We start from the raw sequence: 72089 nt of genomic DNA on the forward strand, positions 1-72089 counted from the left end.
TTAAACCTAACTAACCTAAGGACATCACACACATCCATGCCCGATGCAGGATTTGAACCTGCGACCGTAGCGGTCGCTCGGTTCCAGACTGTAGCACCTAGAACCGCACGGCCACTCCGGCCGGAGCGATATTGGTGGGGATCTCAGTTGTGGTGGTTCAGGTCTCAATGCTAGTGGTGAAAGTGGCAGATGGTGGGTCGTAATCGTTAGGTCAGGCAGGCGGTGCAGCTCCCAGAGGCGTGTGCCAGGATGGGAGCCTGCCAACTGCAGAGAAGACAAGGAGAGACGAAGGCGGGTTGCACCAGTGTCCGGGCGAACGCTGTTGTTGAGGCTGAGGCTGAGGTATGGGTTGAGTCTTGGTCTGAGCGCTGAGTTCAAGATGCGCCTGCGGGCGATGGAACGGGACCTAACGTAGAGGCTGGCAGAAGGGCACACCGGAGCTGGTGGAGGCTGCTCACCTGCTGCCCTCATCGCTAGTGACACCACCACCAAGACCACCAGGCACTGCGACAGGTGTTTACGGATAAATACCTTTTTAATTTGTTTACTCTCGTTAACTATTTTTATGTCCAGGACTCAAATGAAACAGATAGTATTATCGCAAAGAAATGCAAACCATCCATGGAAGAAAACAACAACACCATCGTCCAACCGGTTCTCGAAGATAACTCGTTCTTCAGGAACATTTATCCCAAAGAAATCAAAACCATCCATGGAACAGAAACAACAAGACGCTCGTCCAACCGATTCTCGAAGTTAACTCGTCACTCTGGAACATTTATCAGGTAAGAGTGATAGAGAAGATGGCAAAGATCTAAGTCAAGCACAAAACCGAAGTACCAAATAGTTAGCATGAGAGCATATTGGAGAAATAAAGCGGCTGTTCCAAAAAGAGAGGAGGGACGAGATTGATACTTAATATTCAATCGGCGATGATGTTATTAGAAACGGATCGTTAGCTGATATTTCACACGGAAGAAGAAAAATATCGGCCTGTGGTGTCTTTAAACGATTTATTTCGCTATTTCACTTGTGCCACGCAGGGCATCCTCCTAAACTCGACTTCACTCGGCGGTAAAAAATTAAAAAAAGTACTGGAGGATGTTGAAGGATGCCTTTGGAGCATTTTGATATCATAGTATTGCGGTCTCTGTTGGTTCATTACAGCGTAATAATATAATTTAAGCTCGTGTAACGCGCAACTACAGGTGGATGAAATGTTACTAATCGTGTGCAAACTATTCACTTTCACATCGAGTGTTACGGTATATCTCGCATGGCCAAGATCTTCCATTCGATTCTAATGCAGAAGCATTGTGTTTCTCAAGGCACCTACGTACAGATGCAAAACTGCTGTGATGTGGCTGCCGTCACGAGCGAGCTCAGCATTGCTTCCTAGTGCTTCTCTTCCATGGCGTTCAGTGAATCTAATATTGAGGTACATACCGGCATACCAAGTCGTCAACAGACCTATCAGCTGTACGTTTAGTCACTCTTGAAGTACAGTTAACAGTTCCGAAAATGTAAAATCGAGGCAGCGCCGAGCGGAATCGAATGGAACCTTAAGGCCAGAGAGTTAGGTGGCTACTACTGTTTTCAACATCAAGTGAAATGAGTGAATGGAACAATTTCATTTCGAAATAGGAAATACGTTGAATTCACTACAGATACAATGGTCACTGTGGTTACGGAATCAAACGTAATGTGCTGTCTTACGAATCAGCATATACCACGAACCACTTGTAGCAAAATAAACAGGTCCCTGGAAAACATACGAAATTTTCTAGACTGATTTCGGGATCACCCTATAAGGAAATACAGTAACTATTGGAAAACTGTGTATATTTGTTACAGTCACAATTGCGATCGAATGTACGTAACTACTGGCTTCAGCCATTATCGGCCATCTTGACATCTTTTCAGTTTAGTTACACCATTAATAAGTCAACACGGCCGCTTTCTGCGGTTGTAAAGAGTAAAGGAAAAGTCGTCGGTGTTAGCTCGTGATTGGCCCAGTAATCTGACAGTACATAGTACTTCTTCAGTGGCACCATGAGGAAGTGCCATTTTCGACTTTGTTACGATGATTTGAAAATGGGTCTCTGCCCAAAATTAGTCATCGAATGAATAAAAAGGAAAAATTGGCAACTTGGACTGTTCTTTCGTTCTACTGACATGTTCTATCATCATATCCCTTATTCTCATTGTGCGAGTGTTCCTTATGTTCCTTTTTTCGCCGATTCCGCGGAGAACCTCCTCATCCCTCTATTTACCGGTCCACCTAATTTCCAACATTCTTCTATAGTGCTACGTCTCAAAAGGTTCGAATCTATTCTGTTCTGGTTTTCCCACAGTCCTTGATTCTCTACAATACAAAGCTGAGCTTCGGATGTGCATTCTCAGATATTTCTTCCTCAAATTAAGGCCTACGTTTGATACTAGTAGCCTTCTTTCGGCCAGGAATGCCCTTTTTCCTATTCAATCTTCTTTTTATGGCATCTTTGCTCCATTCATCTTGGTTTATGCTGCCTAGGTAGCTTTGTTTCATAGTCCCCTCTTCTGATGCCAGGTCCCTCGCTTTTCGCATGTTTGCTACTTCCCATTACTTTCGTGTTTCTTCGGTTTTTTCCTCAATCCATATCCTTTACTCATCATTCATTCCATTCAGCAGATCCCGTAATTCTTCTTCACATTCACAGACGATGACAATGTCATCTGGGAATCTTATCATTAATATCCTTTCACCTTGAATTCTAATCCCATTCTTGAAAGTTTCTTTTATACCCGTCACGGCTTCTTCGGTGTATTGATAGAACTGTAGCGGCGAATGACTACATCACTGACTTACACATATCCTAATTCGAGCACTTGGTTCTTGTTCTTTCCGTCTTAATGTTCCCTTAATGGTTCCTGTACATATTGTATGTTACCCGTTTTCCCCTATACCGTACCCCAATTTTTCTCAGAATTTCGAACATTTTGCACCATTTTTTACCGTTGAACTCTTTGTCTAGGCTGGCAAATCCCAGAAACGTGCCTTAATTATTCATTAATCTTATTTCCATTATAAAACTTCAGAACTCCCTGTCTAGTGCCTTTACGTTTCCTAAAGTAAAACTGATCATCATCTAACACATCCTCATTTTCGTTTTCATTCTTTTCCACATTGTTCTTACAGAAACTTAGATATATGAGCTGTTAAACTGATTGCGCGATTTTTATACCACCACTTGCCGGCTCCTTCTATCTTAGAAACTGAGTGGATAATGATTTTTAGAAAATGTTCGTCTGTCGCCAGTCTTATAGATACTACGCACTAGATGTCTTCCATATCGACTCCTGTTTCTTCTTCTATCACGTCATCTGTCAAGTCCTCCACTGATTCCACCCATTCGTTCTCTCCTCTCCATTTAGCAGTTAATGTTGTTCTCTTGCTTTTAATTTCACTGAAGGTCTATTTGAGTTTCCTACATGATGAGGCAGTCCGTCCGAAGGTCATTTATTTTTCTATTTCGTAACATTTTTGCGTAAATATTTCTTCTTGGCTTCCAGGCGCTTCCCGTTTATTTAATTCCTGAGTCACTTAATGTTGCTCCATTCCTTTTTCTGAACGTTTATGTACTTTCCTTTTTCGTTGATGACTTGAAATATTTCTTCTGTTAGGATCGGCTTTTCCGCAGTTACGTTGCAAATAGGTACGTATTTCTTATCCTGAACTGCCAGCTGTGTTATCCACATTTTTAGCTAACTACACTCGTGTCGCATCATTACTCAGTACTTCAGCAACCCGTTACCATCCACCCTAATTCTTATGAACTTCAGTCTACCCTTCATCAATACTAAATTGTGATCTGAGTGCCGGTATATCTCTGCTCCTGGGTACTCCTTACAATCCAATATCTGAATTCGTGATCTCTGTTGTACCATGAGGTAATCGTACGGGATCTTCGCATGTCTCCAGGCCATTTCCACTTATACCTACTTCTCTCGTGATTCTCGAGCCGTGTATTCACTATAACTAGCTGAAATACATTGTAGAATTCGATTAGTCTATCACCTCTCTTAGTCTTACTACTATGGCGAAATTGCCCCGTAACCCTTTCTTTTTCTCCTTCCCTTGCAACTGCATTCCAATCCCCGATGATTATTACATTTTCATCTTCATTTACGCACCAAAGTACCGTTCAGTATTCTCATTTTTTTGTATCTCTTCATCTTCAGCTTGTGACGTCAGCTTGTATAACTGAAGTACCTTTGTCGGCGTTGATTTGCTGGCGATTGTGATGAGAACTGTTACCAGCAGCGCTAATTTCTGGCCTCCTTCCTATTAATAACGATTTATGCTCCAGTTACTCCTATTTCTGCTGCTGCCGATACGATCCTATATTCACCGGCCCAGACATCACTGTCTTCTTTCCATTTCATTTCACTGACGCATGCTATTTCTAGCTTTAGCACTTCTGTTTCCATATTCTCTAGCTTTCCTTCAGTCCTGAAACATCCGACCTTCCATACTTCGACTCGTACAATATGACCCTTTCGTTCGTTCGTTATTGTAATTCATAGCAGACTGTTACTGTGACTGATCTAGTGAGACTAGAACGAGGAAATATTCGCGGCCCCTGTCCGGGATTGAACGCGAGCACTTTAGGGCAAGAGAGTAGTGCGCTACCCGCTAGGACACCGCGTACACATCAGTGCAAATATCAGATTAAAATTTCTCATCCATCAAACAAAACTGCTTGTAAAACCCAAATCTTTGGGATGAGTTTTTAGATTTCGCAATGGGTTCAGCTGCCCAATAAATAAGTGACTTGGGAGAAGCAATGAAAATGGTAAAACACCAGAACGGGGTGGAGAAGCCGTAGCATAGTCAGTCGATGTCGTTGTTGACTCGAATGGATTGGTTAGTGTATGGTACCAGACGAGTGACAAGCCTTTGTACAGAACGTAAGAAGACAGCAACAGCGCCTTGTTAGCGCCATAGGCAGCTGCCCGCTACGCAGCCACTGCCATTAAGCCGCATTGCTGCGAGTCAAGGCGCGCCGTTGAGTCACGCACTCTCACTGTCTGTAGCCCTTTGAGAATCGACTCCGACGTCCCACGCAATCAGTTACAGCCCCATTGTTCTCTCAGACAGTCTCTGTACTGAAGGAATGACCATTAATCTGCGTGGGCTCTAGCTGTGGGAGGCAGTTGACATTGACCGTATTTTACGGACGACAAGACCTGTCTTTTTCTTCAAAACATTGCCTCCAAAATTAAGGTCCACCTTATACTCGAAATGAATACGAAAATGTCCAGTGTTAGATATAAAATTCCCGCCAGTCCTAAAAATGGAAACATATTCGATTCCACTGGAAATCTATCTCTATCTGGCAACATTGTATTCAACTGGCAGCTGAAGTGCACCCATGCAACAATTAAAAGTTGCTCGAGTTCAGAAGCTTGCTAACAATGTCTCCCTCCCGCCCCACCAACACAAAGCTAGAACACTGTCTTGCCTAAGATGGGTCATTGCAATCTAGGGTGCCAGTGAACTTGAACTGAAAGGAATTTGAGTTATCGGTAACAGTACAATATTTTTGTTAGTAGCTAGTTTCGTAATGGAAAAAATAACAGGTATTCATGTGATACGGGCTATAAATTGAAAGTAATAGCGTATGAAGAACAACGTGGAAGCAGAGAAGCTGAGCGGCATTTCGGCCCTCCATCATCAGAGAAAACCATTCGCGATAGGCGGCCTACTAAAGATGAACTGAAGAATATGAGAAAGGCTAAATTTTCAAATAGATGACTGAATGCAAAACTGCCAAAACTAGGAGATGACTTTCTAAAATGGAATCAAAGACACCGTGAAAATTGCATTGGAATTAACGCAAAACTGATTCAGGTACACGCTCCTAAGCTAGCGCTAAAGTGGAGCGTAACAGACTTTAAGGGTGGAGTTGGTTGGTGTTACAGGTTTATGAAGCGTCATGGACTTAGCATGCGAACCAAAGCCAAAATATCTCAAAAATGACATAAGAGTGTGATAAGAAAATATTATCCTTCCCTAGCTTTATTATTCAGTATCGGAGGAAACCAGTGTGGAACTAAAACGAATAGCGAATATGAACTAAACTCCTCTGAAATTTTATGTGCCGAGTAACAGAATTCTTGCCGTGAAAGATGCTGTAACTGTTAATATAAAAACAAGTGCACATGAAAAAATGTACTACACTGTTGGGCTTCCATGTTGCGCTGACGGTGCTAAACTTCATTCCACGATTATTTTCAAAAGCAGAACAATGCCAAAACATTCTGAAATATCGCCAGATGTGACAAGTATTGGATGGATAATGATGGTACGTAATTATGGATTAAAAGAGTGTGGGAGAGAGGGAAAGGTGCTTTATTGAAGAAGAGGTCTCTTCTTGTGTTGCATCAGTTTAGTAGTCATTTGAAAAATTTTGTAAAAGCGAAATTGAGACCGTGAAATTCAGAGCTTGCTGTTACTACGGGAGGACTTACTTCACAACTGCAAACTCTTGATGTCTTTATAAATAAACCGTCTGAAGTGTAAATGAGAGAGGAATGGATGATGGATGAAGCCCAACATGAACTGACGTCAAAGGGAGCTTTAAAACGACTTGCAATGAAATAAGTGTGTCATTATATAGATCAGTCGTGTTCTAGAGTGAGAGAAGACATCATTCTTAAATCTTTCAGAAGTGCGTCATAAGTAACGCTCTCAATGGCAATGAAGCCCATCTTATATATGAAGAGGATTACTGTGACGACGAACAGGAAGAAGAAGAAGATGATGATTTTCAAGGATTTTAAAGGTAAGTTCCGTTCATAAACTAAGAATTTCCTTTTTAGTCTGGCTTTACAATCTAATAATAGAAAAGGAAAAAAATGAGTAAACTAAATTGCTTGAAAATTAGGGTGCGTCTTTTTATCCGTAGCGCCTTATGGCCCGTAAAATACGGTAAATATTTCTTTCCATTTCCAGGAGGAACGCCACTGCAAACGTGGCGGAACGTCGGTTGTATCGATTTAATGACAGTTACTTTACAATAGAACGTCGCCACACAGCTAGGAGACTTCGTCAAACTTTAATGATTCGGACCAAATTCATGAGTAGCTCATTACCTTCATCGAGAGTTACGGCCGACAGGCGTTCTGGGATACTTCTTTCGAAGTTTTCATTCCTCCACATATAGGCCTACATACATATTCCGCAGTCCAGCACACGGTGCCCGGCGGAGGATACCCTGTCCACGACCGGTCATTGCCGTTCCTGTTCTTTTCGAAAATGGAGCGAGGGAAATACGCTCTGTATGAATCCGTTCGAAACCTAATTTCTCTCATCTTGTCTGCGTAGCCACTAAGTGAAATACGTTGGCGGCAGTAGAATTGTCCCGTGCTCTACCTCAAATACAGGTGTTGTAATTTTAATCAAAAGTGTTTCGTGAAAAGTACGTCGTTTTAACTCCAGTGATTTTCATTTCAGTTCACGAAGCATTTCCGTAGATCTCCCGTGTTGATAGAACATACCGGTAAAAAATCTAGCAGCACGTCTGTAAAATTGATTCGAAGTCTTCCTTTAACCCGACCTGATGGCAATGGAAAACATTCGAGCAGTTCTCAACAACATGTCACACTAGTCTTATATATACGGTTTTCTTCATAAATAAACCACGCATCCATAAACTTCTCTCCACTTGCGACTCGTGAGTGTGCATTATCGTCGTTAACAAGTTTTAAGATTCAGATAAATTTGAAGGTGTGAAATTAATAGGATCTGATGTATAACAGTTATAGGTAACTACAAGTTTATAGACCATGGTCACTGCCCACAATAATAAATTGCAAAACTCATCGGAAAAAAAAGATTTGTTTTTGTGGAATTTCGTTGTTTTGTATACATTATTTACAGTTTGGGGCAATAACGAAATAATGTGCAAGATTTCGCATTTTTGTGTAAAACGGAGTTTTCATGCTTTTCCTTTTTTTCGGGCAAATTTCCGAGATCCGTAACAGATGTATTATTTCACGAATTTACTTTCGGGCTGAAAATAATTCTTACGCTGCAACCACACAACAATTTGTGCTAACTGTACACTTCCTTATTAAATGTTCCCTCGTAGTCTTGCTTATTTGATTTCGTCACTCTCTCAGTCAAAGGTTGTACTCTCAGAGGCCCTAGTTCCTTTGCGGCTAGCCGCGCGGGATTAGCCGAGCGGTCTTAGGCGCTGCAGTCATGGACTGTGCGGCTGCTGCCGGCGCAGCTTCGAGACCTCCTATAGGCATGGGTGTGTGTGTTGGTCCTTAGGGTAATTTAGGTTAAGTAGTGTGTAAGCTTAGGGACTGATGACCTTAGAAGTTAAGTCGAATAAGATTTCACAGATTTTTGAACTTCCTTTGCGGCTAGCTTCTCTGGTAGTTTCCTTTTTTATTCCCAGAATATGGAGCAGCAGGAGAAGAATGAAGAGGGCATGTCTGATGACGTGATAAGGGAGTCGATAGGTAAGAGACAGGGATCCCATACTGGAATCACAGTTAAAAAACCTTCGACGGCTTAAGACAAAATGAGACAGAAAGTATAGATAACTTTTCATCGGAATTTCTAAAGTCATTGGGAGATGTGCCCCCAAAACGACTGCTCACATTGATTTGGAGAATGTATGAAACAGACGATATACCATCAGCGTTTCGAAAAACACCATTCTCACATTTCTGAAGGTTACAAGAGCCAAAAAAATGTTCAAATGTGTGTGAAATCTTATGGCACTTAACTACTAAGGTCATCCGTCCCTAAGCTTACACACTACTTAACCTAAATTATCCTATGGACAAACACACACACCCATGCCCGAGGGACGACTCGAACTTGCGCCGGGACCATCCGCACAATCCATGGCTGTAGCGCCCTAGACTGCTCTTCTAATCCCACGCTGGTGCAAGAACTGACAACAAGGCTAACTGCTCATGCATTCAAGCTGCTGTCAAGAAAAATATATAAGAATGGAAAAGAAAATTGAGGATATGTTGGATGACGATCAGTTTGACTTTAGGAATAGTAAAGACACCAGAGATCGTTACCCAGTTCTTTCTAAACAGCTTGGGTTTGCTGAATAGGAATAAAACGAACCCTGAGTGAGTGACACTTAGGGGTCACTGTCAATGAACTTCTATCTCCAGCTTCGAGTGTCTACAACTCCCTAGGAACACATTTCCGGCGAAATGTCGATACGAAATCTTTTGATCATCTTTGCCATAGATCGTTTATTGTAGTTTTTTTCCTGTTTTTCAATATTATCCCTTATAGTTCCATTCTCCCACGACTATTAGTGTTTAATCCCTCTTTACATACTTAATTCTCTTTCAGTTTTCTCATATCATCTCAACATTTTCTGTTTTCCCGTTAGCATGCACATCTGCAGGTAGTTTTCTAACGTTAGATCGAGTCTACATCTAATGACAGTAACTGTGTCTCTGAACTCGTCGCTGTAATCAGTCTTTCCTCTACTTGGCATGTACTATTGCTACAAAGAGAAAAGTGATTTCTTCAAAGACAAGGAAAAATACTTGCGCCCTAAAACAAATAAGAAATGTGTTCTGATGTTATGAAAAGTGACTGAAAATAACTTACAATAATAATTTTAAATCGTTAGCAGGCAGCGTCTCACAAGGTATTCTATTACATTTCACCTTGACCTCATCGGGCAAAGCGCTCCCTACTTTCGCGGCCTACTGAGGCGTGTAAACAATATTGGCAACGGTCCGAGCTGGGAGCAGAGGCCATGCCCGTGATGACACAGCCATTGCAGTTTCAACAGGTGTACTCGTAGAGACAATAGACGTGGTGGACTCAATAGCTGAGAGAGGGAGGGGTCACTCTTCTAATAGTTACGATTGAAAATTTGGTGTGAAATGATCAGAAGGCGATAAGGTGCTTGAAGAGAACTGGATTCAAAAGTAGCTCTATAACGTTTAGAAGTGGACAAGGGAACTCAAAACAGACATTTATGAATGAAATAACGAACCATGGAATTTGGTACGCAAGGATGTCGTGTGCTAGATTAAGTACTGAAAAATTACACTTAATTACTTACATTTTAGGTAATTTATTTAGAAGTACTAAGTTAAAGGTTCATATGGAAACTTACGGCTTAAAACCTAAGTTTTCACCAGTTCTAGAAGGGCTGCCACTTGTAGAGATACTAGCAAATTATCGAGTTGAGTCTGTCAGTCATAAAGCACATGAAGACAAAAACAAATAATTACTCGATATATCATCTGCTTAAACCGCTGTCGTGCATCAGTAGGTCATCATGGTCTATCTAGAGTCTCACTATCGTTTTAGGGAATAAACAGAAGATAAATAGAAGATAAATCCAGAAGGGAGCGTTCTTGTTTTAGTTGATCACGTAAAAGATGGTTCGAAACCACGATCTACCCTACGGTGCGTGGATGTTAATTTAACATAGGTTGAAACTATTTCTTCTGTGGGACTGCAGAATTCTCTACCAGGTATCACGATGCCGATCATCAATAACAGTCACGATACTCTGTGCTGCATATTCATATTGGAAACTAACTGCCGCACCCAAATTTTTCAACTCGTCTTTACACCAGGTTATCGCTCTTAGTGCATGTCTTCAACACTGTTATACGCAACTCAACAAATTAATGTGTCCTTTCTTCTCACTTTCACTGGCTACACACAGTGTATTTTTATATAATACATGTAGCACGTTCCTATTTCCTTCTTTTAGAAAAGCGACAACATTGTTATGGGGAATCTTTGCTTTTAGCTCACTTATATTGACAGCCCAAATAATACTATGTATAACGAAGCCTCTAAATATAAATTAAATCGTAGAATCGCATACAACGGTTCAAAAGTAGGAGGGAGGCATTACGACCATAACTAGTAAATTACTTTCAAATTGAAATCAGACTTCAGGGAGATGGCAGTCTTATCCTCACGAAGTCCTTTTCCATTGTATTTAATCAATTTCAATTCTATTTTTGGAGATATTCTCCAATCAGATATTACTCCAATTTGTTTATTTACTTAATTCCCTTACTCTATAAAAAAAATGGCTCTGAGCTCTATGGGACTTACCTTCTGAGGTCATCAGTTCCCTAGAACTTAGAACTACTTAAACCTAACTAACTTAATGACATCACACACATCCATGTCCGAGGCAGGATTTGAACATGCGACCGTAGCGGTCGCGCGGTTCCAGACTGTAGCGCCTAGAACCGCTCGGCCACTCCGGCCGGCTTACTCTACATTTTTCAGTGCATTAATCATAGGACCAATGTCGTGGAGAAATCTTAGTCATCTCTGCATTTCATTATGAAGTGAAGCAGAGGGAACACTAACAAAACGTCGACGCCGTGATCGTAAGAAACGCAATACCGGACCACAATGAAAAGGGATGGAGAAATAACTAGACTGAGCCGCTATCCATGGAACCATCCTGGCACTCGGCTTATGCAGTTTTGGGAATCCATGAAATACCTGAATGTTGATGGCCTCGTGGTGAACTCTGTTTTCTTCCAGATTTGATTCAACATCATAATTTTTCAAACAGATGTTCACACTGTGTAAATATGCGTCAGTATGACTATATTACAATGACATAAATATGTTTCCAAAATAAAGCCGAAAATGTTTCTTTAGTTGACATTCACACATACGCTGAAATGTTAGAATAGGCGAACAGATCTATAATCAGCGCTTAAGGAAATTAGAAATTTGTGGTAAGGGCATCGGTACCTAGGCTAACACAAGACTTAATCTAACTTAAACTAACTTAGGCTAAGGACAATACACACACCCATGCCCAAGGGAGAGGACTCGAACCTCCGAAGGAGGGGGGGGGGGGGGCGCTTACGGATTTGTACTTTTATGCACGTGATCCGTTAACCGTTATACACGCATATCTAATTCGATGGAAATCAGATTATTACCCTGATATGCACACGCTAAAAATTAAATAAGTCTTTCTTGACACTTCTATTATTTTAGTACAACTTTATTTTAATAGATACTGATTTACACATCTGTGCATTTATTCAATAGCTATGGAAACAATTCCACCGTCATCTTTGCGATTCGTCTATTCTCAATAGTTTTCTTGAATAATACCTTTGCATTACTAAGGGTGAAGACAAAATTACAAAGCAATCAATTTATCTTCTTCTAAATGAGAAAATCAGCAAACAGAATTCCGTCACGTTTCTGCGCTTCACTGTTCCCTTCAAACTGTGAAAATTCACAATTACAATGAAGAAAAACTTAAATAATCACTATATGTTTGTCATGTTTTATCTTCTGCGTCGTAACTAGTGCGAGTATAGTGATATTCCTTAAGTCTGAAATTCATATTGCTCATCATTATTTGTGAAGAACAGACTTAACAAACATTTTATGCGAGCATGTGTCGTTATATTCACTGTTACCACAGATGTAATAAATATTTATTCCATTACAATGGGCCTGCAGGTTGCATGACGTTGAAGAACGACATACTTTTTTTATGTAAGACTTTTGCTGCGCCGTATTTACTCGTAGTGACACAAGTTACAAAACGAGCTCTCAAAAAACGACTTTACAAGATCACGTCATTAAAAAGTAGACATGTAAATTACGTGGTCATATCGCAATAAAAAGACAGCCAACATTTATGCTCCAGAATGACATCTGGTCCACGTTATACCAGCTAAGACGTCCACTTGATAATGGCAAATTGCCGAAACGAGCTCGTCGTGTATCTTGTACCACTACGACTAAATAACTAAATAGTGCACCAGAAAACTTGTACTTTAAATAAAATATGTCATTCTTCGACATTTGGTCTTATCTTTCTATGGCCGGCCGTGGTGGCCGAGCGGTTCTAGGCGCTACAGTCTGGAACCGCGAGACCGCCACGGTCGCAGGTTCGAATCCTTCCTCGGGCATGGATGTGGGTGATGTCCTTAGGTTAGTTAGGTTTAAGTAGTTCTAAGTTCTAGGGGACTGATGACCACGGCAGTTACGTCCCATAGTGCTCAGAGCCATTTATCTTTCTATGGATCGATCTCTTTCTTTTGCTCTATCGGAGCAGTGACTTACACTTTCTACTGTCGATGTGTACTTTCCATTATTATGCCGTTATACTGCCCTTTACATATTTTCAGTATACAGATTCAATATTAATACCTTTGTGTTTGCTTATCTTCACCTTATTTCAACATGTAAATAACGTCTACGCCCTTTTCAACCAGTCAGGTTTTCGTTTCTCTCTCACGGTTGTTCTTTTTACTTTACTGAACTGGTTCGTAGCGTCCTAGGGAATTTGATTTTATTTTACACATAATAGTTTTCCGTGTCTCCGTCCTTAAGTTTGTAATCCGTAGGATTTCATGTCTTTCTCTCTTCTCGTCCAGTGATTCTGGTACATTTCACATTTTTTATTTTGCAGTATTCTTCTTCTCTTTCACTGAATTGTAGTACAGATGCAAACGCTACAGTTGACATCATTAAGTTAATAAAATACACTGCACACACACACACACACACACACACACACACACACACACACACACACACACACACACACACACAGATATAATGTTTTCTTTTACGAACTTACTGTACGCCACTTAATTGCTATTGTATATGATATCAGATTATCTTAACAATGTGCAAGGTCAGGTCAGCAACATACCCATTGTGCCATATCACATAGTGACTAGAAATATGGCCAGAGGCAAATCGATTCATTGAGTATTAACAAGATATTTGATTGTTGGTGGATGAAGAGTACGTAAAATAGATGTTTATGTAACTATTGAGGATACTGTGCAAATGGAAACTTAAATTCGAAATAAAATTGCTTCTATAAGCCAGTAAATTTGCAATGACCCTATACCACTCTCGTATTTCTGAAAATTGTGTACTCTTAACGTCTCTTGTTAAGAGTGGCATGTCACGCCAGCTAAACTGTGTTACCTTGCTACAACCTTCAGTGGATGTCATTGCGTGTAAGTATGGACCCACAAATATTAATAAAATTTACGTTTCTAGCATTGTAATTACTTAAGCTAACATTTTTAGACGTGTTAACCACCTATAAACCTGTTTGATTACCGTCAAGGCTGTCGTAATTATTCCAGAAAATTTAGCCGAAATTTAGGTGGGTTGTTCTCTCTGAAAACAACATTTAACAGTGACTTTGCTCTTATCATAGCTATGCTTTGATAACTCAAATTTGCCACTCAAACAGTGGCAAGAGACAAGAGAGCAGACGTTCACAGCTATGACTGTAAGAAATACGTACTTGCCTAACAATGTATAACAACTCGGCCAAGAATCAGTACAAACTCACCTTACGTATATTTTTTCTTAAAATTAATATTTGTTTTGCCGAGAAAAGGTGGTCGCCGGCCCCCAAGAGTCAAACTTTGAAAATTGTTCTGTTTCTTGATCTAGAATAGTTGAGGCATTTATTTTCGAAAGAATGCAACTTCAATTTCTAGCTCCAGAATTAAGCTCTCAAGATATTCAGCGCCTTCTTTTTCCGACAATCAACGAAACTTTGAAGCTAGAAATGAAACTATTATTAGCTGACTGATTACTGGGCGACTCATCAAATTTGCATTTCCACACATTCTTATGTAAATTTACCGCACTTATTTTACGTTGATTACAATCTCTTTGAGTTAACAAATAATATATTGATAGGATTCGGGCTAAATAACTATAAGGAAGGACTGCAAAACCATAGAGAATAAATTCTTACTATTTTGTTCCCAAAACATAATCACTAAAAACTATAAAATGTCTACTTTGCTTTTTACAATGCTAAGTACGAAATAATAGCTTGCGTTTTCAGACACCTCTTCCAAAGAAAATGAGTACCAGAAGTTGAAAAGACAAGGGCATCGGCGAACCCTATAACGACTGTGTTCGTTGGGACTGGTTGCTCCGCATTTCTCCCGGAGAACAGGCGTTCCAGAAATGGAAAAAGGGAAAACGTTTGGTGGTTAAAAGGCGTAATGGTTTCCCTATTTAAGTTGCTCAGTACCTTCCATTTCTTTACAATAAATTACTCCTTCCCCCGCAAGAGAGCAGACATTCAGAGCTACGATTTTTGGAAATATGTACTTGTGTAACAATGTAATAAAATGATCAATTGCTCTTTGCGAAATACTTATACTACTATCTTGTGACATCTGTTGTCGAACATCAAACACATTAAAATAATCTTTGGTAATTTATCATGATTACTCCTGAAAATAAATGTAATGCTGTAACATTAAAAATTTACTTTCTGGAGGTACGGGGTACAAACTCAAAGCTAATGAAATGAAATGTCGTATGTCTAGGGCCTCCCGTCGGGTAGAACGTTCGCCTGGGGCAAGTCTTCTGCGTTGAACTCACTTCGGCTACTTGCTTGTCGATGAGGATGAGATGACTCAATGCTAATACCAAAATTAAGGGATGAGGGTTCAGGTTTCATCAAGAAATTGTAGTCGATAAGGTCTTCACTCGAAATACAATTTTCATGCAGCTTATAACGATCGTACACTGCGTGCAAGGCTCTTCATCTCTGCTTAACTATTGCAGCCTACATCCAAATGAAACTCGTTAGTGTAGTCAAGACTTGCTCTATACCTTAAATTTCTACCACATTCATTGCCCTGCATTATCGAATTGCCTATTCCTTTACGCTTTAGCATCTGTTCTATCATGCAGTTTCTTTATTTTCCAAGTTCTGCCATAAATTACTTTTATCCTCCATTAGTTACCTGCTATTTCATCATACATTCACTGTCCTTCTGTAGCACAACGTTCCAAAACGTTTCACATGCTTCTTTTCTGTAGTGTTTATCGTCCACTTTCATGCGAAGCTATATTTCAGATAATTACTTCCAGAAAACGCATTCTTAAAGTTAATTACTTACTACACGGTAAAATATTTATCTTATTATTAGCAGTCGGCAATTTATTTCCTCTCTGTATCGTTTGCCGTCAGTTATTTCATTGGCTAAACAGCAGAAAATGCACTATAACGAAAAAAAAAATTATCCGAATGAGAAGGAAATCAGTAGATGTAATGTACATATACCGACGAACAAATGATTACTATTTCAAGAAAAATGGATCAACTATTCAACAGAAAGAGCTTCACAAATTGAGGAACTCAGTAACATGTTGGTTAGTCTCTGGCCTTTAGGCAGGAAGTGATCCGCTTGGCATTGGTTGAGAGAGCTTTTGGATGTCCTCTTGAGGGATATCGTGCCCAATACCGTCAAACTGGCACGTTAGATTATCAACGTTTCGAAATAGCTGGAGGGAATTGTCCATAATACTCCAGATTTTCTCAATTGGGGATGCCAAGATAGGATTTGGAAAGCACGAATGTAACCAGTCCTGCTGAAATGGAAGTCGCGGACGGCTTGGCACTAAGGGCAACACAACGGCACAACGGCACGTAGAACATCATCGCCGTACCGCACGCTGCAATGGTGCCATAGATTACAGCCAAAATAGTCCTGCTTTGAAAGGAAATGGAATCCCAAACCTTCATTTCTGCTTGTCGGGCCTTACGGAGGGCCACAGTCATGCTGGTAACCCACCCCTGTCCAGGGCGTCTCCAGACACGTCTTCGGCATTGAAAATCATTGACCGGAGTATAATTGTTTTCAGTGATGAGTTCCGCTTCGAAATGTTTCGGTAACAAGCACTTGTTAGAGTCCTTTGGACTTGGGAATGTCACATCCTTCTTGAAGCATAACGTCATTTCATCTGCCTCCTGTAATTCATTTTGCATAACAAGTTAAATTGTTTCGTCACTGGTTTCTCGTAAGGATCCCAATAATCACTGTAAGCTTGAAATTTTTCGATGGGATGTTAAAAATCAATATTTCTTCCTTTCACCACTGAATTTTGTATAATCTTGAGATGTTGTAGTAAATGCCAGACTAAGACATGTCGTCCACTCCAGCTACCTTGTTTTGACTTAGGTCTTTCTGTGCTCTGCCAAATGGTTCTCGTAGTTCATATCTCCCTTCATCTACTACGTCCTTTTCCCTTTCCATAATATATTGTCTTTAAGTCATGTTTAACAAAAAAAAAAAGAAGAGGTTCAAATGGCTCTGAGCACTATGGGACTTAAAATCTCAGGTCATAAGTCCCTAGAACTTAGAACTACTTAAACCTAACTTACCTAAGGACATCACACACATCCATACCCGAGGCAGAATTCGAACCTGCGACCGCAGCGGTCGCGCGCTTCCAGACTGAAGCGCCTAGAACCGCTCGGCCACCAGGGCCGGCTAGGTTTTACAGACCTTACGTATATTCTTTCCATCTTTCAGCCTTGCTGTGTTTGCTTACAAGGAGACCGTACGAATTTCCCATATCAGTTTTCATTCATATTGACAGGATGTGTGTGGCATGACTAGAACATCAACATGTGTAAACAGAAAGATTCAACTCTCAACCATTTTCGAAAAATCGAGTTTCAAATTTTAGGTGCTCTTATATACGTCGTACGGGCGCTGCTATTTAAGGATTTCGCAGCCGAGTGAGTCAACGTCCGTTTTTCATAAGCGCGAGGTCTGTGAACTGACATCGCTGCTGGTTTTTGTTTTGTTTTGGTTTGTTTTCGTTACCACGTAAGTCTGACAACAGATATAACTGGTACGTCACGAAATTATGTGGTAAGCGACATCTGTTTTGGAATATAAAATAGTTTCCTTTTTTGCTATAGGCACGTTGGAAAAATGTTGCATATGCAAAAACTCGACGTTCATTACAATTGGTGTATAACATAATGATTTTGTTTCGCATGTTTCTATGAGCAATATCAACCTGACTCATGCAGTGATCCATAGGCTACACACTGTACTTGTTACAAATGAAGATACACTAATATAAATAAAATGACTATACTGCTTCGACTGAAAGTTCTTGTGTTTGCTTTTTATTTCCAGTCTCCTTACGAAATTTTCTCTCTTTTTTTCACGATAAAAATCACGAAAATAATACCTGAATCATTACATATCGAAAAGCTGCGCTGTCATAATAAATTTGTTGGCAGATTCACGCGACAATGAAAAGGAAAAGAAGTGCTGGCAGGTATATTCAATCCAGAGACATTCCACTTTTGAAACACGTGCTTAGCGCTCGGCTGTGGGCCCCTAGAGCACTAGCGACTGCAAAGCATATAAACAAGCGAAAAAGTTTCAAACTCGACTTTCTCGAAACGTTGAGCGTTGCGTCATTCTGTTGACATATACTGAAGACCTAGTCGCGCCCCAAACATCGTGTCAACAGGAACCAAATCAGTGTGGGGAAGGTCGTACGGTTCCCTACTTAGTACTGGTTTGCTATCTGAGCTCTTGATATGAATGTAATTGCTCTTCCTTCCGGAAATAATTAATCTTCCTATATATAACGTATCATCTTTCCCGTGGTAATGCATACTTTTACAACCATATATTTGTTCTCTGGTGACTCCTGATTTGCCATGCTGTGTTTAATCCGTTGCTTCGTTTGCTGCTTTTCTATAATTTCTCCGTTCATCAACGATATTAAATACCTTGCGTATGATACCCGTTTCTTCACTCTGCTACCTACACTGTTTAATTTCTCAAACCCAACAATTAATTTTCTAGTCTTCCTATCCACTCTTTCATTCTATTCACGCGAGGTGGCTCAGTGGTTAGCACACTGTACTCGCATTCGGGAGGACGACGTTCCAAAACCGCGTCTGCTTTTCCTGATTTAAATTTTCCGTGATTTTTTTAAAGCGTTTCAGGCAAATGCCGGGATGGTTCCTTTAAGGGGCATGCCCGACTTCCTTCTGTAATCCGATAGGACCGATGGCCTTGCTGTTTGGTCCCTCCCCTCTTACTCTCCCCCCTCCCCCCCCAGCCGCCTCCGAATCAACCAACGAACCAAATATTCCATTCATACGAAATATATCCTTTAGAACTCCCAAAAATCGTAGGCTCTATCAGTTTATTCTGGTCCGATCTCTTTAAACTTCTAGGTTTCTTCAGTTCTTTTACAGTGCCATTATATAATATGTCTGAAACTATCAGGTATCTCCATGGCTCTTCCATGTATATGACCTTTATTAATTATTTTAATACGATGTACTTGCAATGATTAAATTGTACCCTCGAAAGTATTCTACACCTTTTTTTTTCTTTCATTCGTGTCACTCTCATTTTGTGCTGTGCTGTCATTCTATTTTCCTAGCTTCTTTTTCCTACGACTGAATCCGAGACCCCCGTCAGCACTAAATTTTATTCTCTTTTTGTCAACTGAGTAGTCCGTGCTATTCCATCATGTATTCTCTAAATGTCTTAATAACAACAAAATATTACTTTAAATAATGTTTTTCATGCTCCTGTCACACTAAAGTGTCATAGTGTTCTACACTTTTAGGTAGCTTCTGAGTAGCTGTGCACTAAGAGACTTTTCATAAGGTCTTGTATGATATATGTGAGGGGTGGTCAATTAAATTGCCGAATCCCGACCACAACAGGGTTGTGGAATATTTCCATTCAAAAGTAATCACAACATGCGTTAAGTCATTTTTTGCACGGGGAGACGAGACGAGACGTAGACGGCGTCGGCCGCTGGTGGGTCCAAATCCGCATCCGCTCCTGCGCTTTCTCGTCCTTTTAATAGTGGTAATAGTGGTAAGCTGGTAAGCTCCTAGGAGACCAAACTGCTGAGGTCATCGGTCCCCAGGCTTCCACACTACTTACTCTTACTTAAACTAACTTACGCTAAGAACAGCACACAGGAATGACTCGAACCTCCGACGGGGAGAGATGTGCGAACCGCGGCAAGGCGCCTAGGACCGCACGGCCCTCAGCTACTGAAACCGACGTCCACGAATTTCTGTCTTCGGGTTGCCGACTGTGTGGAAATCTCACGGTGAACTAACCGCGCTAGACGGGCGTTGCACTGTTCCCAACCAAATTGCTGACGTGCAGACTTCATCTGATTGGCAGTGTGGGGGGCGGGCGTTATCGTGCAACAGGATGATTACGTCTGATGGCATTCCTATGCGTTTTGACTTTACGTCTCGTCGTAATTTCTATAAAGTGTCTTCATAGCATTGCACATTGACAGTCGTTCCACAATCAAAGAATTCGAGGAGCAGAGGGTCCCTAGCATGGCTACGCTTGAGAGATTTGTTTGAGAAACGCTGGAATATCCTCCCCACAGACCGGATCAATCAATGTGATTTTCACATCATGGGCGACCTGAAGAATAACATGTGTGGACGTCGGTTTCAGTTGGGCGAGAAAGCATGATAGTGGGTGGGTTTGTGGATCTGCCTGCGACAACGGCTTTCTACAAAACTGGACTTGATCGTGTCACCTCCCAGTGGCATAAGTGTCTTGAGGGTTGGGTGCTTACTTTTGAATGAGACCAATGTATGGTCCCATTGTTGAGGGTGAACGGTGTTCATTTGATTGCCCCTCATGGTACATAACTTCAATAGCATGTAACAGCTGTTTAACTGCATGCAGCTGTTTAACTGAGTGCTACTAGAAGAATACATTCTTTGAATAATAATTCACTTATGGAATCGTTATACGATTTATGAGACGAGAACTCTGTAAATGATGAAAAATCACTTTATTATCCACTGCGTTGACCTACAATAGTAGGTAAAAAGGACGTAAAATATAAAAACATTGTGCATTGCTGCCAAGTGGTTTAATCATCATAATTATGATACTGATGGCAATGGTTTGTCGTGGGATCGCGGTACAGGCAAGTAACCTAGTTGATGCGCACAAGCTCTGGTTGTTTGTAAGAGTAGATGGGAGCGTCGGCAGGATGCAGGTCCTGGTACTGGAAGCGCGCCAGGTAGCCGGGGGTGAGCGCTGGCTGCTGCAGGGTAGACAGTTCACTGGAGGCGGCGCGCTGCTGCTGGGGGGCGGCGGAGACTGGGGCGGGACCGTGGGCGTAGGCGATGCGCTGCAGGCGGCCGTCTGGCTGCAGCACGTAGTACACGCCGCTCTCCTCCGCCTCACGGAGTGCTGCGTTCTCGTACTGTTGGCATGGGCAGCATGTTACTTTAAGGTAACAGGGAGACAGATTTTTTTTTTTTTTAATATCAACTGTACAGAGGTAATGTAGTGATTACAGACTGAATTCCAAACCTGTTGAAATTATCATTTGTGGCAACAATTAGATACAGATCAATAACTATTATTTATATTAAATAAAAGTATCTGCAGTTCCTCATCTAGTTATTGTACATTTGTCTAGTTTGCTAATTCTATTTCTAGCGCAAGACATGTCCAGAACTGCAAGTGTGAATGATTATTTTCATTTCTCTTAATTATTTGTCTCTCCAGTGGAATTATCCATTGTTGTTGGACATCTGTCTATTCAAGATCTAAGAAATAAGGTAACATAAAGCGAACTTCAAGCTGGAGGTTTGTTTGAATGTTGCAGTGCGTAGACAACATCGTATTCGATAAGCTATGCGCATGTCTTCATCTGGCCGCCAAATGACATAGAAACTTGTTATAGGGCGAACTGCAATTCAGTGGTATCTGAACCATGGTTCTACTTCGCCTTAATCACGTATGTAAATCATTTCCTGAGTTGAAAAAACTGAAGAAAGAGATACTCTACAATGTGAAGGAGATCAGAATCGATATTTTTAGTATGTATCATATTTAAAAAAAGAAAACTCTGTTTGGGAAGATTTCTTATTTTATCTAATTTCGAATGGACCACACTCATATACTCCTACTTTACGTGAAATTTGTGAAGCAGCTTAAGTGACGAGACGAGAAAGCAGTCAAACATCGACATAGAAACTTGACACACACATACACATAGTGGGCTGTTTAGAATTCAAACTGACCAAACACAGATTATGTGTTTGGTGTGGACTTGGCTGCGTGCTTGGTCTCTTAAATCAGCGATATGTATGTTATGCGATGTTAGTAGGCCCTTAGACGAAATATAGTACCTCTGAAAATGCAGCTGATAGCAAAAAGTTGTTTCCTCACGAGAAACTGAGGCCTAAATGTCCAAAAGTTAATGGTTAATGAAAACCACGTCAGCTGTGTTATGACAAATTTATTGTGTGACAACGAGTTTTGTTCATAGGACATCCCTCTATATTGCAGTGTTGTGCTAGAGTCATGAAGCAACTGGTCTAGTGTTACATACGAAATCGAGAACACTGATCATAAACATTCTTTCGACCGCCTGTAGGAAGTATGGCGAGCAGGCAAGGTGTGCTGCTAACTGTACGCTGTTTCAGTGTTTAGCCTTAGCTGTAGTGCTCAACACAATCGAGAAGAAATGTGCTAACATACTTACGTTGTAAGGAGCTGACACAGTAGTGGTGGGGGCCTCAGTAGTGGTTGTGGCAGCCTCAGTCGTGGTGGGGGCGACAGTAGTGAAGCTAGGCAGGCGGTAGATGTCCGTCAGACGGGACGAGTCCTGCTGCGGAATGAAGAACTGCGGCCGGAAGACGGCCGCAGAGAATCCAGAGAAGGACTGTGGAGCCGCGAATGCCGGCTGAGCCTGTGACTGGGCGAATGCCTGTGGCTGTTGCTGCGGCTGAGTCTGGAGACGCTGAGACTGGCGGAGGGGCGCTCCGTAGTTGGTGGAGGGTGCTTCACTCGCTGCCATCGCCGCTAGCGACACTACAGTGAAGAGCAGTAGGGCCTGCAGCAGTTGATGAAAGGCCAGTGACAAACTAGAACTTTCATACGTATGAATTACTCACTAAGTTGCTTTACATAACAATTTTCGAGAGGAGTCACTGTTTCGGCAACTTCTTCGAGATTAGATTTGGCCGGTATTACCCACGTTGAAAATAGATACTTTTTGCTAAGTAATGTATGATTATTCAAAATATTATTAAGTGTTTTGGAACCTTTACGACTATAAACTTAGCGTAGATTACGGTTTTGGTCACTGATTTTCTACGATAATACTGGTTCTTATTGTCCATTGAATTTCTTCGGTCTGGTATAGTTCCGTCGAAAATGACGTTTTAAGCTAAGAAAATCCCTTTAATACGTCGTGTTCGGACACCTTTGACTAAATTGTTGTTCTGCAAAGTATTTCTGTTCCCTTCAGTGCAATTTGTAAATGTTTAATTTCATTGCTAATAAGTTAATTTGTACGAGGTGTTTAAAATTCAGGATCAACTAACAAGAATGGTACAGATGACAAGAACAACTATGTTTCGTAAACCAAACATGTGTCAGACACCTATATTGCGTGAGCACTAAGCACGCGTACATAATACGCGAGTGGACCATATAAAAATCGTTTTGCCTAACTTTCTTACACCAAATGTTAGTCTGAGCTCTACTACACTGAGTCAGCAAACAGCGGGGAACAGTAGTGCCGACATGACAGTTACTGTGTCATCATGGAGCGCTACACCTAGGAAGAATTGCGAGACATGCACTTCGTTTACGGTGCGGCTGAGGGCTCCATTAGACTTCTTTCCCTTGGGCTGCATGAAAGATGAGGTATATTCTAGGCCTGTGGGCTTGGAGGCATAACTACACTACTGGCCATTAAAACTGCTACACCATGAAGAAATGCAGATGATAAACGGGTATTCTTTCGACAAATATATTATACTAGAACTGACATTTGATTATATTTTCACGCAATTTGGGTGCATATGTCATGAGAAATCAGTACCGAGAACAACCACCCCTGGCCGTAATAACGGCCTTGATACGCCTGGGCATTGAGTCAAACAGAGCTTGGCTCTGAGCACTATGGGACTTAACATCTGTGGTCATCAGTCCCCTAGAACTTAGAACTACTTAAACCTAACTAACCTAAGGACATCACACACATCCATGCCCGAGGCAGGATTCGAACCTGCGACCGTAGCAGTCGCGCAGTTCCGGACTGCGCGCCTAGAACCGCTAGACCACCGCGGCCGGCAAACAGAGCTTGGATGGCGTGTACAGGTACAGCTGCCCATGCAGCTCGAACACGATACCACAGTTCATCAAGAGTAGTGACTCGCGTATTGTGACGAGCCAGTTGCTCGGCTACCATTGACCACACGTTTTCAAATGGTGAGAGATCAGGGGAATGTGCTGGCCAGGGCAGCAGTTGGGCATTTTCTGTATCCAGAAAGGCCCGTAGAGGACCTGCAACATGCGGTCGTGCATTATCCTGCTGAAATGTAGGGTTTCGCAGGGATCGAATGTAGGGAAGAGCCACAGGTCGTAACACATCTGAAATGTAACGTCCACTGTTCAAAGTGCCGTCAATGCGAACAAGAGGTGACCGAAAGGTGTAACCAATGGCACCCCACAAAATCACGCCGGGTGATACGCCAGTATGGCGATGACGAATTCACGCTTCCAATGTGTATTCATTGCATCATGATGCTGTAAACAGAACCTGGATTCATCTGAAAAAATGACGTTTTGCCATTCGTGCACCCAGGTTCGTCGTTGAGTACACCATCTCAGGCGCTCCTGTCTTTAATCAGCATCAAGGACAACTGCAGCCATGGTGTCCGAGTTGATAGTCCATGCTGCTGCAAACGTCGTCGAACTGTTCGTGCAGATGGTTGTTGTCTTCCGAACGTCCCCAATCTGTTGACTCAGGGATTGAGACGTGACTGCGCGATCCCTTACAGCCATAACGATAAGATGCCTGTCATCTCGACTGCTAGTGATACGAGGCCCTTGGGATCCAACACGGCGTTTCATATTACCATCTTGAACTCACCGATTCCATATTCTGCTAACAGTCATTGGGTCTCGATCAACGCGAGCAGCAATGTCGCGATACGATAAACCGCAATCACGATAGGCTACAATCCGACCTTTGTCAAAGTCGGATATGTGATGGTACGCATTTCTCCTCCTTACACGAGGTATCACAACAACGTTTCACCAGGCAACGCCAGTCAACTGCTGTTTGTGTATGAGAAATCGGTTGAAAACTTTCCTCATGTCAGCATGTTTTAGGTGTCTCCACCGGCGCAAATCTTGTGTGAATGCTCTGAAAAGCTAACCATTTGCATATCACAGCGCCTTCTTCCTGTCAAATTACGCGTCTGTAGAACGTCATCTTCGTGGTGTAGCAATTTTAATGGCCAGTAGTGTAGCAGCAAGAATTCTTGCAGTAGCCATACAAAAAAAGAACATACTGCGTGTTGTCCTACGAATGCGGAAGTCCCTATCCGTCATACCGCCTCTGCACTGAGGTTAATGATATTCACTTTGAACCTTTATTGTAATGCAATACAGAACAGAACAAAAGCAATAGCAGGCTTAACATCGTCTTAGTCTCAATCACGCAAAATACCTCCTGCATACTGAGTTCTCCAAAGATATGTTTTACGAAGTATCTTTTTATTTCTCTGTCATCACCACTGTTAGTTTGGTCACCGTGTTTTTGAAAACTTCTATATTATATAATATAGGTGTGAATAATTATGTGTCCCTCTGGACCAAAGTGGAAGGGAGGTTCCTCGAGTCAGCTGAATGTGGTGACAGAATGTAGACGGTCATGAAATCAGACGTACATATAGTACTTTAAGCTGTGCCTGTCTGCAGCTTGAGATTTAGTACATTGTCTTTAGGTTTCTTGGAGCTCAACAACGAGAAAATAAAAAAATACTTATTTTAACAACCCTTCTAAGATGAGATCTTTAGGCACTGAGCATCAGTATGCATTTGACAACAACGAGCTTTAAAATAACCCGTGAGTTTTTTCTGAAGAGGCTATCTCGCCGTTCGCCTGAAGAGAATGCGGGAAAAATCACGGAAAATCTAAATTAGTATCAACAGATAGCTTGTTCCTCCTGACCGGGAGTCCAACACGCAATAGTTTGCGTCAGCTCACACATCCTAAATTGTACGTGATATCAGTATGAAGGTGTACGTACTTAATTGATGTTGAGCATTCACAGCCAGTGCACGCAATCGATTTCAGAATCCACACACCATCATAAGATACATAATTGAAAACAGAAACATATACAGCGACCTGCAGTATGGGCATGTTTCACTGAATAGCTATAGAAATGTTTTGTTTTTAGATACTTCTAAAGGTGGAATGTCTGTCCCGAAATCTGTCATCAATAATGTATGAATGACGAACATTAATAAAGTGGAGGCAGAGGAGACATCTAATCTTTCAAATGGTAACATACCATTCAGGCATCTTCTCATTCCAATTCGTTCGTGGATGGACTAGGATAATAAATACGAACAGTACGGAACTGAATCCCATCAAGATAGCTAACACCCAGTTTTTGATTCTCTAAGTAATGTGAGAGTTAGTGAGCGATGAATACTGATGTCTGTCATACCATACCCTGCTATTAACTTCGCTAAAACCGTGGTTAGTTAATTTTATGTCATTTGATTCCTCAATTTTATCTCCTTTTCAAGCATTTCGGCTGCCACAGCTGCTTATGCATCGGGTGACGGGATCTTTTGGAGTGCGTAGTGGAAGCCATGTGCAAATGGTACGACTGCCAAACACATCTGAGGTCATCAGTCCCCTAGACGTAGAACTAATTAAACCTAAGTAACCTAAGGACATCACACACATCCATGCCCGAGCCAGGATTCGAAACTGTTGTCTTATCAGCCGCACGGTTCCGGAATTACGCGCCTAGCACCGCTTGGCCACAGCGGCCGGTGGACCCTAAACTGTAAACAGTCACGCCCTGTTGTGATCATAGATCTGTGGAACGGTCAGTAGCGTGTTTTTACCTTAAAATGTTTCACAAATAGAATAATAGATTATAAATAGGCCAGACTGGGTTCCTATGTTTTTTTTCAGCTAATGGCGTCGTGATCGGATTCCCTCGAAATACGCTAAAAAACTTGGATTAAATATTTTGAAGGGACTGGGTCTGTTCTTGAAAAGAAACCGACAGAATGACTGAGAAGTGTTTGTAGTCTACAGAATATCGAAGACAGAACCTATGGCATTCAGTTCGTAAGGAAGCAGCTGGGGGCAAAGTGTCCCGAGATTTAACATGTGATCCGAACAAGCTGCAGATCGTATAATAGTCGAAGGAGAACGATTGACACATGCAATTAATTCTGTCAGTAAATTATGACAAACATGAAAGAGGGCAATGGACTGGACAAGCTGGGCGTATCAGAGAAAGCCCATTTTCATCTCATGGGTTAACTGAGTAAGAAGAGCTACCGTTATTGGTCAGACAGCAACCCTAATGCAGTTCATGTACGCCCTTTACCCTTCAGCAAGTATGATGTGCAGTTTCGTCACGCGGTGTCATCTGACCTTAGTTTTCCGAAAATGAAGAGAAGATCATAATCGATGTCACTTCAGATAAGTATATTGAGATACTGCACTCTTTTGTTGCACCTGCGATGAACAGTATTTTCTTGTTTTCTACAAATTGCAAAACCTGTTTCAAGAGGATGCCGCGACATCGCACACAGCAAGGCAATCAGTGGAAGCAGTTCGAGAATTTTTCAGTATCCATGTCATCGCAAGTTTCGGCAAACATTCCCTGGCCCCCATGATCACCGGATTTGTCCGGTTGTGATTTTTTCTAGTGGGGCTACACGACTGGGTGAAGAACATAAGATGAATTGAAACAAGGAAATCAAGACGAAATTTGTGATACCCCAGCTGAAATTTTGCAGCAATGAATGAGAAACGTCGAGGGCAGGTTGGTACAGTGCTTAGATACAGGAGGACACCATATACAGGACTTTATTTTTATCAGAAATATGTAGTATTACTGAACCTTAAAAGGCAAATTGCAGTGGTTCAAATGCTATCAACAAAGTTTTGTTGTTGGAATTTGTCTATTTTTATTGGGTGTTCCAAAATTCGTCGTTTTTCTGTGTCACACTCTTCTGCAAGGTAGATAGTTACTATGCTTGATTTTTTCACTACCTTTTTGTTTTTATTGAACGTCTTCAGGTCCCAGGCACTTGTTTCCTGGCAAATTTTTGGTTTGCATTAACCTACCGGAACTTTTTTCATTAGTGCCAATAGCCTCTACACTTGATGACGCAGTTGAGTGACACTGGTTGTGAAAACTAAAAGCATGTTTTTAATGGCTACTGAGATGCTCATTTACATACAGCACAAAATCCTCAAAGCCTTGTTGCTTACAGCACATTACTGGAGCGCCACCTCACAAATGTTATTCACTACAAGCAGGAAAACAGGCTCATGACTACGGACAGGGAAGTAAATATGCCAAGAGAAAAGGTACCAGTGCTTGAAAGCGAAAATCCCCGACGCAAGGCACTCACCTGCATGGTTGGGTGATGTACTGGAAGCTCGTGGTGGACAGGACAAGTGTGGTGGCCAGCAGCGACGTGGGGTGGCTTTTATAAGAGACGGAGATCATTTGCGGCTCTGCCAGGATGACGTCACATGTAAGCTCCCCGTTCGCGTCCGACAGTCGCTAGCTGCGCGACCACGGGTCACGGCCGCACCTGACTCGTTGCTTCACGTTGGGACATCACAGTGTGGGACGACTCGAAACACACCTCCAATCAAGGTCTTTGGTCATGTGTTATCTCCTGAAATTAAATTACGTATTGACCCTCTCCATTTTTTTCTCTCCGTCTAAGTATCTAAGATTATGTTTTAAGGCCTCCTTGACGACTGTTTAGGGAATCTACCGAAAATAAAACAGTTGGATGGCCTGCGGGGGATATCGAGCCCAGTTTTCGAATTGAGTCCATTGTTACCACTGTGTCGACTCAAGGAGTACTTCCGTGTATCAGTATATCACTGTTCAGTTGCAGAAATACAAGATGCTGATAGGTGTGACTATTATCCATATAGCAGTTTAATAAGTCGCATTTGCTAAATGTTGAGACAAATTAGTTACAGAAAAATCTAAAAACTTGTAGAGGATGACTTCTCAGAAGTCTCGTTTGGTTCTGGAGAAGTGGAGCAATACGTGAGGCACTCCAATGACAGGTTAAAGAAAGGCACTTCTACATTTATAAAATCTTTCGTTCCACAAAAACTGTTTGATAGAGTTGACAAATACACAGCATGAAACACTGAAAGTAGAAGGCTACTAAAGATAAAGAACATAGGGAAGCACTAGTTGGGAAGGGGCCAAAGTTCAAAGTATATACCTGATGTTATTCAGTCTGTGAACGGAGCAAGCTTAGAAGGAAACCAAGCAATTAGAAATGGGGTTGGAAGTACATGGAGAAGAAACAAAACGTTCAGGTCAGCTGATAACATTGTAAATCTGTCAGTGACAACAAAAGAGCCATTAAGCGGAATGGCTAATGTCTAGAGAGAACGTTAGAAACGGAAATAGAACAAAGTTAAAGGAATGTTGTTCAATTAAATCAAGTGATGTTGGATGTGGCAGATTTGAAAATGAGACACTAAAAGCAGAAGATGAATTCTGTTATTTGAGCAGCAGAATAACTGATGATGAGTTAAGTAGACAGGGTAAAAAACACAGACTGGAACAAGTAAGAAAAGTATCTCCGAAAAAGAGAAATTAGCGAACATGACTAAACACTACGGTGTCTTTTGCGAAGATATACTACAGATTTCTGGAAGCGCTTTGTGGATCTCTCCTTCATAGGCCAGGTGTGGACTACAGAAAGCTAACAGCTACTCGAGTAGCAGAGTATTTGTGGGGTCCACTTCCCTTTATTTCTTTTTTTTTTTAGGATAGGTGGTAGTTTGAGGTTCTCTGATGAACAATCAGTAGTCGACTCGCAGATACCGAAATCAGACAGCATTTACAATAAAGACACCAAGAGTATCCAAAGTTTATCCGTAAATTATCGAAATATTCGTAACAAAGCTCCCGCATTTATTGCTCTCTATGAAACATCTCGTTCTCAAATTACTGTAGAGACCGGGAACTGACTGGAACCCTGACCGGAAAGCTAAGAGACATTTAGTGACTCATTTAACGTTCATTGAAAACACGGATTACACGTCACAGGTGGAACTGTATTTATTACAGTTGACGCAAGTATTGTCTCTATTAAGATAAAATTTGAGTGTGATAGTGAAGACATCCGGACGTGTCTAACAAGTATAGGGGAAATCTACTTAATTGTCGGGTGTTCTTACGGGCCATCCAAATCTGCTGTGATAGTTTGGTCATTCAAACAAACAAACGGCTGCGGTCGCAGGTTCGAATCCTGCCTCGGGCATGGATGTGTGTGATGTCCTTAGGTTAGTTAGGTTTAAGTAGTCCTAAGTTCTAGTGGACTGATGACCTCAGATGTTAAGTCCCATAGTGCTCAGAGCCATTTGAACCATTTGAACAGCAGGCACACATCGTTCGTTGAAGGCACATCGGTAAACAGATAACATGGTACAATGCGCTCGTAATTTATAAAGCAAATTTCAGTTTACAATAACAATTTCTCTAACACAGTTACTGTTCACTCATATTTGCAATTCATTTAAAGTCCATAATCATTATCAATTGCCTCTGTTGTATCGTAAATGGTTAACTATGGGTGTAAAACTGAACTAACTTTTTGTGGTTTCTTTGTTTATGCTTGCTAATAGCATCTGTATTTTTGCATATTCTGGAATTCTGCAGTAGTGTGGAATTCAGTTAATGTTTTCAGTCTGCTAATGTTACATACGATGAATGTGGTATGCAATCGAAACTGCTACTTCTCCTGAAGACCTATGTACCTGCTCTTTATTAAACTACTTCGCGGACGTTCCTTCCTATTATGTGGAAACACCAGAAGAAAAGGAACTAATTCAGACAACTCTGTGAATTGTGGTGTGAACGATGATTTTTGTGCTAAATAAAGTCCAGAACAATAAACAGGGTTCCTTCTAACCCCAAGGAAACCATGTGCAATAATGGTTACCGTGAGAAAGACAAGGCTATAAACTTTTTGGTTAATCGAAGGTGGAGGAAATGCTTAAACATACACCATATGCATTAAGCTGATTTTGTCTCGCAAAATATGAACATGAAATGTATGAATGGAGGAAACATTTACATTAAGTACAAAATATGCACCAAAACGAAAGTTGCAAACGTCTGAAAGAAAAACTATTCCAAGGGCTCAGAACTGCTTGTGAGAGCCAGTACATCGTAACGAGTGAGATCTACGAGACTGGGGATCGGAATTGCAAAAGAGATGAACATTACTCATTTCATGGCTTCTTCGACTTGGTTAAACGTACTCAGGACATTATACGAAAAAAGAAGTCGCAAAATTACGTAGTTTACCTTGCCTAAACATGCAGAGAAGATGAAATAGATAATTTTCTTTAACTATAAGTCTTCTGACTGGCTTCATGTGGCCTGCCATGAGTTCCTCTCCTTTTCATATCAGAGTAGCAATTTCTTCCCACGTCCTCAATTATCTCTTGCATGTATCCCAATTTCTGTTACATCTAAAGTTTTACCTTCTACAGCTCCCTCCAGTACCAAGGAAGTTATTCCCCGACGTCTTCACAGTTGTCCTGTCAAATTGTCCCCTTTTCTTGTCAGTGTTTTCCATATATTCAGGTCTACGCCGATTCTGAAGAAAACTTCCTCGTTACTTGTCTTAACTGTCGATCTTATTTTCAAAATTTTCCGAGGCACCACATAAAAAACGCTTCGATTCTCTCCTGTTCCCGTCTTCTTACGCCGTGTTTCACTGCCATACAATGCCACGCTCCAATCGTAAATTGTCAGAAATTCCTTCCTGAAGTTAAGGTCTCTGTTTGTTACTGGTGGACTTCTCTTAGCCAAGAATGCCCTCTGTGCAAGTGCTAGTCTACTTTTTATGTCCTCCTTTCTCTGCGTAGGTAGCAGAATTCCTTAACTTCATTCTCTTCGATTTTATCGATTCCTTCTGTTTTATTTCATTTTAAGCTTTCCAAACCTCTTCTAAAACCTGATTCTAATACTGGATGACCTACCTCTTCCCTACCGACTCCTGATTCTCGTTGCCACGTCGTCAGGTAAGCCCGCACCCTAATAGAGGCTTTAAGTGCACTTTTTCAACTATCTGCTCAATCTTCTGCATTTAATAGTAGAAGTTCCATTCCTCTCATAATGCTACCACCTTTGCTTCTAATTTCACCGAAGATTATTTTGACTATTGTACTAGCAGAGGCACTCCTTCCAACAATCATTTCTTTTTCAGTTTCTTCACGTCTTTCTTGTAGCCATTTCGCCTAAGCTTCCCTGCACTTACTATTTATTCAATTCCAAACTTACTTGTACTTCTACTTCTACATTCCTGATATTCCCTAAACATATTTTTAGTTCTAATTTTGACCGATCAAGTGAGGTATTCCTTCTGTTACTCAAGGTTTCTTCGCAGTTACGTTCTTTGTGCCTGTTTTCCTTTACAACTGCTATAATTGCCCTTTTTAGAGGTCTCCGTTCTTCTTCAACTGTACTGACTGCTGAATTATACCTTATTGGTGTATCTATACCCTTAGAGAAGTTCAAACTTATCTCGTATCCCAATTCTTTGCGTGTTGTTCTTCCTGACTAACCTCTACTTTTCATCGCTACTACACTGTGATCTGAGTCTATATCTGCTCCTGGGTACACCTTACAATGCAGTATCTGATTTCGGACTCTGCCTAATCATGATGTAATCTAACTGAACTCTTCCCGTGTCACCTTCCCATTTCGAAGTATAATTCATCCTCCTGCGATTCGTGAATAGGGTATTCGGTATTATTAGCTGAAATTTATTTCTTTCTCCTCCCTCGCTTCGTGTTCCAGTCCCATACTCTCCGATAAACTTTTCTTCTGCTCCTTCCCCTACAACTGCATCCCGTATCTATTAGAGTTTTATCTGCCATTACGTACTGTATTACCCTTTTAATACCCCAATATACTTTCTCTCTCTCTCTTTATCTTCAGCTTACGACGTCGGCATGTATACTTGAGCTATCTTTGACGGTATTGGTCTCCTATCGATTCTAAAAGTAGCGTCCATATCAATAAACTTTCCATAGTAACATACTGTTTGCCGTTCTTTCTATTCATAATGAATCGTACTCCCGTTACAGCATTTTCAGCTGCTCTTGATGTGATTCTATACTGATCTAACAAGAAATCCTGGTCTTCTTTCCATTTCATTTCACTGATCCCTGCTATGTCTACATTGACCCTTTGCATTTTCCTTTTCAGATTCTCTAGCTTCCCTAGCACATTCAAACTTCTGACGTTCCATGGCCCAACTTATAGAACGTTAATCTTTCCTTCGTTGTTCGATCTTTTCTCTTGGTCTCCTCCCCCTTCGCAGTTCCTTCCCGGAGATCCGAATGGAGGATTAATCGGGAATCTTTTTCCAACGGAGAGATCATGATGACACTTTTTCAGTTATTGACGCATGCCTTCTGCATACAGCTTACGCTTTTTTAATGCAGTTGATTACATTGCCTTCTGCATCCTGAAGCCATTGGTCATTGCTGATTCCCTTTCCCTTTTAGGGGCAATTTCCCACCCCAAGCGCAGGAGAATGACCTGAAACTCCGTCAGCTCCTCTACACTCTTCGGCAAGGGCGTTGGCAAAATGAGGATATCAAATGATACAGAGAAAGTCATTGCTGACGTAAAGACTAAGCTTCTCGTTACCCCCTAAAAGATGCGTACAATCAGTCAGGTTTTGTGCAAACCACACGCTATCATTTCTAGCGAATAAGGACAGAGTCGCTTCTGCATTCGATGAAAGCTACGCCTCATTGATATACAACACTGCCAGTGATAATTGTCAGTGTATTTATGTTTCCGTAGCTCTGCCTCTGTCGCCAGGAACAGCGAATAAAATTAGAACCAGAAATGTAAGAGAAAGACTGTTTTCTTGCAAATGGCTTGTTATGGTCGGAGACTGTAGGAGTTTTGCCCTGGGCATGATGGTATCCCTGTCTATAGAGCGACCCGAGAAGACTGAATATAATTCAGACAACACCCAGAACTAATACTGTGATTCAGCTTGTCGATAAAAATACTTTTCAATAGTGTAAAACGTTTTCCAACAAATTGTCGACAATACTATTTTCGACAGCTCTTTTTCATTCCAGGGTTATGAGGAGATCCATATCGTTAAACTTCAGTCATTCCTGCATTGTCAGTTTGCCTCATCACATTTTTACGATACTGATCAAGTATGCTTGGCACGTAGCAGAATATGCAGAACGACGGCCACGACCATTTCTTACTCCATTCGATTTCTGTCTAAATAAAATCAGTAATTATTGTGAGGTTCCTGAATGCACTTATTTTTCTTTTATCAGGTTTGCTTGGTGTAACAAATATATTTGCCGTCGAACTGACATTTCGCATTTTTGTTACGACTGCTGGGAATTAAGAAGGAACTGTTTCAGTGGTAGCAAAATATACATTACTCAAAAATTGTCTTATGAACTATTCTACAGATTTTGTTATAAAACTTTAATGTCAGCAAATTAAAGTCTCTAGTGAGGCAAGTTCCCTGTAATGTATCATAATACATTGCTCTTATTTGTTTTCTCTGCTAGTCTGTTGTGTAACAATTACATCTGCAGTTGTTTAGCAGCCAATACGAACTGAAAATTATTAAAATAACTTTATAATTTGAGACATTTCTGGTAAAGTTCAAGGACCTAAAATTCACATGTGTGCACTTTGGACTTCGCTCTAATCGTCACTACGTCCTCTTGTTATGACGGTGTCTGCTTATTCACCTACTCGCGTGCTCGGCACGAAGAGCCGTAGAAACCGTTGTTGTAAGTGGTTCCTCATGCAGGAAAAATGAATGACATTAAAAAAACCTACTTGCAATGCTCCTTAGGAGCTAAAATTTTGACAGCGCATTTCTGTTGTTGTGCTCTTCCTGTGTGAAAAATTTCTGGATAGGTTTCAACATTTCGCATTAGACCATTCACTTGCCAGTTTAGTGAACTCAGATCCTAAACAGAATTCTAGAACTGACGAATTATGGGTGTGGTGTCACCGCCAGACACCACACTTGCTAGGTGGTAGCTTAAATCGGCCGCGGTCCATGTAGTACATGTCGGACCCGCGTGTCGCCACTGTGATCGCAGACCTAGCGCCACCACCAAGGCAGGTCTCGTGATACGAGAGAGGACTCGCCCCAGTTGTACGAGGACCTAGCTACCGCCCAGTTGTACGAGAACCTAGCTACCGCCCAGTTGTATGAAGCCTTTCTCTCTCATTAGCCGAGAGACAGAATAGCCATCAGCTAAGTTAATGGCTACGAACTAGCAAGGCGCCAGTTGTATCAGTGCCTATAGCTTACGAGTATTCAAGAGAGATGTATTCCAAAGAACCATTAAAAGATAAGTAATAAGCATCTACATACTTTTCTTCTTATTCATTTATAAGTTCTCATGTTCCAGACTTCACGCCCGTCTGCTTTAGCCTTGCGTGCCCTATCGGCCACAGCGTTAGTCTAGCATTCCTTTTCAGCAATCCACTTCACGGTGTCGGTCCAGCTACCGACACAACATTTATTGGCGACGAGGGAAAAGTGAACTTTTTCTGATTGCTTACATTTAATTGTGTCATGGCTTCGCCACATTCTCCAGATGTACTGTCCGAATTTTATCGCTTGCAGACTCAGCAGACGCAGGCGTTACTGGATGCCCTTGGACAGCTCGTCCAGGGTCAACGTACCATTCAAACCGATGCGGCCGCCGCCGCTTCTTCGCTACCGCTGCCACTACACGCTGTTGCACCTCCCTTTCGACCATACGTGGCAGCCGATGAGACGTGGCAAGAGTGGTCCCGCCAGTTTGCCTTCCACCTCGCTGCCTACAGAATTCAAGGTAATGAGCGGCAGCCGTTTTTGCTTTCTTGTGTCGGTGTGTCCACATACCGTGTGATAGTGAAATTGTTTCCCCGACGCGACGTAGCAACTTTGTCCTACGAGGAAATTTTGTCTGCATTAGATGCCTATTTCAAAGAAACAGTTAATGTGGTTGCACAACGGTATACGTTCTTTCGTACAAAACGTACGGCCGGTCAAACTAATAGGGAGTGGGTAGCAACATTGCAAGGACTTACTAGGGACTGTGCCTTTGAATGTGACTGTGGTCTTTCTTATTCAGATACAATGGTGCGTGATGCAATTGCACAGAACGTTTCTGATGTTCGCATACGGGAGCAAATTTTGAAACTAGTTAATCCCTCCCTTCAACAAGTGCTAGACATATTGGATAGACAGGACACACTTGACTGTGCTCAGGAATCTTTTGCAACTTCGCCAGCCGTGTGTTACATTAACCGGCCCGCTGGACGCGCTGCGCGGCCCGGTAACCGGGCCTCGCGCACGGACGCACAGCGACCGCCGCGTGCTAAGCCAGGTGTGCCGCGCCAGCCCACAAATGTAGTGAAATCATGCCCGCGGTGTGCTACTAGACATTCGCGTGAACATTGCCCGTCACGCCAAGCTATTTGCTTTTTCTGCAATAAGAAAGGACATGTTCAAAGTGTTTGCCAGAAAAAGCTCAGATCAGACAATCACAATCATTCCAGGCCCTTTGCTTCGCGCCGGAATCGAACCAAGGACACTCAGGCTCGTGGACCTTCGCCTATGGACATTCATGTCGTTAATTCCACTTCGTCCAGTGACACTTTCTCTAACAGTACCTGTGTTCGTCCCACAAAAACTGTGCGTCGACGTCGCCGGAAATCACGTCAATTAGCAAGTGATTCTGTACCAGTGTCTGTTCCAATTGCACACAACAGTCGCTCTTGTCGTCAGCAGGACAATAAACTTTTTGTGGACTTAGACTTTGAAGGCAAAGTGATACCATTCCAGCTCGATACCGGAGCTGCAGTTTCATTGCTCAATCACGACACGTACAAACAACTGGGCAAACCTCCGTTGCGTTCCGCAAATGTTAAGCTAACTACATATTCCGGACAGAAAATTCCTGTGTTAGGACAGTGCAGCCTTCTTGCAACATACAAGGGACAAACAAAACTTGTGTCATTTTACGTTCTTCGTTCTTCTTCTGCAGTGAACTTGTTTGGTCTAGATTTATTTAAGTTGTTTAACATGTCTATTGTAAATCAGGTCCTATCAGTGAATCACACTGTGCCTACAGACAGTGTTTCTCGGCTGTGTGACGAATTTGCAGACGTTTTTGCACCGGGCTTAGGTTGCGCTAAAAACTATGAAGCACATTTAGAACTGAAGGTAAACGCGCAACCGAAATTTTTCAGGGCGCGCAATGTTCCCCACGCATTGCGTGATGAGGTCGCAAGAACGTTACACGATCTCGAATCACAGGGTGTAATTGAACGTGTGCAAGCTTCTCTCTGGGCCTCACCCTTAGTAATTTTGCCAAAACCTTCCGGAAAATTGAGACTTTGCGTGGACTTCAAGGCCACAGTGAATCCACAGCTAGTGACTGCTACTTTTCCTTTGCCCCGCCCGGAAGATCTTTTTGCTAAACTGTGCCCGGGAAAATATTTTTCAAAGTTGGACCTAGCCGATGCGTACTTGCAAATACCGGTGGACGACGAATCCCAGCGCGTATTGGTGGTTAACACGCATCTTGGATTGTACCGCTTCAAAAGACTGCCTTTCGGGTGTGCATCCGCCCCTGCCTTGTTTCAGCAATATTTACAAACTATTTGTGCGTCGGTCCCTACTGCAGCAAACTATCTGGACGATATAGTGATCTCCGGACAGACAGAAGAAGATCATCTTGCGAACTTACGAACATTATTTCAGGTCTAGCGGCAAAATGGTCTTCGCTTGAGGAAGGACAAATGTGTGTTTTTTGCTCGTGACTTACCATACCTGGGACATGTCATTAATGCCCAAGGCATACATCCGAGTCCAGAGCACCTCCGTGCCATACAAGAATTGCCTTCCCCTCAAAATGTGAAACAGCTACAGAGTGTGTTGGGTAAAATTAATTATTACAATAAATTTGTGCGCAATGCCTCTTCCATTTCAGCTCCGCTTCATCGCTTACGCCGTAAAGGTGTTCCGTTCGTCTGGACGACGGAATGTGAACGCGCCTTTCGCCAGTTGAAATCGGCGTTGCTTTCTAATACTTGCCTTACGCCATTCGATCCCCAGAAACCCCTTTTGTTGATGGTAGATGCATCGGATTTCGGGATCGGTGCTGTGCTTGCGCACAAAGTTGGCTCCCATGATCGCCCTATTGCCTTTGCGTCCAAATTGCTCTCGTCTGCGCAAAGAAATTATTCACAGATAGAGAAAGAAGCTTTGGCTCTCGTGTTTGGTGTTACTAAGTTCCATGATTTCTTGTATGGTCGTCACTTTACCATCATCACAGACCACAAACCTTTGACATCGCTTTTTCATCCGACCAAGCCTGTACCTCCACGTACAGCGCAGAAATTCATTCGCTGGTCTATTTTCCTCTCGCAGTACCGCTACGATATCTTGTATCGGTCCACTGCTAAGCACGGCAACGCCGATGCGTTGTCCCGTTTGCCTGTTGCTGAGGATAAAGCATTCGATTCTTCCGAACTTGCTTGCATGTTCATTGATTCGGAAACCGATGAAGTGGTCGAATCGTTTCCGATTGATTTTCGTCGTGTCGCTACAGCCACAGCTGCTGACCCTGTCCTTGCTACTGTTTTACGTTTTGTTGCTACGCAATAGCCTTTGTCAAAGTCTCGGATCGAGGATCCGTTGGTTCGCCGATTTTTTGCTCACAAGGAGAGACTTTTTGTTCGACGTGGTGTTTTGTTGTTGCGTTCTGATAATGATCAGTCCCGAGTCGTGGTCCCACGTTCGTTACAGTCCTCTGTTTTACGGCTTCTTCACCAAGGACATTGGGGTATAGTGCGAACGAAACAACTTGCTCGTCAGCACTGTACTTGGTTCGGAATCGATGCTGCGATTACGAATATGTGTTCTTCGTGCCCGGCGTGTGCCGACCAACAGTCCGCACCGCCGCGGAAAGTCTTTGCGTGGCCAAAAGCCACTTCCCCTTGGCAACGCTTGCACATTGATTTTGCTGGTCCATTCTGGAATGCTCGATGGTTGGTTCTGGTCGACGCCTTCAGTAATTTTCCTTTTGTTGTCCGGATGTCTTCCACGACGTCCTCCGCCACCATCAAAGCGTTGTCTGCTATCTTTTGCATTGAAGGTCTTCCGCAGACTATTGTTTCCGACAATGGCCCACAATTCATGTCCGCAGAATTTCAGTCATTCTGCCAGGCCAATGGTATTCAACATCTGACATCCGCGCCGTTTTCGCCTCAGTCCAACGGTGCCGCTGAACGTTTGGTCCGGACTTTCAAGTCACAGATGTTGAAATTGAAAGAGTCGCATTCTCGGGAGGACGCATTGTTGCTCTTTTTGTCTTCGTACCGCTCTCAGCCCCGAGATGGTCGCTCGCCGGCTGAGTTGCTCCACGGTCGTCCTCATCGCACCTTGATGTCTTTGCTGCATCCGCCGCATCAGGTTCCTGTGCAGCGGCAGACTCCTGCTTTTGCTCCAGGCGACGTTGTATTTTATCGCAACTATCGAGGTTCACGGCGTTGGCTCGCAGGGCGCATTCTTCGCTGCCTCGGCCGCGCGATGTATTTGGTTTTGGGGGCCTCTGGTGAGGTGCGTCGGCATCTCAATCAGCTGCGCCTCTGTCGTCGCTCGGGTTCTGCCGCTCCCCGTCTGCTTTCAGCGACGGTGCCGTCCGGTCAGCGCCCTGGGGACCCATCTACTGGCTCGCCTCATCCCCAGGTGTTACCGACGATGCCTTCCATATTGCCCGATGGCGACGCGCCGCCGCCGCCGCCGCAGCAGCAGCAGCAGCCGCCGCCACCGCCGCTTGTTCTCCCGCCGGCGCCGACCGCATTCGACGCTTCGTTGCAGCCGCCAGGCGCCTCCCAGGGTCACGCGCCGCCGATCGCTTCCCGTGACCAGCTGTCCTCCGCAATGGAACTCCCGACCGCTCCGGACCACATGACGTCATCGCGCGTCGGCTACCCCGACGCAATGGAGGTCGACACTTCGGCCCCTCATGTTTCTTTACGGGCGCATACACCGCATGTTGACGTGCACCCTGGACTAGTTTTTCAGGCGTTTCCTAGCTCCCCTCGGACCGAATGGCCGGGTGCGGGTGGCACAGCCTCGCCTGTTGTTAGGCTCCCCACCTCATCGCATACGTCAACATGTGGTCCTCCCCACGGCGGGCGGAAGCCTTATCACACGACCGTTCGCCGATTTGCGGGGGAGGAATGTGGTGTCACCGCCAGACACCACACTTGCTAGGTGGTAGCTTAAATCGGCCGCGGTCCATGTAGTACATGTCGGACCCGCGTGTCGCCACTGTGATCGCAGACCTAGCGCCACCACCAAGGCAGGTCTCGTGATACGAGAGAGGACTCGCCCCAGTTGTACGAGGACCTAGCTACCGCCCAGTTGTACGAGAACCTAGCTACCGCCCAGTTGTATGAAGCCTTTCTCTCTCATTAGCCGAGAGACAGAATAGCCATCAGCTAAGTTAATGGCTACGAACTAGCAAGGCGCCAGTTGTATCAGTGCCTATAGCTTACGAGTATTCAAGAGAGATGTATTCCAAAGAACCATTAAAAGATAAGTAATAAGCATCTACATACTTTTCTTCTTATTCATTTATAAGTTCTCATGTTCCAGACTTCACGCCCGTCTGCTTTAGCCTTGCGTGCCCTATCGGCCACAGCGTTAGTCTAGCATTCCTTTTCAGCAATCCACTTCACGGTGTCGGTCCAGCTACCGACACAACAATGGGAAAAGGTTATTCGTTTACAACTCGAAATTATCATGTTGTCTCAGCAGGAAAATGTGGTACAGGAAGAGGGTTCTGTTCCTTGGCATGTGAATCAGCTTAAAAAATCCAGGTAGAAGATTGAGACTGATTTGGCAAGTTGCCTAACCTTCTGTGGTCTGTGGCACAGAGGATTCCAAGCATATCCGTTGATACTGATGATTAAGTGGTAGATTTGTTGTGGCTAACCGTGTGCTTGCAGGACCAAGAATTCACACTGTGAATCACTTATTCGGTGATATTCCACATCATTTATCCTCTGACTAGTGGTAAATTAAGTACAATAAATAGAAGTAAAACATTTAGTATGTCCAAAGGAGATTGTTAGAAGAAAACCTGTGTATCTGATACCACTTGATCTTGCGAGTCAACATTTATACTAGTTTCAGGGAAATAAAGAAATACTGGTGCGGTATTTGAATATATCCGAATCGCCATGATGACATTGTTCCTTAACACTTAGCAGTCGGAAGCAGTGTATGAGGTATTAGAAAGGTTTCGCCAGGAGTGCAAGTCACGAATTCTGTTTTCAAGCAAGCCGCACACATGAGATAGGTTAGTGATGAGCATTGGAAATGTCCATTTCAATGACGAAAAGCGTAATCAGGCATCATCTAACGTAAGGGTGGAAAAATTGACGATTCGCAGTATAGCCAACCGAATTCAAAGTTAGATTGTGTGAGTTCGTGCTTTCGGTACAACCAGACAGGGCACTTGATGTACAATTGCTCGGTACCAAAGGCAGGCAGACTTTGTGTCAAACTGGTGCAGGCTGGTGTAGGAGACTACACGGCTTATTAACACACTGCAGTCCGTGTTACCTACTTTGAACCATGAACCAGGTTATTCATTATTGGACTCAGGAATCGGGGCGTCACTTGCAGATTCAAAATATCTATACCTTCCTGGTGTGCAGAGGACACACGTGTGGCGAAGGTTTGCCTGAATCGTTACATTCAGAGGTTGTCCTTGAGCTTGCTGTAATCGAAAAATTGAGCATGGATGTGCTCCTGAGATGCGAGCGATTTTTTCAGCGAACTGGATGGGTAATAAATTATGTAAAAAGGATCATCATGTTTTACTTTAGGTCAGGTGAGCAGTTACTGTGGTGTAAACATAAGTGGTATCATCGGGAGTGCTCTGTGGAGGCCGAGCTGTCGCCCTTCAATACCATTTATGCGCAGAACAGGATCGGGCTCTGTTGGAGGTCATGGGACGATACACGAAGTAATGGGCGACGGGCTTGGGCCAATAGGATACCGTACAAGGATTTTATGACCGATTACGTTGATGTACGAAAGTCTCAATATCGTTTGCCACCATTAGAGAAATGAGGAAAAGTATTTGTTAACTTCCAGTTGAAAGAGAAATCTGGCCTTCAATATTCACTTACGGATCACCGATATTCAAGGTACCCAAGTGCAGAGGTCAATCAAAAGGTTATTCTGGAATCAGAACCACTGCCCGATCTCTATAAATGCATTACATGATTTTCTGGCGTCCAGTACTTTACCATCTGAGCCACACCTGCACCAGGTGTCTCTCGCAGATGAGTCCTAAGCACTGATAACATTTTGCATAGATCGGAACCCGTTTGAGTATAGCCGTAGCCACTTCGGATTGGATTTAGGGACAGCTGTACTGTCACGAATTTTACCTTTCGTTCTGGGTGACCTAAAATTTAAAGGTTTCTATACCTCGAGCGATATCCTGGTTTAGACAAAAACTTTTAATGATATCCTGGACCATGAGGGATAAGTGCTTTGTCATCCACGTGTAGTGTGGTTAATGGTAAAAATCATCCAAAGTCAACTATTTCAAAGGATATTTCTGGGTCATACACTATCCGGCAAAGGTGTGAGAGCAGGCAATTCTCGAACGAGAGGAATGGTCATGGCAAACTTTTTTGAAAAATCATTCCCAATTTCGCATGGTAAAATATTTTGGAAATTCATTACCATTTTCGCTCAGCTGGACACCCTCCGAAAGCAGCTGAGGGGCTAGGAAAAATATTTATGACGGAGAAACAGCAGACGTTCTTCGCTGCCTCGAATGCAGACTTGGTTAGTGCATGTATACTGGCCATGCCATATTTCGACCGGTAGTTTTTCTTCGAGATGACCACATCTAACTCGGGTGCTTCTCCAAGAAAAGGTAGAAAGAGAAAACTTATCGGATATGCCTCTAGGCCATTATGAGCCATGTAGAACAAGTACTCTGAGTAAAAATTAGAGGAGTTGGCAGTACTACTTGGTTTGGGAAGCTTCAACTTTTAACTTTTAGAGACAGACAATGAAGCACTGACATGGATATTTGCTAGACTATAGATGGGAAGAATAGCCAGATTTGGATCTCCGACTTTCGTTTCGACGTGCCCTTAGTCGAATATTTCAGCACGAGGACGAGTTAGGTGTCTTTCCACAAACCACCGAGGAACCTGACTGTTGGAGCAGTCATCTGAGAGAGTCAAAGGCTATTCGGATGTTTAATGGATCGACTGGTTGCTGACAAGGGGAGGCCGCCAATTGTGAAATTCAGATTCAACTCATATTGCGCATAATAAAAGCTCATGGCCAGAGGTGTAATGGGGCAAAGCACCAAGATGCACTTCTCAGCCGTTGTCGAGAAAATCGACTGTTAAAAGAAACCGTTGCGGTGAAATACTCTCTACGATTAATAATTTTCTACAGCGTCGTGGCGCAGCGATAAGCGCTCGGGTTCGTAATCCGAATGTCGCCGGATCAAATCTCGCGCCATGCAACCTTTTTTTTGTAATTCAAATGTACACACACACACACACACACACACACACACACACACACACACACACACACACACACATATATATATATATATATATATATATATATATATATATAATTCCCGGCAATGAGTTGCAACAATTATGCATATAATAAGTTGTTGAAAGTCGTTTGTCGTGGAAAAACTGGCGACCTCGAACATCATTATGTTTTCCGCAAACAAAGTTGTATTTCACAAATGTTATTAATTGCCTTCATAATGTTCACCACGTATAGTTAACGGAAGACGTAGAAACGATATTCCGAAACGATTACGTATCGTGTAAGTCAAACGTTCGAATTACAATAGAGACCCCACGAACACAAATTTGCTGTGGCAGGTATGAAATATAAACTCTGTTACTCGCTCGTTACACTTGAAGGACAGATGATGAATGAGCCGAAACGAGCCGCCGCATAACAGCGTAGTTGCCTGCTAACTTCGAAAGAAGGTAGATGCGGTCCCTAGCGCAATTGATAAAATCGTCGAAAATCAGTGAGTATGTGAGAGCTTTGGTACACCCTGTTAAACAAACGGCAAAATGGAGGCGGTACAATTGGAGAGCGATCCGGGCCCTTCACACGAAAGTAATGTGATCGAAGAAGATTCTATACACAGTGAAGTGGCGAAACAACAATTGAAAGATGCGTTGGTGTATTTTGAAAGCCTCCTTCGTAACAGTAATCGCATCGCAGCAGAAAAGTCATCACCAATCAACGAAGAAGCCATGGTAACTGGGGAAGAAATGTTCCAGAATACGCTGCAAATGCTCGCCGAAAAAACCATCGTTCATGCAGCATTACTGTATGGTTAAATAATGATGGCGTCCTCTTGGATAAAACATTCCGGAGGTAAAATTGTCCCACATTCGGATCTCCGGGCGGGGACTACTCGAGAGGATGTCGTTATCAGGAGAAAGAAAACTGGCGTTCTACGGATCGGAGCGTGCAATATCAGATCCCTTAATCGGGCAGGCAGGTTAGAAAATTTAAAACGGGAGATGGATAGGTTAAAATTAGATGTAGTAGGAATTAGTGAAGTTCGGTGGCAGGAGGAACAAGACTTCTGGTCAGGTGACTACAGGGTTATGAACACAAAATCAAATAGGGGTAATGCAGGAGTAGGTTTAATAATAAATAGGAAAATAGGAATGCGGATAAGCTACTAAAAACAGGATAGTGAACGCATTATTGTGGCCAAGATAGATACGAAGCCCACGCCTACCACAGTAGTACAAGTTTATATTCCAACTAGCTCTGCAGATGACGAAGAAATTGAAGAAATGTATGATGAAATAAGTAATTATTCAGGTAGTGAAGGGAGATGAAAATTTAATAGTCATGGGCGACTGGAATTCATCAGTAGGAAAAGGTAGAGATGGAAACGTAGTAGGTGAATATTGATTGGGGGTAAGAAACGAAATAGGAAGCCGCCTGGTAGAATTTTGCACAGAGCACAACCTAATCATAGCTAACACTTGGTTCAAGAACCATAAAAGAAGATTGTATACATGGAAGAAGCCTGGAGATACTGACAGGTATCAGATAGATTCTGTAATGGTAAGACAGAGATTTAGGAACCAGGTTTTAAATTGTAAGACATTTCCAGGAGCAGTTGTGGACTCTGACCACAATCTATTGGTTATGAACTGTAGATTAAAAATTGAAGAAACTGCAAAAAGGTGGGAATTTAAGGAGGTGGGACCTGGATAAACAGACTAAACTAGAGGTTGTACAGAGTTTCAGGGAGAGCATAAGGGAACAATTGACTAGAATGGGGGAAAGCAATACAGTAGAAGAAGAATGGGTAGCTTTGAGGGATGAAGTGCTGAAGGCAGCAGATGATCAAGTAGGTAAAAAGACGAGGGCTAGTAGAAATTCTTGGATAACAGAAGACATATTGAATTTAATTGATAAAGGAGAAAATACAAAAATGCAGTAAATGAAGCAGGCAAAAAGGAATACAAACGTCAAAAAAATGAGATCGACAGGAAGTGCAAAATGGCTAAGCAGGGATGGCTAGAGGACAAATGTAAGGATGTAGAGCCTTATCTCACTAGGGGTAAGATAGATACTGCCTACTGGAAAATTAAAGAGACCTTTGGAGAAAAGAGAGCCATTTGTATGAATATCAAGAGCTCAGATGGAAACCCAGTTATAAGCAAAGAAGGGAAAGCAGAAAGGTGGAATGAGTATATAGAGGGTCTATACAAGGGCGATGTTCTTGAGGACAATATTATGGAAGTGTAGAGGATGTAGATGAAGATGAAATGGGAGATATGGTACTGCGCGAAGAGTTTGACAGAGCACTGAAAGACCTGAGTTGCAACAAAGCTCCGGGAGTAGACAACATTCCATTAGAACTACTGACAGCCTTGGGAGAGCCAGTCCTGACAAAACTCTACTATCTGGTGAGCAAGATGTATGAGACAGGCAAAATACCCTCAATCAAGGCTGCAAAATAATAACACGAATTCTTTACGGACGAATGGAAAAACTAGTAGAAGCCGACCTCGGGGAAGATCAGTTTGGATTCCGTAGAAATATTGGAACACGTGAGGCAATACTGACCCTACGACTTATCTTAGAAGCTAGATTAAGGAAAGGCAAACCTACGTTCCTAGCACTTGTAGACTTAGAGAAAGCTTTTGACAATGTTGACTGGAATACTCTCTTTCAAATTCTGAAGGTGGTAGGGGTAAAATACAGGGAGCAACAAATTTACAATTTGTACAGAAACCAGGTGGCAGTTATAAGAGTCGAGGGACATCAAAGGGAAGCAGTGGTTGGGAAGGGAGTGAGACAGGGTTGTAGCCTCTCCGCAATGTTGTTCAATCTGTATATTGAGCAAGCAGTAAAGGAAACAAAAGAAAAATTTGGAGTAGGTATTAAAATCCTTGGAGAAGAAATAAAAACTTTAAGGTTCGCCGATGACATTGTAATTCTGTCAGAGACAGCAAAGGACTTGGAAGAGCAGTTGAACGGAATTGATAGTCTCCAGAAAGGAGGATATAAGATGAACATCGACAAAAGCAAAATAAGGATAATGGAATGTAGTCGAATTAAGTCGGGTGATCCTGAGAGAATTAGATTAGGAAATGAGACACTTAAAGTAGTAAAGGAGTTCTGCTATTTGGGGAGCAAAGTGACTGATGATGGTCGAAGTAGAGAGGATATAAAATGTAGACTGGCAATGGCAAGTTAAGTATTTCTCAAGAAGAGAAATTTGTTAAAATCGAGTATAGGTTTAAGTGTGAGAAAGTCGTTCCTGAAAGTATTTGTATGGAGTGTAGCCAAGTACGGAAGTGAAACATGGACGATAAATAGTTTGGACAAGAAGAGAATCGAAGCTTTTATAATGTGGTGCTACAGAATAAAGCTGAAGATTAGATGGGTAGATCACATAACTAATAAGGAAGTGTTAAATAGGATTGGGGAGAAGAGAAGTTTGTGGCAGACGGGAGACCAAGAAATGAATACACTAAGCAGATTCAGAAGGATGTAGGTTGCAGTAGGTACTGGGAGATGAAGAAGCTTGCTCAGGATAGGGTAGCATGTAGAGCTGTATCAAACCAGTCTCAGGACTGAAGACCACAGCAACAACAACACAATATTCAATCACGATGTTTGGACGAGTCTTGCCTCTTGTTTTCGTATGCCTCCAAGAGTCCACAGGTACGTTTGTACCCAGAGTACAGAATATAGTCGATGAGTACACCAAGAAGTATACCAACGTTGTTATTACATCCTCCAAATCCGGTAAACTAACAACGGGTTTGTTCATGGACTTCTTGCGTAATGCTTTGCAACCATACGTACAAAAGAAAGAATTTCTCCTTCTGATCGACTCTTGGGGTGGGCAAACGTACCTCGCGTTATACGATGAGATGTTCCAGGACGATAAGAAGTTACCAACGTGCACTATAAAAGTCATTCCTACAAGGTGCACTCCTCTCGTCCAACCGTGTGACGTGTATTTTTAACGGCAGGTAAAAAATTTGATCAAGTGCCTTCAAAATTGTGCTTTTTTAATCGAGCGAATCCGTGACATCAACTCCAGAGGCGATTGTATAAAAATCGAATCCATCGTCCACCACCAATTGTCTTCTCCGATTTTTGCCGATATGATACGATACGCGTGGTATGCATCAAACCTGACGAACGATAGAACAATTTGCAGAATGTCAATCAGGTGTGTTTCCCAACAGATAATTTAAAAAACATTGTTCTTGTAAATACACATCGTTAATCAGATGTGCTCAAAATTACAAAATTACAAAAACAAATACTAAAAACAAAGGTTGCATGGCGTGAGATTCGATCCGGCGACCTTCGAATTACGAACCCGAGCGCTTACCGCTGCGCCACTACGCTGTAGAAAATTATTAATCGTAGAGAGTATTTCACCGCAACGGTTTCTTTTAACTGTCGATTTTCTCGACAACGGCTGAGAAGTGCATCTTGGTGCTTTGCCACATTACACCTCTGGCCATGAGCTTGTATTACGCGCAGTATGAATCGAATCTGAATTTCATAATTGGCGGCCTCCCCTTGTGAGCCTCAGTTACGAATCTTAAGGCACCTGCTCAGACAAGGTGAAAATGTGCAGAGGTACTCGCCAAACAGAGAGCCGCTCGGCCATTACACTCGCTATGAGGATTATAGCAATCTTCTCCTAATTGGCGGCCCACGAAGCTTGTCATGATGGAGGAGCATGTCACTATGTAATGCAATATATCAGACGCGAAGACTGACTTAATACGGGCTCACGAAACATCTAATGTCACTATATAATGTAATATGACTTTAATATTTCGGCTCCGAGTACCAGCGATGATGCGCTACCCTAACTTGATACGACAACGCTCTTTCCTGTGACGTCAACACTCTTTGCTGAGAAAAAAGAGGAGCATCTATATATTTCTCTTGTAACTGTTGGCGATAAGAAATAGCAATTGGACATTATGTCTTTTTTGAGGTCAGATAAGTTAGCATGTAGAAGTAATTTGAAGCGCAGAGGTCAACACATAATCGCGATTATCATGAATAAACATTGAATTTGTGGAAAAAAAAGGAACGTAAATATCTTTACGAACCTTTATTCGATTTTGGATCCTTGGACCTCCATAAAACCATAATGGTGTTTAGCAACACAATGCATAGTGATTTCTCCACGAATTAACAATATTGGGAGAATTTGCTACTATCACGGCCAGAACGACGCGCAATATTTCGCCGTCATCTTGTATGTTCAAGACGTTTCCTGAGAGACCAGTTTGTTTACCAGAAGATATCATATTGCCATTGTTGTTCAACCTTATCATTCTGAGAGTGTTACCAGAAAAGAAAATCTCACGGGGACTGTCAATATTGTAGCTGCTAAGGGAGACGGCGTCTTCATCGCGAGCTGTAGCTGTTTCTCCGACATTTCCTGGCGTTCTCTGAGTACTGGAGAATCAGAAACCTCCGACCGCCAACTCATCCTGTACGAAACCCGTTATCTGTTTACAGCAACCACAAAGAAAACATATTCGTCTATAGTCAAATTTTTTCACAGATTGTGTTAATTAGACAGGTAAAAATTTTATGATGTATGCATCTGGGCAAAAAAAAAAAAAAAAAAAAACTCAAAATGGAGTTGTTTTAATGCAATTCCTGTCTTATATTTGTCAAAGACGAAACTCAAAGAGCAAGGTAATTAATTAATAATGTTTATTTTTGCGCAGCAGTTTCATTTCAGAGTCCTGGTTAACAATTACGCACCAGCTTTTGTGTTCTTGGAATTTAAGCAGTTCTGTTTTTCCACTGCAATAACTCATGTAATCACCATCCCTTACGAGCCACAGCCTTCTATTGCTGAACGTATTAATCATAATTTGAAGTCAGCTTTGATAATCTACCACATGAAGCTACAGACGAAGTGGAACAGCTCCATTGGGTGGTTTACTTGCACTTTCAACAAAAACATACGTGAATCTCATATAGCGCACCAGTGTCTAACCAGTGATCCATTAGTGACCTTCTGTCTGCGGACAAGATCATCAGGAACAGCCGAGAAGTTGGCAAAGACAACATGAAACGCGCACATCAGAGGAAGGGTGCCCGATATGTTGGCGTCTGATATCGCTACGGCTGTAGGGGGGGGGGGGGGGGGGGGGCGGAAGGTCACTTTCGTGATGTTACCACCATACAAGTTAGTCCAGATGGCTTCCTCAGTGAGTTTCCTTTATATATAATAAAAATTGTATTTCGATTTCCTTGAGAAGCTTAAAAGATATTTCTATATGTATAAATATGTCTTGATCTGTATAGACAATAGTGTAAACAAGTGTAATTCGTACTGGATCAATGGTGTTTAGATAAGTGTGACGGAAATATTAGGTACATGTATCATAGAGTAAAAACGCAGCATGTAGCGGCTGGAAATGACTGACTGCGGGTCTCCCGCATCGTTCTCTTATGCTCTGTCAAGAAGCATGGGACTTTGTTTCCATTTCCAACAATTCTTGCCTGCGTGTTTAAATGCATGCAAGTTCCCCGTAACACACGACGAAAATAAGACTTCTAGTGGTCACCTTTTCAGTTAAATGTGATTCCTCTTGGTCCCTACACGTAGCATTAGCGAAGTGTGCCAGGCAAGCCGACAAGTGTGACGTCACAAGTTCATTTCAGGCGCCGCATATCTAGTTGGCCCCAATTGTCGCTACACAACTTCTTGGCTGCGGACTCTGATCTGACGGTAGGTGCGAGCCACGTGTTACGTCATATGTGAGGAGGAGTTTCTGTTAGCTGTACGATAGCAGTTGGCAAGCCCATCCAGGTGAATATACAATTCCATTCACCTCAAGATCCTGCTCCGACCATGGTCATTGCTAAGCAAATCTGTGCTCGCAAATTTTATCTGAAGCTACAGCAGCATTATCGACGACAGCTGCGGCTTCATCTCTTCAGCAATGAACGACTGTACGACTGTTCCACTTAGTTCATGTTTTTAAGAAATATAATGGCATTACCCAGTGGTACTGGTGAACTCCTAGTACTATTAACAATGATTGCAGGAACGTAGAAACTTTGATCTAATAACCATTGCAAGTCATTATTATCAAGTAGATCCCATGTCCAGTCGTGTTATTGAAACATCAGAGTATAGTTTATTTGGAAAGAAAGAAATATAACAAATTTAATTTCACTTCCAGCCAGATTCTGTATGTTTTAATAATTTTGGAAAGGTAAGTGAAAGTATGTTTATGCAACACAGTAACTTCACAGTTGAGATAAATATTGTTTAGCGGCAAAATTATTCTAACAGGTCAATAGTAAATTCTACTATCGGAAAGTAAATTAATTCCAGGCACTTTAAATTAAAGATTTTATATAAAAATAATTATCCATAGTTGCTAATTTTACGCGAACTTGTGATACGGTTTTGTGTGTTGGCCTGGTTCGTATTTCGGCGTTGCAATTGTGTTGATACTCAGGGGAAGTTCTTATATTTAAATAATTCAAAAGTCATTTGAAGTTTCCTTTTGTGTTTCATTGCCAGTTCCGAAGTAGGAAAAAGTGAGTAAACGCTACTGTGAGGTTGCGCAGCTATTTAGTCAACCTCCATTTAGTGAGAGATTTATTTATTCCAAATTCACTTTAAAGCGTTTAATTGCGAGTTTAATATTAACTGAAACCCTATATCATCATTAAGTCACGTCGTGTTGTGTTAGTGCAAACGCGTGTGTAGCCTTCTGTTGCCACAGATGTTCAAATTGTTCCTTACAAGTTGCTGTTCGCAATTTCAATTACCTAGCGAACAGATAGTACCCAGTTGTGTTGGCCACCGGTTTCTCATTTATTTCACAACATTAGCAAAGGTGATTCTTTTGCCTCCCGAATCCCGAGGTAACCCATTCCGTTGAACCAATGCGTGAATGATTGCACAGTTCTTCATAATTGAACTAAATATAACTAAAAGCTGATTTGGCGGGATAAGTTGATCTAAGAGGTAAACTGTTCTGAATCTCTGTCTCACTAACAGTGTTATACTTTTCTTTGCAAACGATAGCCTGGCCAAATTTTACTTTCCGTTAGGCAAACGTGAACACGGTAAAAAAATTTTCGCAGATGAACATTATATAAAGGTGGGACATTACTCGTGGTTACGCTGGTATCAGGAAAATTTAAGTCTAGGGATTGTCTAGTGGACGAATTTTTCAGTTTGTGCAAATTTCATTTTTAAATAAACGCTATTTTCGCCACGAACAAAGAGTCGTCCCATGATGATATCGCAAGTGTAGAGAAGTAATAACACAGGTGGAGAATAATAAAATTTGCTTTAATCAACAAAAGTAATAAAGTTGATGGAGTGGGGATCGAACTAAGGATGCTGCCTGAGGTGGAATCCGTTATTTAGGACCGGGAGGCATGCATTACAGACGCTTCGACGGAAATGCGAACACTTACAGCAGAGGAATTTCATGCTCTGGCAAACGCCACGGCATGTAGTACGTCTATTAAGACCGAAGCAGTTGACTACAGATATGAACAAATTAACAATGAACTGCAATTAGAGGAAAAACCGAACAATCTGCGAAAAATGAATAATTTGTTAAGTATTTTGCTTGCTAAAACGGAGGAACAAGACAATAAAGTAGATGCTCAGGGAATATCGATTGAAAATAGGTGCACAAGAAAAGAAAATATTTGCTCAATGTACTTCGATTATAAGTGATATAGAGCCACAGTCAAAGAAACTAAGTGAACCAATTACCATTGTCAGTTACAATATTGTTACAATGGAGAAAAAATTATATTCCTTGGAAAATGAAAAGGAATCTTAAATGTGACATGACGACAGTGCAGTCGCAACGGCCGATTTGAATCAGAAACAGTTAAGATCCAAGAAATGTCTGAATCTATCGACAAAGAGAAAGAAAACAAGATGATTGATGAACTCAAAGAATTTGGTAGGAAAATTAATATGCGGAGTGGCCACCACCGAAATTGCGACTGCAGTCGCGAACGTTGAACTACTGTAACATTTCAGGGTAATCAAAGTTTGGAATCGGGTAATGTAGGCAGTACCGATTTATTAGTGAAGGAAGAGTGTTTTGACCCACTCAAAAAGCAGGTTTTAGTAAAAATTGTGAAATGTTGTTGAAAACATTGTGGACAGACAAGCAAAAGGTAAATGCCGTCATCGACGTGCTTGCAGAAGAGCTCAAGCGATGGGGCTTAAACCTCGATATTTCCTAAATGACTTCGTAAGACTTCAGAACCGAGTTCTTCAAATAATACTGGTCTGAGTGGGAGCAGGAGAGTATATTACAGGATTCTGTAGTATCAAGATCTTAAGATAATATTAATAATCCAACATCAAAGCGAATGTTTTGCTTATACTTGGTCCGCAACTGGAGTATTTGCGATTCCTACGATCAGAATTTGGTTATCGGTTTCAGATGATTCAAATGATTCAAATGGTCTGAGAACTATGGGACTTAACATCTGATGCATCAGTCCCCTAGACTTAGAATTTCTTAAACCTAACTAAGCTAAAGACAGCACAGACATCCATAGCCGAGGCAGGATTCGAACCTGCGACCGTAGGAGCCGCGCGGTTCCGAACTGAAGCGCCTAGAACCGCTCAGTCACAACGGCTGTCTGGTTATCGTGTAAAAGCTTTGAAAGATTATGTATGTGAAATCTTATGGGACTTAACTGCTAAGGTCAACAGTCCCTAAGCTTACACACTACTTAATTATCCTGAGGACAAACACACACACACACACACACACACACACACACACACACACACACACAAATGCCCGAGGGAGGGAGCGAACCTCCGCCGGGACCAGCACCACAGTCCATGACTGCAGCGCCTTGGACCGCTCGCCTGGAAGATTGTACCCGACGACTTCAAGCGATACATTGGCAGTAATTACGAGACAATTAGTTGATATTTAGTAAAAGTGAGGAGCAAGACAAATGGCAGAGTAACAGCGAAAATCTTAGAAATCGGGATCATAACAACGCAGAGCGAAAGACAAAGGGCAAGAAACAGATAAGTAGTTTGTGTATTGTCCACACCAATAAACAGTATATAACATCACCAGTGGGAACAGGTACCGACACAGTGATCAGCCAGAACATTATGACCCCCGACCTTCTATCGCCATAAACCGTTTCAAGCGATAGCAGAGTCTGGGGACGAATGACTGCTAGTCACACACACACGCACGGTACTGTCCTTGTTAAGAACGGGTAAGGCCCGCGATCTATCTGAATTTGGCCGAGGGCAGATCGTGATGGCCTGGAGGCTCAGCACCAGCATTTCGAAACCGCTCGACTCGTCGGGTGTTAAAGGAGTGCTACGGAGAGTTTCTTCAACACGTGGCGAAACCACGTTCACACGTCGTAGGAATGAATGGCCGCTCCCCTTTACAAATGTCGGGCGTCGTAGGCTGCGTAGGTCGGTAAAACAGTACAGGCGGCGAACAGTGGTGGAGCTAACATGAGACTAATACTGCTCAGAGTGCTAGAGTGTCTGCACACACACTACACCGAACTCTCCTAAAAACGGGCCTGATATCGGCTAGTACAACGGAAATGGGCACGTGACCATCGACATTGGGCGTCGGTACAGTGGCAGAGCGTTGCAAGGTCTCATACATCACGATACTTTCTTCATCATGCCGATGGGAAGGCATGGATCCTTAGTCTCCCAGGGGAACAGCTCCTTGAGATCTGTACTGTGGGGTGGAGACAAGCTGGGGGCGGCTGCATTATCCTGTGGGTCACATTCACATGGCCATCAGTGGGTCCAGTGGAGGTCGTGCGAGACACCACAATGGCTAAGGACTATCGTACACTGGTTGCAGACCACGTACACCCCTTCGTAACGATCATGAACCCGACAGTGTGACATTTTTAAACAAGATAATGCGCCGTGTTCCAAGGCCAGGAGTGTGATGGATTGGTTCAGGAACACAGTGGTGAGCTTCAGTTCATGTGGAGGCCCACCAAGTCGCCAGATAGTAACCTGATTGAACACATCTAGGATGTGATTAAACGTGGCGTCAGAGCTCATCACGCCCCTTCCCATCGACAGGACAGTAAACCGTACTTTGCCTTCCACCCTGTCTTACCCATTTCGAGTGATAGTGTGGAAAAGATAATCTCTGTGGAGATACGTGTATTTCTTTTGTGCACTAAAGCGAGACGGTAGTTAAGCACGGAATGCATTACACCAATTTAATTGGTGATCGATTTAGTAAATTGCAGTCCATCAATTCACTATTATAAATCGGCTGACCGAAAGTAGCTTCCTCCAATAAGACATTTAGGCGTACATTCGCTGATTCTGATGGATACTGTTTCCCAAAAATCCATATTCAATGTTATCTTTTGACAGATGTGAGAACCACCGAGAAGAGCACCAAGGGAACTGGACAGAGGTAATAAAACTGATCTACCTCTAAGTTCACCGAAGCTAACCACCTACACTTCAGAATGCTGAAATTCACAGCCTGTTCCTGTAGAAGCCTTACTACGTATTCTAGAGAATCCGATTAGTCTGGAATACCCCTGCTACCTGTGACATGTTGCTACTGAGAATCATTTCAGATTACCTATTCTGCATACTTGTGGTGTCTTTATACTGTATTTCCCGACATACGATAGATTAAGAATTTCACTGACGGTTTTGGAGGCAAAAGGTGTGCGACATTTTCAAGGAGGCAAAAGATGTGCGATTTTTTTAGAAGTTACTTACAGCCCGGCCTTGCTCTTCCATGCTTGCGGCGCCCACATAATATGCACTATAACGCATCAAACAACTTCCTCAATATGCACACTGGCCGGATCAAACAGCTTATTCTTGACAGTCAAGGTGTTGTTATCCTTAGGAGGCACCACTTGGATAGCGCGCACCGTTGCCTAACGAATTAATAGGCCACTACACCGCCACAGCATTTAACGCTCACCGGCGTTCTCTCCTGAAAACGCACTGGACTCGCATTCGGGAGGACGACGGTTCAATTCCGTCTCCGGCAATCCTGATTTAGGTTTTCCGTGATTTCCCTAAATCGCTTCAGGCAAATGCCGGGATGGTTCCTTTGATAGGGCACGGCCGATTTCCTTCCCCATCCTTCCCTCACCCCGAGCTTGCGCTCCGTCTCTAATGACCTCGTTGTCGACGGGACGTTAAACAGTAATCTCCTCCTCCTCCTCCTGAAAATAATCGACTGCCAACGTCACCCACAGTACCATTCTCGACTAAGTTATTTCCAGCATAAACGGAAGGGAATATACTGTATAGCAGTTACCCATCTACAGCCGTATTCTGCATCCCGCTGTGAACTACAGGGCAGAGTGTATTTAGCGTTGCATTTCTATCTGTTGGGAAATTCTTTACCCTTAAACGACACATTCGCAGACAACTGAGTAGAGAATTGACACATAGTACCCTGATGTTTTCAATCCTGTTTAATATTACATCATAATCATGGATATATGCACTCTTCGACGGCCGTGGTGGCCGAGCGGTTCTAGGCGCTTCAGTCTGGAACCGCGGGACCACTACGGTCGCAGGCTCGAATCCTGCCTCGGGCACGGATGTTTATCATGTCGTCAGGTTAGTTAGGTTTAAATATTTCTCACTTCTAGGGGACTGATGACCTAAGATGTTAAGTCCCATAGTGCTCAGAGCCATTTGAACCATTTGAACCATCTACACTCTCCGATGACGTAATAACTGATTTAAAATTTGAGGTTAAACTCTCACAACGCTTATATCTCATGCATCGTTGAACATTCGTTTCAACTGGTTCCTGACCGATGTATGCAAGTCTATTATCCTTTACAACGAATACTATTGTGCATCTTAATCCTTCCTAACCTTGGATTCATATTCAAGACGCCATATTATATCACCACTTACCTTCACGGCCAGTGGTTCTTTGCACTACTGATCGGGTGCGGTATTCCAATGATCGTTATAGGGATTTAGCCTTGTAATCATGTCTTTCAATAATTTATCAAAATATCGTTATTTTAAACAAAAACGTGATACAAGTTAACGTAAATTTATTTTTTAGTTTTAGTTTACTCGGCATCCATATTCTAGTATAGCGTTATGGGTATCTGAGCATGTTTTTCTAGTATTTGTATAGTTTGTTACCTGATTTTCGAGACGTGCCTTCTACTACTTCTAAAACCAGTTCTATAACACACTGCAAAAACACAGACGGATTTATTTTTTATGGGAGCTTAATTCGTGCCCGTAAGTTGCTCCTCTTTATGGTGTGAACTCATCTTACAAATTGGAAGTTGAAATTAGTACCACACACATTCTGACTTATCACTCTACTGATGAACGACATGTACGAAAAAGAGTCTATCGTTGTCGAGTTACAATACTCAAATATTTAAAATGCCGCTTGGTGAACAGTCATTGAAATCAAAATTGTGTAACTACTAACCACGTCTACTGAGTGAAAACTTATATTCAAAATGGAATCGATTCCATAAGTGAATGTGTTCACTAGCTGGAAGTGCCGAATATTAATTTCAGCTCGTTTAGGATCAAAGGTAAGGCTTGAAGAAGAAGATTTCATCAAGAATAAGCTGTTGTAACCCCAAGACTGGTATAATGCAGTTCGTCAGTGTAACATATCTGTACTGTTTTCTGTCCACATTTCATTTATGTACAAGTCTATATTCCAAATACTTTCAGAAAAGGCTATCCCCACCATTTCGTTTTATATTTCGCGTTGAAAAGGTCTTTTACCACAAACTTTTTTCTTGCCTTTGTCTGGAGTCTGTATCCTATCTACTTTTGCCACAGCAATAATTTGCTAACGGAATAGTAAAGTTCATCTACCCTTTTAGCATCTCATTTTTATGCAGTCCTCAGCATCACTTGGTTCAGTTCGACACATCTAGCTTGACTTTTAAAGATGTTCGTTATGTAATTTACTTCTAAGACCAAATTCATTCTGTTCAACTGATATTCAAAGTTCTCAGCCGTCTCTGACAACATTACATTAGTTGTGCTCCAACTAGAAGTTCCCTTTTCAAATTTCTCTGTGGATTCCGTTACTACTTATCAACTACTGAACTTAATTTGCTTCTACTAAGGTCTTCCATTACCTTGTCAAATTGTTCTCCCAGTATTGTGCTTCCATCTTGTAATCTACCTCCTGTTGTGTTTTCATAATGTTGCCTTCATGTCTTTAACTTTCGCGCAAGTGTCCAATTTATTCGCTCCCTGCTTTGCCATATGAGATCTTAATATTAACACTACTGCTAATTTTCTCTTCGATGTTTAATTTTCATATATGTTACATCAATGTTTCTCTAGGCATCCACATATGCACAGGCTTATATTTCTCCTCTAGCTATTCCTGCTTTGCTACTTAGATTTTCTTCCTTTTAGACATATGTAGCCAGTTTTGGTTGTTTATCCATTTACTATAATTCTACCCGCTTTTTTATTCAATACTTGTTGAATGCTGCCTTCAAAATTAGCAACAACCATTAGTTATTTCAGTTGACGTGTCCCACTTGCTTAATGATCTACTTTTCCCTGCAGTTCATAATGAGTATGTTATGGTCAGACTTAGTGTCTGCTTTTGAAACTCTTTACCACTTTAAAGTTTTATTTCATCAACTCTTATCATTTTGTTTTTTACAGGAATTATCTGATGTCTCCATGTGTAGAGATTTACGTGATTTTTAAATAAAGTATTTTGAAGTTATTATGTTGTACACTGTACAATACTATAACAGAAGGCTTTCCAATCCATTTCTTCCTGTCTCATCTCCTTCTTTTCATTTTCTTACTGTATAATTTCAGTCCCAGATAAAACTACAGTTTTCCTCTTCATGAACAGAATAGCTACTTCTCTGTCATTATTCATTCTTTAAATTCCTTCATCGTCAGAAAATAGTTCTTACACAGAAAAATATATTTTTACATGTTCCCATCAAAGAGATGTTTGACTTGTTCTACATTGTCAGGTAACTAATCGTTGGTCTACACAGTTGGAGACACTCCACGGTGCCTTATGTGGCAGGTAGCATGTTACATTCGCAGTATGTAACAACTGTAGTTATCACTACAGGACCATATGCCTTGGAAGGTAAAGCACTGATAACATAGTTTATTAAACAAAAACTTTGCAGCTGGTAAAAAACATTTAATATAAATTCTAGATCTTACAACAGTAGTCAACAACAAACTAACATATGAAAAGAAGTATTGTAATGAAGCGATTTGTCTGGCATGGTTATCATATTGAAAACGATGTCGTGTTGTTGAATTACAATACATGAAGAAGACTAGCTGATGCGCACGAGCTCAGGTTGTTTGTAAGAGTAGATGGGAGCGCCGGCAGGATGCAGGTCCTGGTACTGGAAGCGCGCCAGGTAGCCGGGGGTGAGCGCTGGCTGCTGCAGGGCAGATAGTTCACTGGAGGCGGCGCGCTGCTGCTGCTTGGGGGCGGCGGAGATGGGGGCGGGACCGTGGGCGTAGGCGATGCGCTGCAGGCGGCCATCTGGCTGCAGCACGTAGTACACGCCGCTTTCCTCCGCCTCACGCAGCTCCGCCTTGCCGTACTGTGGGCAAAGGAAGCAACGTTATTGTAAGGTGACAGGATGAAGGACCAAATGTACACTATATTCAAAAGGTTACTCTGCGAAGGTCATTTGGCGATTATGTACTGAATTTCACATTTGTTTAATATTTCATTTCTGGTCAGCGGTAATAAAGAGGTCACTAACTGAATTGGACTGTTTCATTATTGTATGAATAAAAAAAAGTCTACACCATGTTTTATTGAATTGTTAAGACCTGTTCGACCGAATAGAAAACAGGACTGTTGCTACTGTTATCATGAGGTGGTCTGCCACTGCAAGGATCTCCACAAGCTGAAATCAGTGATATAAACAACCACGTATTTTAGTTTTAAATTTCAAGGTGTGCCTGTTCGACAGAAAGCAGTCATATGAAACGTTATATTGGCTGCCTAGTTCTACGCCTACATCTACGTTTACAATCGCACTGTCTTTTATCTGGTATTCGCGATCCTTGTGCGAAACCTGCGTTGGAAGCAGCAGAATCGTTCTACAATCAACCAGAAATGCTGATTCTCTGAATGTTCTCAATCGTATTTTCCCCCATAGAACGTCGGCTTACCTCTAGCGATCTCGAATTGAATTCACGGAACATTTCATAATACTTGCATGTGGATGTGATGAAAATTTAACACAAAGTGGATTGCTGAGAATTTAATGCAGTTTGGTTACATTGTCCTTGTCCTAATATACTTACGTTGTAAGGAGCCTCAGTAGTGGTGGTGGCAGCCTCCGTGGTGGTGGGGGCGGAGGTAGTGAACGTAGGCAGTTGGTAGGAGTCTGTGAGGCGGGAGAAGTCCTGTGCAGGAATGAAGAACTGTGGGCGGAAGCTGGCTGCAGAAAATCCAGAGGCTGGCTGTGGGGCCGCGAATGACAGCTGCGCCTGCGACTGGGCGAAGGCCTGTGGTTGCTGCTGCTGCTTCTGCTGCGTCTGGAGACGCTGAGGCTGGCTCGGCAGCTGGCGGGATGGCGCGCCGTAGCTGGTGGTGGGCGCTTCACCCACGGCCATCGCCGCCAGCGACGCCAAGGCGAATACCAGTAGGGCCTGCAAGAGGCGATGGTGAATAGGTAGTAACCAACTAGGACTTTTGCATAAGTGGCAGTCAAATGAAAACTTTTGTGGGCTCGCCGACATATTGCCAAGGTTGTTTCGACTATGCCGGGAAGCCTAACACAATCTCCATAGAGTCCAGATGCCCTCTCTTTCAGCATGCAACTTACATATTTTTGAAGCCCTGAAGAAAGACAAGCGTGACTGGTGATTTGCTTTGGACGTAGTGGTGCATGCCCAGGAATAGTCCTGTTTCCGTATGCAAGGGTAGACTTTTTTTCGTGAAGGTACTAACTGTGTTGTCTCACAGAGGGACAAAATTTTTAACAGTTACAGGGATTACATTTCAGACAATAAAGGGATCACTTTGTTTTTCTCTCCTGTCTCAGTTTCATTTGACTGCCCATGACACAGATTAGTTTAAGACCGTACAGTGCCACATACTACTTTTCCTACAGAGTACGTTATCTTGATTAGTGATTGGAGACCAATTTCTACAAGCGATTATCCAGGTCGAAAATGAATGTATGACTCATTTGCTTTTGATATTATTAATGTTTTTCTAATGACAAACATTTTAAAGTAATTGAAATTATTCAAATATGCCTGTATGAAAATAACATTCAGTGCTTTGGAACAATTACAGGTAACCCCGATATGAGAGAATGGTTAGCACAGATTAGGTTGTTGGTCACAATTAATCTATGTTAATCCTTGTGATTATTGTTAATTGAACGTCTTCAGTCGTAGCATAGTTTTCATAATAAGATGTTTTATGATAATTACATATTTAATCAGTCTTGTTTAAATATTACTGACGTATCGATTCTTTCGCAAAATTTTTATGGTTTCTTGAGCGTTTTTTGTGAATGTTCTCGTACAAGGAAATTACTACATCTGTATACACTGATGCAACTGTATATAATGATATAACAAATCTGTGTGTATGTGACTGTTAAGTTCCAGAAGACAGTTATTGTCGAATAAAGGTGAAGGAATGCTAAATGTCAAGAAACCAGATGGTTATCGCTCTAAACTCGAATCGGGACTCATCACTGAAGACAGTTCAGCTCCAGGACAAAGGCGTGTCTGAAGGCCGCCCAGACAGCGGTGGAATACCAGCCTCTCACCCACCATACGTCCCGACAACCATGCGTGATGATCTGACGTGTCATTTCTGTCCGTAGGAGGTCTCCTTTGGTTGTCATCCACTGCAGCCTCATGCCACAGCGGTACGTCGACGAGTTTCTACGCCCCCTTTTCTTGGCCTTCTTGGCAGGCCATCCTGAGGCTGCATTTCGGCAAGATAATGCAAACCCGAACACAGCGAGAGTTTCTACTGCTTGTCTTCGTCCTTGCCAAACTTTGTCATGACCACCGTGGTCGCCAGATACCTCCCTACTTGAGAAGCATTACGGACAAAGTTTTCCAGTTACCTCGGGATTTTGACGATCTAACGCTCCAGTTCGACAGAACTGGCACGATTTTCCTCAGCAGGACATCCACCAACTCAGTAAAAGCCAAGCTGAAAAACTCCTTGCATAGAGGCCAGAGGAGAACCAGCGCATTGTTGACTTGCTGAATTTGATTCAAGCTCTTTCTCTTCAAGAAATCATAAAATGTTTTTCGGAAATTGTAATCATTTGTTCTTTTGTTTTCCCACCCATGCGGGCAATTACTCCGTGGTGAGTCATTTCCTTTTTAATAAGAGTGTAAGACTTGCCACTATGCCGAAAGACTATGCCGAGAATAGTCTCAAGTGACTCCGGAAAAATCACAAAATATGTTGTTTGGTACGTCCCGATAGCTAGTTCCTCCTTAGCTTCTAAATGCGGTAAGTCATCTCAATCCGTTCAGTGTTGTTACTTTCAGAAACAGTAACTGACTGGTCCTACACTGTAACAGTTTGTTTTAACGCCTTTACGAAAATAGTCGACAATGAAAACAGTTTCGCATAACCTACTTCTCCCAGCCCATTGTGAGATGCAATGTGGTAAATATGCATGCCATCACTACGAATCACTGTTTTCTATCAAGGCAACTGAATGGCCAAAGAGAGCTTCCATTATCTTATACCCCCCCATAATAACTGTAAGCTAGTTAGACATGAAGATTCATTTAGCTCACACCGATTTTCACCTTACCCCTCTCGGGACAAATATCTAAAGTAATATTATGAACGTTCCACATATTCCGGTGACGGAGCCGTTGATAATCTAAAGTGTGTGTGTAAAGCACGATCTCAGTTGCTTTTTAGTTGTTTTTGATTTTTTGTATCCTGCTTTTATGTGTCATTTGTGACATCATATAGTCGCAAACAGTTGTTATCCGAGTAAGTTCAATGTGGCATGTTGCTACTGAAACGTTTTTGACATGTGCCAGTGAACTTCGTAAGTGCCTTACGATGTCGATCAACGTGATAGGTGCTAAAAATTGAAGATTGTTTTGAACAACATATAAGATGGTACTTTACACATAGTTTAAAACTCACAAAATCTTTTTGTACAGAACTAATTACCAAAAATTGAAAGTTAAGAACCATGATATGTTTGGTGCAATGATTTACCCAAAAGCAAGAAGTAAAATAAATTAGAGAAACGCGTGACACTCCTTGGGATGATTCTCGAAATCACGTACAGCGAATAATATGGCGATTAAGAATTTTAAGTTCAACTGCACATCAAACTTTTCACTAGCCTATTTCATCACGTACTTTCAGACAAAATATTTCGTAAGACAATTGGTAGGTTACTCTAACTTTTATTAATTTTCAGATTTTGTTCAGGAACCATGCTTTCTACAATATACAATTTACTCAATTTAGTATCTAATCCGAACAAACCTTTTTGAAAGTTAAATATGAATCTCATGCAACTTTTGTGTGCAAAATAACTGTGCTTCGAGGAGTTGACCTTATCGTCACGACATTTACATAGCTAAAACTAACGAAACCAACGGTTCGTGAAATACTTCAGTTTCACCTCAAATTATTAATCAAATATTTCTTAATTACACTGTTTACTTAGAGATTTTATTTTCAAGCTTCAGGCTCATCAGTTTCATATCTTATTTGTCCATTTTCCACTCTTCGTTTGTCTATGAAAATTCAGACAAATTCCATTGTATGGGTTCTAGGGTGTCTTCTAGCTACGCCGTTCACGAATTTGACCAAAAGGTCCCAAAGACAAATGTCACTCATTGCAAAGAAGAGGTTAGGAGTAATCCCGTCGGCGAGAAGGCCATTACAGACAAGCATAGACCCGAAGAACACAACTCCAGTGGTGGGAAACGATAATCGCCGAGGCAGACCACTCACCTGCATGCTGCTCGATGCACCTGTTGCGTCTGCTGGAATGGACGAATGTGGTGCCGGAGAGCAGCGCGGGGTGGCTTTTATACGGAACTGAGCTGCTTGGCGGCTCTGCCAACATGACGTCGCAGGTGAGCTCCCCGTTCGCGTCCGTCAGCGGTAAGTTGCGCGACTACGGGTCACGGCCGCGATGCCCCACCCACCTCGCTCTCTCTCTTGGCCGTGCTGCACATCAATACTGTTGCTTCCACCTCACTGATTGTTAGCACAGCAGGCGTCTACATTGGTACTGGTACCAATACTTCTTTTATAAGGCTCATCACCGTCAGAATGTGCTCTGGGGTAAGCACGCATGTAGTCTTTCGCCCCTACTGTACAATCTGTACATCGAAGAAGCAATAACGGAAATAAATTAAAGTTTTAAGAGTGAGATTAAAATCAGAGTCAAACGATATCAATTACAAGATTCGCTGAAAATATTGCTATCCTCAGTGAAAGCGATAATGAATTACGGTAGCTGCCGTATGGAATTAAATATCTGACTGAAAGTAAATCTAAGGAAGATGATACTAACGGAAAGCAGCAGAAACTTAGCAGCCGAACTGGAGATCACGAATTAGACAGTTAACGATATCGGCTAACTAGGCAGCAAAATAACCCGTGACGGGCGGACCAAGGGGGACATGAAATGCAGACTAGGACTGGCAAAAATGGCACTCCTGGTCAAGAGGAATTTGCTAGTATGAAACACAGGTCTTCATTTGGGGAAAAAAATCTCTCATAATGGACATCTGGTGGACAGCATTGTACTGCAGTGAGATATGGGCATTGGGAAAACCGAAACAGAAAAGAATAAAAGCATTTGAGATTTAGTACTACAGAAGAAAATTTGGTGGACTTATAAGAAAAGGAGTGAGAAGGTTCTGCGCATGATCCGTGGAGACAGGAATACATGGAAAACACTAACCAGTGAAAGGGATAGGATGATAAGACATCTTTTAAGACATCAGGGAGCTGAAGATAGTATAACTGTAGAGGACTATACAGATTAGGATACATGCGGCAAACAGTAGACGACATAGGCATCAGGTACTACTCTGAGATGAAAAAATCTTCACAGGAGCGAAAATCGTGGCGGGCTGCATCAAACCAATCAGAAACAAAAGAAAATGGAAAACCATCTTAACCTCCAATGTAAAAATTATTTGTCTAAATAGCGATTTTGTAAAATGACATCACTTGTTTCGATTACGGGCGCAAACATCTTCAGATGGTAATATGTAGTTAAACAATGTCCATGGCGTAAAATCAAGTACTGAGTCATAATAACAGCATTCCAAAACTCGTGATCTTGACAAATAAAAATTGACAATACTTATTTTATAAACTCAACGTAAGAAATATTTGAGTTCAATGTCTCGATGACGACTATTCACGGAAATCAGTTAATATCTTAATGAGGGTGGCGGGATCCCGAACGCGAATCAAGGGTCTTAAGTACAGTAATAATTCACTCAGTGTCTCATTCGCGTATTAGCGTATTGCAGTCTTGGTACACTAAAGAAATGTTGTTGTCAGGTCTGAATATAACCGAATTATTAGTTTTGAAACTCGTAGTAGCAAAATACTGACAAGAGTTCATTAAAGACGATCTAAAAATTGATACGGAGCTACCTCTGGGAAGTTGAGTAAGAGTTCGGGAGAAGTGTAGAAACACCGAAGGCAATGCTCGCACAATGACTGATCTTGGATGACAGGTTAAATGAAGACAACTATACGCTCGCAATATTTGTGGACTTAGAGAGAGCTTTGGACAGTATTGATTGGAATGGACTCTTTGAAACTTTAATGAGAGTAGGTAATAAGAAGGGAGCGGAAATTTATCTACAACCTGTACAGAATCAAGACTGCAGTTATACGATTTCTAGATTATGAAATGGAATCAATAACTGATAAGTGAGTGTGACAACGTTGTAGCCGGTCAATGATATTCATTCAATACGCTGAGACAGATGCCAAGGAACCTAAGATCAAATTTGGAAAGGGAATTAAAATTTGGTAAGAGGAAACTAAATTTTTGCTGTTGTTGAAGACATTGTAAATCTGCAAGAAACTGCAAAAGGCTAGAAAGATCAATGAAACGAAATGAATAAAATTTGGAAAAGTAGTTATCCACAAAAGCAATACAAGTGCGAACGATTGTTGCCGAATTAAGTCAGGCGATGTCGGCGGAATTACATTAGTAAGTGAGGCACTGAGAGTAGTAAATGAGTTTTGTCATTTAAGCAGCAAAGTAAATGATGAAGATCAAATTATACGGATTGTGATATGCAGAGGGCCGGAGTAGAAATGACATAAAATGCAGGCTGACGGAAGAAAGAAAATCGTACCTGAGAAAGAGATATTTGTTCAAATTGAATGTAAAAATCAGTTTTTGGAATTCATTTTTTAAGTTATTTGTTTCTATTATAGCTTTTTCCGGAGTGGATTAGATTCCGAAACAGTCCACACAAGATATGAAGAGAAGCTTTCGAAATGTGTTGCTGCCGGAGACTACTGAAAAATCATTTTGTGGGATAAATGCTAATGCATCAAAGATTCGTAGCATAGTAGTCTTTGGTGGCATAGTAATTTTGAACTAAGACCATGATATAAGAACAACTTTTTTTTTTTTTTTGATCTGTCAGCTCCCACCCTCCTAATTTTTTCCTGTCAATAAAAACGACAAGTGAAAAATTTTGTTTATCAGATAACTACAAGACGACCCTCATCGTCCATGAAATTTCGAATTCTTCTTGTGAGAATTTTATTATATTTTCTTATTATCATTATTTAATTAAATTTTGTTGATGGATATACTTATTTTTAGTAACCCTGTTTAAGACTTTAATCCTAGTATACAGCGTGAGTAACTAACTATTCCCACCAAGAATAACTGCGAAAATATGATAGGAGCTCAAACGTTTGCGAGACAAAAATTGCATGGGACAACGGGGTCCATAATATGATGATTTTTTGTTGCTAGCTGGTGTCGCTTCAGAGATATGAAGGTCAACGTTGTTTCTTTTCATATGGGATGCTGTAGTTTGGTACTTATTTTCTGATATCCGTTATCGAGACGATTCCAATGATGTGTAACAGTAAAATCTTTGAAGGTCAGCGACGGTTTCAAAGGTGGCATTTACAGAAATTGTTCGAAGCGAAGACCATTGGTATCAATGCGGTGCTGCAATCTTTTTATTATGGGTTGAGTGGTGTTCCTTATCACATCGGCACTTACCGCAGCACATGCTCTGACAAATCTCTGTCGCATATCATCAGGTGTAGTTGGAACGTCTTTATGAAGTACGTCCATTACGAATCCCCACAAGAAAAAATCCAGAGGCGTCAGGTCTGGCGAACGAGCGGGTCACGACACATCTCCTCCACCTCCAATCCAACGATTTGGGAATTATCTCTACAGTTTATTTCCAGCCTTCAGCGAAAAGTTTGACGGACACCCATCGTGTTGCTATTACATTCTGTTCCTTGTTGCTGAAGGTATTTATTCCAATAACATATCTAATGTTTCTTGCAGGAATGTGGTGTATTTCCTACCCTTAAGATTTACAAAAAATGGTTTAAATGGCTCTAAGCACTATGGGACAATATCTGAGGTCATCAGTCCCCTAGACTCATAACTACTTAAACCTAACTACCATAAGGACATGACACTGCCCGAGGCAGGATTCGAATCTGCGACCTCTGCAGCAGCGCGGTTCCACAGTTAAGCGTCTAGAACCTCTCGGCCACAGCGGCCGGCCGTTAAGATCGATGAAGTAGGTGCCTATAGATCTGTGCTCCAGAATCCGACTGCATCCATTCACCGACCACTGTTTTTGGTCTGCAACTTGCAGCAGCCATCGTGGATTTTCAGTAGTCCAATAATGCATGTCACGCAAATTAACATTTCCGTTGTTCGTGAATGTAGCCTCGTAAGTAAATATAATCAAGTTAATAAATGTTCCATCCTACTGAATCTGAAATTGCGCCCGTCGGCAGTATTCAATGTGACGCATGCAGTCCGCACAAGTTAATTGTTGGTGGAGACTGATATGATAAGAATGATATTTATGGCGATGCAGAACACGAACAACACTACTCCGGTTCATGCAGATTCCCTTGAGATTTGACGCTAACTAACACAAGGATCTCAAACCACAGTGGCAGGAGTACCAATTTCCATTTGTTCGTTATTCACTTTCCTTTGCTGGATATGTTTCCGATGCGTTAAAATCCAGTTGTTCTCAATTTATCATACACATATTTTCAGCATATAAGTCTATAGCTCTCACTGAATTTCGTTAGCATTCTCCTTGAATGAGCCGCTGTGGTAACACCGGTTCATGTCAAATTAACGAAGTTAATCGCTGTTGTTAAGTGCTGTCTGGCTGGGCTAGTTCTTGGGTGGGTGATCATCCGGTGTGCCCAGCGCTGTTGGCAAGCGGGATGCACTCAGCCCTTGTGAGGTAAACTAGGGAGCTACTTGATTGAGAAGTAGCGGCTCCGGTCTCGTAAACTGACATACGGCCGGGAGAGCGGTGTTCTGACCACATGACCTTCCATAACCGCATCCAGTGACGCCTGTGGTCTAAGGATGGTCGGTCGGTACCCTTGAGTCTTCATGCCTTGTTTGGGCAGAGTTTTAGTTTCATTCTCCGTAAATGAGAAGCATATTGACTTGTTCTTCGAATGAATACATCATTCACATTCGCTTGATTCGACGATACTAGTCTTATCGTTCCTATTAGTGTTGTATTGCGAAACCGTCGAATGGTGTTTACCTGTCAATGACGCGTTGATGGATACGACGTATTCGGCAAATACTTACTATTTGCCCGATATTCGAGGGAGAATTGTGGCAGCAAGTGCCGAAGTGATAAGGAATACCACTCAATCCATGATAATAAGATCGCAGCACCACTGATACCGATGTCATCACTTCGAACACCTTTTGTAAGTGGACGTTCATGCAACTTTTGCGACCTTCATTGACCCTCAAAGACCTTACTGTTACACATCATTGGCTTCATCTCAATAGACACTATCAGAAAATAAGTACGGAACTATAGCATCCCATTAAAAAAAAAAAAAGTTGACCATATCTCTGATACCATCGCACCTAGCTACCACCATTGTCCCATGTAAGATTTGTCCCACAAACTTTGCAGCTACTATCATACTTTCAATTTTAAGTGGCAATAGTTAGTGGCTCACCCTGTATAGTAATATTCAATTTTAATATATAATAAATTATATAATAAACATCATTCAGTATCAAGAAGGCATAGAAGTGTTAGTAGTGAGGACAGGAAAAATTTCTGTGTTGTCGTTCAGCAAATATCACCAAAGGTAGAAACGGCAGCAGTAACAATATTTCAAGGTACTTGTCAGTTTCCTACTCCATGCCTCTATGGTGTTTTGACAGGCGTCAGGATTGGGGTTAACATATCAATAGACGCTGTATAGGCTTCCGGGCTGAAACAGTAAGCCTGTTTATATACCGAACTTCTTCTCAACGTCTCAGGAAAAATTTAGAGATGCAAAACATCCACAAATTCATATCAAGTTGACTCAAACAGTAGCCAAGTTAGTGGGATGGGAAGAATGTCCCAGTACACAAAGATGTCAAAAAAGTAGATAGGCTGGCAGTACTACGAATCTCTCAAGGGGAGTCCCTGAAATCCCGACATCGTCTGGAGGTGTTAAACGATGGCCATCTATCAGGCATTATAGCTATAGCTGACAAAATTCAGAAACTTCTCTATTATACCACAGCAAGCAGTACAGGTCGAGTAAATGGCTGCTGTACAAATCTGGAAGAACTATTCAGTCATTACCTGTTGAATCTCAGTTTCCATCATCACATTTCTGAAATGCTGCTTCAGACCTATTTCCATCTACTGATGGGGGTAACTTCTGGCCCCGACATGGGAATTATCGAGACCTTTAGAATATCTCAGTCGAAACTCGTTAAGAACTCTTACATCAACAGTAGCAGCGAAGTATGTCTATTATCCTCAGAAATCCTTTGCTCTCAGCTTCAGGCTTCGTTGACAAAGCTTGAGGCTGCAGTGGTTGGGCACCACTGTTGAGGGCCGGCCGTGGGTATCCAACGGACGTCCAGCACGTCGGAGACCTTCAATCGGTCCTCACCCATGGCCAACCCAGTTACCGCTCGCACTGAGGCTGACCCCTCACGTGTGGTTGAGTGGGAGGTCGCCCAGGGGTGAAGTAGATGGCGAAAGACTTCCCAGGTGGCCGCACGTGAGGCCTCCCCGGTTTGTCCGACAAACAGGTTCCAGGTGCCGTCTGTGGCCGACACTGTCGCTGAGCCAGATGCTGTCGCCTGTCCTGCTTCAGAAGAAACCACTCAGCCTGCAAGATCCGGGCAATCGCAGAAGTTGGGATTATTGGTAGTTGGGAGCTCCAACTTTAGCTGACTTATGGGGCCCCTTGGCTGACAAGAACGGTAAGAAATCCAATGTGCACTCCGTGTGCATACCGGGTGGAAAGGGTCCTCCGGATGCCATGAAGAACCCAGGGTGCAGTCAACTGCAGGTGGTGGCTCACGTCGATACCAAATATGTGTGTCACTTTGTATCACAAGAAATTTTCTCTGGTTTCGAGCAGCGGTAAAGGCTGCCACTCTTGCTTGCAAGATGAAAGCAGAGCTGACCATTTGCAGCATAGTCGACAGGACCGATTGCGGACCTCTGGTACAGAGCCAAGTGGAGGGTCTGAATCAGAGGCTCAGACGGTTCTGTGACCGTGTAGGCTGCTGATTCCTCGACTTGCGACAAAGGTTGTTTGGGTTTCAGGTTCTGCTGAATAGGCCAGGTGGCTAGACGGGTATCATGGGCTGTGTGGCGAGGACTGGGCGGGTTTTTAGGTTATAGGGCCTCGGGAAAACACAAGAGGGGCTTCAGTCGCAAAGGGTGCAGGCTGAACACAGGAAAAACGTAGATACAGGAACCCTTGGTATAGCAGTTGTAAATTGTCGTAACTGTGTTGGGAAAGTACCAGAGCTCCAAGCGCTATTAGAAAGCACTGATGCTGAAATCGTTATAGGCACTGAAAGCTGGCTAAAGCCAGATATAATTTCAGCAGAAATTTTTGTGGAGAACGTAACGGTCTTCCGAAAGGATAGGCTAAACACAGTTTGATGAGGCGTGTTTGTTGCTGTAAGAAGTTGTTTAACTTGTAGCGAAATTGAAGTAGATACTTCCTGTGAGTTAGTATGGACAGAGGTCATTCATTGTTGGCAACCGGAAGAAAATAATAATTGGGTCCTTTTACCGACCTCCCAATTCAAATGATACAGTTGCTGAAAGGTTCAAAGAAAACTTGAGTTTGTTTTGAAACATGTACCCAAATCATACGATAACAGTTGTTGGTGTCTTTAATTTACCCTCGATGTGTTGGGGAAAATAAATGTTTAATTCCGGAGGTACGCATAAAATATCATCCGAAATTGTTCTAAACGCATTCGCTGAAAATTATCTCGAACAATTATTTCATGAGCCCACACGATAGTAAACGATTGTGAAAACACACTTGACCTCTTAGCAACAAATAATCCTGAGTTAATAACGAGCACCAAAACCGATTCAGGGATTGTGAACACGGCGCTGTCGTAGCGAGATTGAAGTAGTAACCCCCAAATACTCGAAAAATAACCGAAATTCATACCTGTTCAAAAGAGCTGATAAAAATTCACTTAAAGCCTTCCTGAGAGGCAATCTCCACTCATTCTACATTAATAATATAAGTATAGATTATGTGGCTTTAATTCCAAGAATTAGTATCGTCAGCAATTGACAGATTTATACCAATTAAATTAACAAACGACGGAGCTGATCCTCCTTGGTACACAAAACGGGTCAGAACACTTTGCAGAAACAACAAAACAAACACGCCAAATTTAAACAGACGCAAAATCCCGAAGTTTGGTGATGTTTTACAGAAGCTTGATATTTAGCGTGGACTTCAATGCGAAAGGCTTATAACAGTTTCCACAACGAAACTTTGTCTCGAAACCTGGCAGAAAATCTAAAGCGATTCTGGTCGTATGTGAAGTATGTTGTCTGCGCGATAGCAATGGAAATACCATCGAAGACAGTGCTGCCAAAGCAGAGTTCACAAGAGAAGCAGAAGTTAATATTCCAGAATTCGAATCGAGAGCAGCTGCCAACATCAGAAACGTAGAAGTAAATATCCTCGGACTAGTGAAGCCACTGAAATCACTTAATAAAAGCAAGTCTTCTGGTCCAGACTGTACACCAATTAGGTTCCTTCCGGAGTATGCTGATGCATTAGCTCCTCACTTAACAATCATATGAAGCCGTTCACTCTACAAAAGATCCGTACCTAAAGACTGGAATGTAACACAGGTCACACCAATATCCAAGAAATGTAGTAGGAGTAATCCACTAAATTACAGGCCCATATCGTTAACGTCGATATGCACCAGGATTATAGAACCACAGTCAACATGGGTTTAGA

General features: G+C 42.1%; 2 protein-coding genes across 2 annotated transcripts; both read right to left on the minus strand.

Annotated features, from left to right (window-relative positions):
- Positions 1–20696: 20696 nt before the first annotated feature.
- Positions 20697–28334, minus strand: LOC124709495. Its single transcript, XM_047240843.1, has 3 exons — positions 28297–28334; positions 22367–22717; positions 20697–21076 (listed from the first exon to the last, which is right to left on the minus strand). Exons 1-3 carry the CDS (start codon positions 28300–28302, stop codon positions 20804–20806), a joined length of 630 nt encoding a protein of 209 aa, XP_047096799.1. The 5' UTR covers positions 28303–28334; the 3' UTR covers positions 20697–20803.
- Positions 28335–58890: 30556 nt separating this feature from the next.
- Positions 58891–63586, minus strand: LOC124756498. The gene is made up of 3 exons (XM_047249050.1): positions 63552–63586; positions 59882–60229; positions 58891–59166 (listed from the first exon to the last, which is right to left on the minus strand). The coding sequence occupies exons 1-3, from the start codon at positions 63555–63557 to the stop codon at positions 58891–58893; spliced, it is 630 nt and encodes a 209-aa protein (XP_047105006.1). The 5' UTR covers positions 63558–63586.
- Positions 63587–72089: the final 8503 nt, after the last annotated feature.

The sequence above is a fragment of the Schistocerca piceifrons genome, chromosome 1 (genome assembly GCF_021461385.2).
Source record: "Schistocerca piceifrons isolate TAMUIC-IGC-003096 chromosome 1, iqSchPice1.1, whole genome shotgun sequence".
Lineage (NCBI taxonomy): Eukaryota > Metazoa > Arthropoda > Insecta > Orthoptera > Acrididae > Schistocerca > Schistocerca piceifrons.

Bases quoted from the DNA above. Each gene is read 5' to 3' on its own strand.
- LOC124709495 (XM_047240843.1), bottom strand. The intron at 21,077-22,366 runs GTAAGTATGTTA...CCATGCCAACAG, and splicing joins CTGTGTCAGCTCCTTACAAC to TACGAGAACGCAGCACTCCG.
- LOC124756498 (XM_047249050.1), bottom strand. The intron at 59,167-59,881 runs GTAAGTATATTA...CTTTGCCCACAG, and splicing joins CTACTGAGGCTCCTTACAAC to TACGGCAAGGCGGAGCTGCG.